Source organism: Lolium rigidum, chromosome 4 (genome assembly GCF_022539505.1).
Source record: "Lolium rigidum isolate FL_2022 chromosome 4, APGP_CSIRO_Lrig_0.1, whole genome shotgun sequence".
NCBI lineage: Eukaryota > Viridiplantae > Streptophyta > Magnoliopsida > Poales > Poaceae > Lolium > Lolium rigidum.
The window spans coordinates 275,372,271-275,444,359 of NC_061511.1; the positions used below are offsets into that span (position 1 = coordinate 275,372,271).

The 72,089-nt window shown below is 44.7% G+C and overlaps 1 protein-coding gene and 1 pseudogene across 1 annotated transcript; both read left to right on the forward strand.

Moving 5' to 3' along the window:
* The first annotated feature begins 42,374 nt into the window (after positions 1-42,374).
* LOC124705309 (RNA polymerase II C-terminal domain phosphatase-like 4) lies at positions 42,375-47,061 on the forward strand. The gene is made up of 8 exons (XM_047237053.1): positions 42,375-42,592; positions 43,511-43,584; positions 44,069-44,199; positions 44,403-44,583; positions 45,368-45,657; positions 46,055-46,243; positions 46,384-46,422; positions 46,508-47,061. Exons 1-8 carry the CDS (start codon positions 42,375-42,377, stop codon positions 46,856-46,858), a joined length of 1,473 nt encoding a protein of 490 aa, XP_047093009.1. The 3' UTR covers positions 46,859-47,061.
* A 9,914-nt stretch (positions 47,062-56,975) lies between these two features.
* On the forward strand, positions 56,976-60,456 carry LOC124648823 (annotated as a pseudogene).
* Positions 60,457-72,089: the final 11,633 nt, after the last annotated feature.

The window sequence follows — 72,089 nt, forward strand, 5'->3', positions numbered from 1 at the left end:
CTATGATAATATTGATGTGATCTATTCCTCCTACATATGCATGAAGGTGACAAGTGTGCATGCTATGCTAGTACTTGGTTTAGTAGCGTTGATCTATCTTACACTAAAGGTTACTTAAACATGAGCATTATTGTGGAGCTTGTTAACTCCGGCATTGAGGGTTCGTGTAATCCTACGCAATGTGTTCATCATCCAACAAAAGTGTAGAGTATGCATTTATCTCGTTCTGTTATGTGATCGATGTTGAGAGTGTCCACTAGTGAAAGTCTATTCCCTAGGCCTTGTTCCTAAATACTGCTGAGTTACTACTGCTTGTTTACTACTGCTGCGTTACTACTGCTGAGTTACTACTGCTCGTTCTATCGTTTTATCACGTTACTACTGCTGCAATACCACCACCATCAACTACACGCCAAGCACTTTTCTCGGCACCGTTGCTACTGCTCATACTTATTTATACCACCTGTATTTCACTATCTCTTCGCCGAACTAGTGCACCTATTTGGTGTGTTGGGGACACAAGAGACTTCTTGCTTTGTGGTTGCAGGGTTGCATGAGAGGGATATCTTTGACCTCTTCCTCCCTGAGTTCGATAAACCTTGGGTATCCACTTAAGGGAAACTTGCTGCTGTTCTACAAACCTCTGCTCTTGGAGGCCCAACACTGTCTACAAGAATAGAAGCTCCCGTAGACATCAAGCAGTGTCAGGCGAGGCCAGCTCAGCCCTAGGTCTGGTGGACATTTCTTCCCGCCCAAGGTCCGTGGACCGGTCCACACTAGCGTCCGCGCCCGCGCCAGAGGCTGATGGTGGCGATGCACAGGAGTTGCCCGACAACCGATCCTCCTCGGTCACTGGCGAGGGGATGGGGACCTCGCTCCCTTCGAAAGAAGGAGTTGTTGGCGCTGTGTCTTGGTTCCGACAAACCGGGTGGGCCTCTGGGCAAGGCGTGGGCGCAGCTGGATTGGCGCCAGAGGCGGTAGACGACGACGGGGTGGAAGCCGTGGTGGGGTCTGGCGCAGTGGTGGTCGGGGGAGCGGCCACAGGGGAGGTGCCATCTGTCCCTTCCCTTGTCTCGTTCTGGACTTGGTCAGATCCTGGTGGTGGACCGTGCGTCGTAGTGGGGTCGGGTGCAGAGTCCTTCCTGCGCCAAAAGCTGCGTCCGCTTTGTCACCGTGGCCCACCCTGGCCAGGCCAAGGCTGCATGGTCCGTACGCCGGAAGCTGCGGCCGGAGCACGCGGCGGCGGCCGCATTGCGTCGCACGCCACGCCGTCGGCGCGTCTACCCCGTTGCATGAAAGCCCAAGGCAGCGAATCCATGGCCAAGCCGTCAGCCCGCCCAGGTGGTGGCGGCGAGCCATTGTTCGGGCGCCGGCGTTTGCGTCCACGGCCGCGCCGCCGAGCTTGGGGCCGTCCATCGTCGTGATCAGCACGGCCATCGCCAGCACCTCCAGTGCCACGACCAGGGTCGTCTGCGCGCTGCGTGGCCGGAGCGATGGCCGCGGCAGGGCCAACGTCGATGGAGATGGGGTACGTGAGTGTCCGGAGTGTGGGCGCCTGGGACATGGATTGCGCGGGGATGATCTCCACAACCTCGAGCACGGCATGGCGCCGGATGGCGTCAGGATCCCGAGCACGCGCGGTTAGCCGGAAGGTGGCCATGTCGGCGCGGGTGCGAGTCTCGGCGTGCAGGCTCTCAACCCAGCAACTACCACGCAGCAAGGACTCCGCCGTGGACAGCTGCCAAGCCTGTGCAGGGATGCCGCGGAGGCGTACCTCGACGCGTTGATCAAGCCTGTCACAGCCGGCGTGGGCGAGCTTGCACCATGGCCGCAGGTTGAGCGAGAAGCTGGTGGTGCTGAGGAAGTGGTCGCCGGAGACACGGTTGCGGTTGTGCTGGGAGGCGAAGATGATGAGGAAGTCCTCAGGATGGTGCAGGTGGACGGAGAACTCGTCGGGGTGCAGGTCAAAAGTCGCGCAGAGCAGGTGCGAGACGGCGTCAGCGGTGACCGCCGGCCGCGTGCCAGTGATGGTCGCGACCATGGCACGGCGCAGGACAGCCTCGGCCTCCTCCATCTCGGCGGTGCAGGGCACGATGACACGGTCCGGCTCCAGGGCGCCCACGACCGGCGCGGGCGTCGATGAGACCACCATGGCGCGTTCCTGGTGTTGAAGAGGCGGCGGCGGCGGCGGTGGTGGTGGTGGCGGTGCCGCACGGGCCTGGAGGGCGGGGGCGCATTGCAGTGGCGGGAGGCGGGCGCGGGCACGGTCGTACTCGCGCTGTTCCGGCGTGCAGTTCCGGGAGCCATGGCCGGAGAGCAGGCAGCGGCGGCAGCGCAGCTCGTTGATGCAGTCACGGACGGCGTGCCCAGGCTCCAAGCAGCGGAAACAGAGCCCCGCCTCTGCCTCCGGCGAGGGGCTGCGCCGCGGCTGCCGCTGTGTGGCGCCGGCGTCGTGCTGCGGTCGGCGCCGCTGGTGGTGCCTGCGCCGGGGCCGCAGCCACCCCTCCGCGTCGGCGCCGCGAGGTGCCGCAGGAGCAGGGCGGTGGACCTCCGAGCGGGGGCCGAGGCGAGTGGAGGCGGGCGCGCGTTGAGGCGCCGCCGCCGGCGCAGGAGCAGGCCGCCGGGGCGGAGAGGCCGGCGAGGGCGCGCGCGGCGGCGTGCGCGCAACGCTGCTGTAGCTGCGCGAGCCGTGGCTGGAAGAGCCGTCGTCGTCGGAGGCCAGCCACCGGTCGCAGCGGCGGCGGCCGCCGTTGCTGTCGTCGGAGGCCATGCCGCAGAGGAGGAGGGAGAAGGGGCTGGGAGGGAACCTACCGGAAGGGCTCCTTTTGTTTTTCTATGTGACATATTTTTGTATGTCACATAGAAAAACAATTGGGCCAACGAAACAAAACACAAGTCATCCCCTTGTTTAGTATTGTAATTTGTAAATGCTAGCGAACATTTCGCCACTTTCTTCCATACATTCAACTCTTACCATTCGTGGCTTAGCCCCCATCTCTAATTTTATATCAATTCTCCAATGACAGGTGATGTGATCCCAAACATAAAAGGTATAACCTACACATTTGAAATTAATATCTGAAAATGTTAATAATCGATTGTACTGGATCATAGATCTTATGGCTTACCATGCAAGTCTTGGATTCTTCTGATATTTTGAGTCATTGATGAAGTCGAATGAGAACTCGAGCACACATATGTGCTATGGATATTTACAAACATTGCACGGGTCTGTCATTGTGAATGGCATCTACAAGCTAGCTCCAAACTTCTACAACAATAGGATTGTGATCTAGTGCATTTCTAACGACCGAAAATTACACTGGATCCGGTGCTTGCTGAACCGTGGCCGAACATTGCAACTCGGAACGAGCATTCGGTCTTGTACACGCTAAAGATAGGATTATCATTCTTAGATGATAGCATACAATTCAAAATTTTCTTACATTGGCCTTATAATTTAATGTTTTTTTACATTGTCCTCGTTAATTAAAAATGCCAAAGATGGTTGCTATTTTTTACATTCTCCTCGCTTTGATTAGTTCATGTCTGATTACTATTATTACACTCTTTTGTATAGCTCCATAATGTTGTCTTCTTTTCATTTCCTACCCCCCTTGATGTAATTGATACTTTGGTTTCATGCCTTGTGCATAGATAGATAAAAATAAAATCACACCTTAGGGGCTTCCCCTACGGTATCACAATAAAAAAATATTATTAATTTAGAATCAAAATGTTGAATATGATAGGTACATATGAACTTGCATCCAATTTGATCGTCAAAATATTTACGTCATTTCGTTGTGGGGTGAATAATAGACATGTTCGGTTAATGTATATGGCTTTTATTCAAATAATATGTCAATTTGTAAAAAAAAACAGTGCTTTTCTTCTTCACTTGATAGACGTCACATGAACAAACCATCAATTACCCAAATTTCTTAATAAAACTTAAATATAGTTATAGTGATTAATCATCAAATGATAATTGCCTCTTGAAATCACACAAATAACATGATTTATCTCGTGCTTATGTTCTTAGGATCATTTACAAGCCAGAACAAGTAACAATTTTTTATTATGTCTAATGTGCAAAAATTACAAATCATTTCGTGAATCAGAATAACAATTCACATTCTAATTAGTTGCATGGCATAGTAGTACTAATCGGTATCGCATGATTCGTATGACAATTCACTATCTACCTCATCATCTTCAACTTCTTCATCTGTATCTTCTTGTAGACGGCATCGAGCTCTCCTGCCTCCTTTGCCTTTCGCACTCTTTCCTTTGCCCTTCCTCTTCTCCTGCCTACACCGGAGCCACCAACCGCAAATGTTTGTGGTGGGTAGGGGCACCCTTGTGCACATTTTTTACCCATGGGGCGATGATTGGTTTCTCTCCATCTTCAGTTCTAGAACCCTTTTGTGGTCGACTTTGGTGGGGCTTTAAAAACGATTGCCAAATGAACATCTTGATCATCATTCGATGGTTGCATCTCATCTACTCATCTACAGGAATTTCTTCTAGCTGCTTCCGAAGTTTTTTGAGGATCATGACTCTTTCATAGGCTACCGCTGATCTGCTCCCTGCTCGAATATTTGCATCAGCTTCTCTAAGAAAATTGGAATTCGTACCACTTAATGATCTGCCATGGGGTTCAGTTTGGACACATAGGGAAGCTTCTCAACCTTCTCATTTATCAATACTATAATTAGGTGTGAGCTTAGCAGTCTGCACAATGAGACACATAATTAATGTAAATGTGGTCCCAATCATAGTATTTTTCATGTGTAAAATTTGAGAGATCAATATTCTGGTTACATGTGTGCTCCCATCCTCTGCACTCACAAATGTACGTCTCTTCCTCTTCATTTCTAACTAATTTAAACTCATGTCGTGACCATGAAAAGGTAGGGCCTTCTCTATACAAAAACAAACTACCCTCTGGAACATCAAATGAGTAGGATTTATACCCATGCAGTATTATCCAAATACCAAGAGGCCTATGTTGTTGGAACATCAGAGAAGGCCCTACTTTTTCATAAATTAGTTTGCAATGAACATCAGAGGGTGGAAGCACACAGATAAATAAAATATGAATCTCCCAAATTTAATACATGGAAACACCATGATTGTAACCAAGTTTGCATTAATTATCCGTCTCATTGTTCAGTGTTGCTATGCTCACACCTCATTATAGTATTGATAAATAAGAAGATTTAGAAGCTCCCTAGCAAGTATGTGTTAAGAAGGTACTCGAGGAATGCGCAATGTGACCTTCCTTATGACAGGACACTGCCCAAAACGGACCCGATGGCAGATCATAAAGTGGTAACAATTCGAGCTTGCTCAGAGAAGCTTATGCAAAAGTTCGAGCAGGAAACAAATCAATACTAGCCTATGAAAGAACCATGACCATCCTCAAGGAACTTATGAAGCAACTTGAAGAAAGTTCTGCATGTGAGATGTCACTACATGATGAGCTAGCCACTTATGACCAGGATGTCCATTTGGCAATCATTCTAAGCCCACCAAAGTCGAGCACAAAGTGTTCTAGAACTGAAGTTGGAGCGAAACCAATCATTGGTGCACGGGGGAAAAGTTGTGCACAAGGGAGTGCAGTAATTGTGGCATTAGAGAAGGTCACAATAAGGCATCGTGCCCCTACCCATCACAATAAGGAGTCATGAGAGTTCGATGCCCTCTACTGGATGATGTGGATGACGAAGGCAAAGATGAAGATGAATCGAAGAAAGATGATGAGGTAGATAATGAATCATCATACGAATCAGACGATAGCGATTAGTACCATGGCATACAACTAATTAGAATGTGAACGTGAACAATCTGTTGTTATTTTGAGTCACAAAATGATTTGTAGTTGTTGCATATTTGAGAAAATAACTGTGACTTGTTCTGGCTCGTTATAAATGATCCTAACAACTTAAGCACGGGAAGAAAATCTTGCATACCCTTGATGCGATGTTTGTGTGATTTCAAGAGGCAATCATAATTTAATGATTAATCATTATAACTATTTTTTAATTTATTATACGCTGACATAAGAAATTTGGGCAGTTGATAGTTTGTTCATGCGACCGTCTATTAAGTGAAAAAACAAGCACTATTTTTTTACAAACTGACATATTACTTGAATAAAGGACATATTCACCAGCTGAACATGTATGCATAAATGCATATACAAAAAATATTATTCACCCTACAACAAAATGACGTAAGTAGATTGGGTGCGAGTTCATGTGTAGCAATCATATTCGGCAGTTTAATTATACCATTAATAGTTAAAAACAGGTCAACGGTAAAAAGTAGTAATCAAACATCAACTAATCAAAGTGACGTAAGTGAACACATGTTATTTTTTGTAATCATGTTCTACCTAATTCTAATTTTAGCAGGCATATTTTACAATTTTAATTAACGAAGTGAGTGTCAAAAACATTAAATTAACAACATTTTACATTGTACACTATGATCTAAGAATGGCAATCTTACAAGACCGAATGCTTGTTTCTGAGTGGTTCAGAATGGACCTGGCTCCATTGTCCGGTCACGGTGATTCAGAAAGCACCGGATCCCATGCAATTTTTGGTGGTTAGAAATGCACTATATCACAATCCTGTTGCTATAGAAGTTCTGAGCTAGCTTGTAGATATCATTCACAATGGCAAACTTGTGCAAATATTTGGAGTACTAGTATGTGTTCTCATTCGGTTTCATCAATGTACTCACAATATCAGGAGAGTTCAGGACTTGCATTGTAAGCTATAAGATCTATGATCCAGTACGATAGATTACTAACATGCTCTGATATTAATTACAAATGTGTAAGTTGTATACCTTGTATGCTTGGGGATCACTTCACCCGTCGTTGTCGAAGTAATATAAAATTAGAGATGGAGCTAACCGGCGGATGGTATGATTTCAACGTATGGAAGAAGGCAAAATATTACCTAGAAGGGGAATGGAAGATGTTCGGTAGCATTTACATATTAAACAAGTTGATGAGTTGTGTTTTGTCATTGCCCAATCATCCACAAACACTTAACTCTTTGCCATATGCGCCGGTTGCAGGCGGTTTCGGACTGCCTAGATCAGGGCGGACCTAGAAGAAAGTTTGAGTGGAGGCCAAATATATGAGTGGGGGCACCCTTCAAGAAAATTTGAATGATTCAAGATTTTTCCTTATAAATCTGCATGGATTTAAGAGAGATTTAGAAATTTGAGTGGGAGCTTATGGCCCCATTCATGCCTTCTTGGGTCCGCCCCTGCCTAGATGCACAATAGGTCAGTTTTGTTGCGTCTTTACTTAGAAAATACCAAAACACTGTCTGGTACTTATGATTTGTGTACCTTTAAGGAAATCTCGATCTTTTTTCTACAACGGAATATGGGGCTGAACATCAGTTGCGCGAGATGGAGGAATGTGTACATACAAAAGTTAACATACAAGTCATGCGTCATTCTTGCACTACAGGCACTTAAGGATGTGTACATTACATGGACGATGCCAATAATATGACACTCATAAGCTAAAACATTACGTGGATGTGGGCACTAGAATAGAAACATAAGTTTAACTTCGTTTTTGGGAGAGGATGCACAAGTGGATCTACGAAAGAAAACTTTTTACATATGGCTTAACATGGGCCCTTGAAGTTCTCCGGAGAATCAGGTAAACGCCTGATTTAGTTCAAATCATGGAAGATGAGGCGGGAGAGGTCTTAGGCCTGTACTGGTTCTCCTTTGACTGCGGTACACAAACTTTCGGTGAGAAAGTGCAACACTGAAAGGATAAACATCATATGGAATTCAGTCCGTTGACTGAAATTGCCGGTTTAATGCTACAACGAAGCTGACTCTCTTTGCTATCCTAATGATGCAGGAACTTCTTTGTGAATAATGCACATGAGTTGCCTAGTGGAAGTTGTCGGGGCACTTCCTTGCTCAAATCGGCCATTCAGAGAAATCTTCGATTTGTTGACTTGTCACTGTTTGAAAAGCATCACTCAGGCCTTCAATCGATCTGTAACCGCAGGGGTCATTTCGTTCTTCAAATGAGCCACCATTCTTGCTCCAGTCAATCAAGTCCAGAACATCACTGCGAATGTTGACTAGGTTGACGCGGTACATAGATAAGTGGTTGATGTGGTGATATGTCCAAAGGATCTGAATATATTCATGTGGCAAGCAATACTAATTAATACTGTATAGAATAAAACGTTAATTCCATAATATTACAAGTACTAACCAGCTTATGAGCTTAATATGTTAGGGTCAACACCATTTAAATGCTCAGACAATGTTGTGAAATTGCATCCGAAGTTCTGAACAACCTAATCAGTAAGACTGCTCCGGTCTTAAAATTCAATTGGAATGCAAAGCCATCCATTCTGCTGTGCTATGCACGTCTCTATATTGGTTACGCCTAGTTTCATCTTCAGCATATGGGCTTATAAAGTGAAGGTTACATGGTAAAGATGATGTGGTTTAGGTAACACAAGGAAGCTTCACATAAATTTTGTATGTTTCAGCGAAAATAAGACTCGCTGCCATCATCACAACAGGCCCAGCTCCATGAATTTTGGCTTGCCAATTGGTCTTCTGTTGTTCAGTATCTATATCCTTGATTGTCCCCAATCAAGGATTCACTAAAATAGTTGGGACGAAAATGTGATGTGGTAGGATTGTAGTGAGCTAGTGCAAAAATTCTGTGTAGGTAGTAGCAAAAAATTCATTCATACCAAAAATTGTTGCATCAAAGGTTTCAGATGTACCGAGGTAGATCCAGCATAAGGACTCGGTACTGAGAGAGCAGAGAGAAGGGGGGAAGAATACGAGATGGTGTTGTGCTCTAAAAGAACTCTTAGTTATTCGTCTTGTTTATTTTGTACTATGAATCTGACTTCTTTCAACTGCATGAATATACGCAGTACCAAAAGGCATAGAGTGGGGAGCAACACCAAGATCTAGGAGCAGCAATAAGGCCTGATGAAGATGCTGTTGGTGTGCCTCTTAGTCTCGTTACATGAAATTTTGGTTCTCGAATGCAGTTATAGGTTACATGCTCCATTCCTTTAAGGAGTATATGTTAGGATTTTTATCAGTGATTTATGTAGGCGTGTTGGGACTTATGCGATCTGAACCTCTCAGCCTCCAACTAGCTTGTCTAAATAAGTCTTGCCACTCCATATAAAACACACATATGATTTTACATCTGTTTGGTTATTTTCTTTTTTATTATTATTTTTGTTTGACAAGTATCTTGTCATGCATCCTACCATGATTCATGAGGAGTTAAAACTTGAAAGGAAATATTACTTCTACTGCATCCTTGATTCAGCTCCATTTATCATATCTTGAGCATTGAATGTGCATGATATGGCAGATGGTATCTTTAATTAGTAAATTTATGTTGTAGCAGGTTCATTTAAAGAGGCTCAAGTCAAGATATGTCCTCCACATCCTGGGTTTATTTGTGGACTTTGCTTAATATGTGCGAAAAGCCAAAATAAAGAAGATGTTTCAGGAGTTGCTTTTAGTTACAAATCTAAGGTACATAGACCTCTTAGCTCTGACCTCTCTCTCTAAACATGAGAGGGGTGATGGAGTAAATTAAGATCACCCTTTTCTTTAATACACTCTGATATAAAAGCGACAAGCAAATAACGAAGAACGAAACAAGAACACGCAGGGGACACAAGATTTAACGTGGAAAACCCCTTTCAACACAGAAGGGGAAAAAACCACGGGCGCCAGCCAGCAAAACTTCACTATATCGGGAGGTGTTTACAAACACCGTGGGTTATATTATAATCTGATAAACCCTAGACGGAGGCTTACAAGATGTATATATAGGCGGTGCCAACGATCCGTACCGTACCGCGGGGGGCGTCCGCTCGTCAGAAGTTAGCCTCCCTTTAGTATATGAATTTGGATCACAATACACAATACAACACACTCTAGGATTAGGTTTAAAAATACAGACTGGGATTTCGAAATTGTTTTTCTTTTCTAGTTGTCCTTTTAATGTACCTTCAGTGCTTTACTTGGATTTTGAAGAACTATATAAATGCAGGGATTGAGGCTAAGTACTTCAGAAATGGACAGGCTATACGTGGGTCTGAAGTGAAGAATTTGTTGCGTGAAAGAAAAACTGGCGCTTATTTTAGACTTGGATCATACACTGATTAACTCAACGACACTCCATGAGATTTCTCCTGCTGAGATGGACCTGGGAATTCAGACTGCTGCGTCAAAAGGTAAGTTTATCTATTTGCATTCGAAATTGGAGAAGTGTTAGCTGTTTCTATACACAGTTGATACGGAGTATGTTTGAGTTATGACCACAAACATGATGTGGAATCAGCTCACTTTGATTTTAGCCACTAATATATATGAAATTCTTCGAGTTCCTCAGGGAAATACATAGTACTTCTATTGTCCACCAGTTTCACTATAGTTTTAATTTGCAATGTATGGACAATCCGACATTTTATGTTTGAAACTAGGGGTAAATGTTACTTCTTGCAGTGAATGACAAAATAAATGACATATAATCAGGGTTTTGTTAAATGTTACTCCCTCATTGCTACAGTGTAGTGTACCTAAGATTTTTTTAAAGCCAAACGATATGAAGTTTGTATAACCAGATTTCTCTATCTTCACATGCACAGAGTATCTTTTGTATACATCTTCCATCATATGACAGATGTACACTACAAAATGGCCCCTCTTGCCCGGCGGACTTTTTTGGACGGCACAAGTTGCATTCGTTGGCAAAAAAATTGGATAATGTATGGGCGTTCCCAGCATCCAACAAGGATGGCGCATAGATTTTCACCGTGGTTACTTGCATACCGCTGGATAAATATGTCGTGCTTGGTGGTAGGCAAGCCCGACACGAGGTAATGCCACGGTTGAGCAAGAAAGACATTTAGTGTTGCGTCCTCCATTGTAAGGCGACATGAAAAGTCAGGCCAAAAACAGAGAATGGTCAAGCACGTCCCGCTGAACGTCTTGCTGACAAGCGTGGCCCATCTCTGCCAAGCCGTGCATTGTCTTTATATGGGCCGTTTGTGCATACGTGGCCCAAATAGCTAGTCGCACTAGTTCTAAAACCCTGCTACTTGCTAGCCTAGTTTCCTATATAATACAAGGAACACTTAGCCACCACTGCCTACTCTCCAGTCCCCTTTCCATACGCACCATACTGATAGTTATCGACTCCCACTAGGTAAGATGAACCCTAGATTGGAAAATTAGATCTCACTGGCTCCTATCTCTGTTACTAACTACACCCCCCCCCCCCCCACACACACACCACACCCAACTCTCTTCGTGAGAAGAAGATGAATCCCAAGTTGGAGACATGAAGGAACTCATGTCGGATACTATATATGTATATATGTCCCGAACTGGCGCAACCTCTCCTAGCCGTAGTCATGCACCTTCGTTCAAGGTTCTGAAGTATGGTCTTCATTTCTTGTATAAACAGTATTGTTTCTTCTTCTTTCACATGCATATCCGTTTCCGATTCTAATCGATATCTCTTATCCTTTTAAGATCCAAGAATGCACCGAGGATGGCGGGCATCTAGAAGCCATCATCGGCGTTCGGCGCACGAAGGGACCGCACCCGTGATAGTACAGTGCGCAGGGGATACCGGCCATGTCACTACCGTCGTTATACATTGCACGGAGGATGCTGCCATGTTGCCACCGCTGTCATAGTGTTGTGTAGAAGTTAGCTGAATAGAGAGGCCCCCAACATTAGATTAGGGAGGTTCCTCCATTTATCCTTAGGGTACATGGAGAAATGTAGAAAGGACAAGTGAAGAAACTCTCACCACTTATCCTTGTTGTTCTACTTATTTTTCTTTTCTTTTGTATTGGAGATTCATAGGATAAGTGAAGAAATCTATTAAATTAGTTTGCGTTGTAATCTCATTGTAATATTCTGAAAATAATATCGAAATTACTATCTTGATGAAATCAAAATTACTTTCTTGATGAAGAAATTGATCACTTGATTATGAATTGTTGATTGTGATTATTTTAGGTGACGTAAAAGATGCACCAACGACGACATTATTACTTCGGGGCTGTCTAACAATGGACCGAGGAGTTTTTACTGTGGTCCCGCGTATGATAGAGCTTGGCGTATCATGAAGTACCGATCAGAAAAAATGTCGGCTCTGTAGTTTTCCTGGCGTAGTTATCTCTGGAGGCCTTTTTTGCCGTGCTAGTGCAAGCGTAACGATTACGGGTAGTCGTCGACGATTAAAGTTGTTGCGGCCCATGTGCCATATTGTAGTGCTATCAAAGAGTAGGAAATGAGACGAATCAACTTCTCTATCAAGATACCATGCATGATCATCTCTTAAAACGGCAAGGCCAACACCTCCATTCTGCCCCTTAATAACGTGAAGTCTGCATTTGAATAAACCATCATGCGTTTCTTTCGGACACTTTCTGTTATGTTGTCGAATGCAATAAGATATGCAAATATCGTCACCCAAATAAAACACCTCCTATTAGAGTTGCTGGACTCGATTCATGAACCAATGCCTTATCTATCAATTACATGGATGCAACTGAATCCCATCTGCGTGTTTCTAATGAGCACCTTTGTACTGCTACGTGTTCAGTGTTTGCTGATATCCAAACAACCAAGAAATTGCTTATTTGACAATTGTGGGTGAATGATCCACTATGTTTGTTGGAACAAATAATGATCCCTTTGAACTTAGTCTGGAACCCACGCCATAAAAGGTTGCACACAAATGTATCCTTGTTCTTGAATTGATTCAAACTAACATGGTTGGATACTATGAAGAATGAAGTAGCACACGACCGTGTAGACATGCTAGGATACACAGGGTTCCATATACCGCCCCATCATTGTCATTGTCAATCTCACTGAGATAGTCTTCATCCTTGATGGGCAACTTTGGCAAAAGGGTTGGGTCAAGTTCATGCTCTGTGATTAAACACCGAGCATTGTCACCGCTCCGGTAGAAAAATCCTAGAAACGGGGTTCTACCGTAGGGATAGAAATTTGTAATTGTTGCTTCTCATCAGTTGCTTCTATTCAGAACAGACGGCTGATACCGTCAGTAAGCTATGAGGGTGTGGAGGAAGTCTTAGGGGACTTCTTTTGATGCCCTCCCTCAGCTTGGCTTCTAGGAGAATTCGGCGAAGGGTAGCTTCTGGGAGAAGCCCTTCTATAAACCAAAATGAAGTAGGTCTAAGAAGAATCTGATCGACTACATCGAGTAGCGGGTTGCTAATATTGTTTTCCTTATAATCAAGCTAGAATGATTTGCTAATGCCATTTCCTAGAAACAAAACATTAAAAATGTACAAATGGTAGATTAAAATGATATCTGGGTCGGGGTGGCCTTAATGTGGGGACATATCGACAAAGGGCGGTACTGTGGTCGTGTGTACCCAGCGTTGGGGAGGGGGTTGTGCGGTCGTAGGACGACGGTGTGGCGGAGATTGGGACATTGTGGTCGACGGATGGCTCCGCAGTGAAGTGAGAACGCCCGGTTGAGGGCGGCGCAACAATGAAGAGGAGTTTTGTACGAGGCTGGATCTGACAACGGATGGGTAGGATAGGAGGTGGCGGCGCAAATTCTACCAAGGATTTGTCTCCAGCGAGATCGAGGGGAGTGTGCCTCCAACGGGCTCTATATGTGAGTGGGGATGAGTTTGTTCGGGTAGTAAAAAGTTGATTCGTACACTTGAACCATAAGAGCTATACCAACAAGACTACCACGCATCATCTAATTAAACATATTTTGGGAGTAAATAAAATAAAGCACAACCATATAACAAAGTGCTTATAATAAGCAAACATAATTCAAAGTTTCAAAAACCATAATTGGTAACATATCATCAATCATAATACCAACAAATAGGCCATTTAGTGAGTCCCTAACGGAGTTTCTGCATCACATTCTCGCACAATGCATGCATCCCATTTAATGAATATGCGATCTCTTCTTTCACATTTTCTCTATTTCTTTCTTGTACTGTTGTTCCTCCATGGTGTTCATCTCGGAAGGTTTATCCATCACTTCGTTCCAAATTTTCTGTAAGGCACGCTGCGTATGCGACGGGTGCGAAGTTTCATCGAGACAAATCATGAAGCAGCATCTCGATGGGTGTACTCGGTTGCAGCCGAGGAACCTCCAGCCGATGTTCATGTGGTCGAATGCAACATGTTTGTGTTGGAGATATGCCCAAGAGGCAATAATAAAAGTGTTTATTGTTATATCTTACTGTTCATGATAAATATTTACATCCAATGGTATAATTGTATTAATTGGAAATATTAATACTTGTGTGTTTTGTAAACATAAAAGTGTCCCTAGTAAGCCTCTTGTTAAACTAGCTTGTTGATTAATAGATGATCATAGTTTTATGATCATGAACATTGGATGTTATTAATAACAAGATCAAATCATTAGGTGAATGATGTGATGGACACACACCAATAGTAAGTATAGCATATGATCAAGTCATTTAGTTCGTTTGCTACAAGCTTTAAGATACATAGTAACCTAATCCTTCGACCATGAGATCATGTTAATCACCTGCACCAGATGGATGCTTTGATGACATCACACACTACTTCGTAAATGGGTGGTTATAAAGGCGGCATTAAGTATTCGAAAAGTATATGTTGAAGCGCGTGGATCAATAGTTGGATTTGTCCATCCAAATGACGGGATAGATATACTCTGGGCCCTCTCGGTGGAATGTCATCCAATTAGCTTGCAAGCATGTGACTGGTTCAGAAGGGATGTTATATCACGGTACGAGTAAAGAGTACTTATCGGTAACGAGATTGAACTAGGTATAGAGATACCGACGATCGAACGAGTGTATGTTGATCTCATCTCGTTCCTACCATCTACTAGATTAGATCTTGGCTTGTTATTCATTCTTGCGGTAGGAAATTTTTTGTTTTCTATGCTACGAATCCCTATAGTTTATGCAGTGGTCTCTGATACGTCTCCAACGTATCTATAATTTCTGATGTTTCATGCTAGTTTTATGACAATACCTACATGTTTTGCTCACACTTCATAATGATTTTATGCATTTTCCGGCACTAACCTATTAACAAGATGCCGAAGCGCCAGTTCCTGTTTTCTGCTGTTTTTGGTTCCAGAAAAGCTATTCGGGTAATATTCTCGGAATTCGACGAAACAAAAGCCAAACCTCCTATTTTACCGAGACGGACCCAGAACACCGAAGGAGAGACGGAGAGGAGCCGAGGGGGCCCCACACCACCTGGCGGCGCGGCCTAGGAGGGGGGCGCGCCCAGCTATGGGGTGGGCCCCTCGGGACCCCTCCGCCGCCGCCCTTTCGCCTATATATTCCTCACGACACGAAAACCCTATAACAATCAATCATATTCCAGAAAGACTCCAGGGGCGCCGCCGCCATCGTGAAACTCCGTTTCGGGGGACAGAATCTCTGTTCCGGCACGCCGCCGGGACGGGGAAGTGCCCCCGGAAGCCTTCTCCATCGACGCCACCGCCTCCATCATGCTCCGTGAGTAGTCCCCCCGTGGACTACGGGTTCTAGCAGTAGCTAGTTGGTACTCTCTCTCATGTACTTCAATACAATGATCTCATGAGATGCCTTACATGATTGAGATCCATCTGATGTAATCGGTGTTGTGTTTGTTGGGATCCGATGAATTGTTACATTATGATCAGTCTATCTATAAAGTTTGTGAAGTTATTGTTGCTGCAATCTTGTTGTGTTTAATGCTTGTCACTAGTGCACGAGTGGCATGATCTTAGATTTGAGCTCTATAATTATTGCTTAGATTGTATCTACAAGTTGTTTGCACATGTCTATGTCCGGAACCCGAGGCCCCAGAGTGACAGCAACTGGGATAACTGAAGGGGAAGGCTTAGATATGAGGATCACATGTTTCACCAAGTGTTAATGCTTTGCTCCGGTGCTCTATTAAAAGGAGTACCTTAATTACCAGTAGATTCTCTTGAGGTCCGGCTGCCACCGGCTGGTAGGACAAAAGATGTTATGCAAGTTTCTCATTGTGAGCACGTATGACTATATATGGAAAACATGCCTACATGATTAATAAACTTGATGTTCTGTCTTAATGCTATTTCAATCCTATCAATTGCCTGATAACCCACAAGTATAGGGGATCGCGGCAGTCTTCGCGGGTAGTAAAACCCAAATTTATTGATTCGACACAAGGGGAGGTAAAGAATACTTATAAGCCTTAACAACTGAGTTGTCAATTCAGTCGCACTGGAAAAGCACTAATAACAGGGGTAATGTGAAAGTAGCAGTGATATGAGAGCAGTAGTAACAGTAACACAGCAGCAGTAATAGTAATATGAGAGCAATGGCACCAAAAAATAGTTGATACTACTTCCAATGACATGTAGAACGAGTATATGATGATGAAAGATGGACCAGGGTTCCCAGCTATCTACACTAGTGACAACTCTCCAATAACAAGTGTTGGGTGAACAAATTACAGTCGGGCAATTGATAGGATTGAAATAGCATTAAGACAGAACATCAAGATCATTAATCATGTAGGCATGTTTTCCATATATAGTCATACGTGCTCGCAATGAGAAACTTGTACAACATCTTTTGTCCTACCAGCCGGTGGCAGCCGGGCCTCAAGGGAATCTACTGGATATTAAGGTACTCCTTTTAATAGAGCACCGGAGCAAAGCATTAACACTCGGTGAAAACATGTGATCCTCATATCTAAGCCTTTCCCTCCAGTTGTCCCAATTTCTGTCACTTTGGGGCCTTTGGTTCCGGACATAGACATGTGCATACAACTTGTAGATACAATCTAAGCAATAAGTATAGAGCTCAAATCTAAGATCATGCCACTCGGGCCCTAGTGACAAGCATTAAGCATAACAAGATTGCAGCAACGATAACTTCATAAACTTTGTAGATAGACAATCATAACGTAACAATCCATCGGATCCCGACAAACACAACACCGATTACATCAGATGAATCTCAATCATGTAAGGCAGCTCATGAGATCATTGTATTGAAGTACATGGGGGAGAGAATACCAACTAGCTACAGCTAGAACCCGTAGTCCATGGGGGAACTACTCACGGAGCATGATGGAGGCGATGGCGTTGATGGAGATGGCTTCCGGGGGCACTTCCCCGTCCCGGCAGGGTGCCGGAACAGAGACTTCTGTCCCCCGAATTGGAGTTTCGCGATGGTGGCGGCGCCCCTGGAGTCTTTTCTGGAGTTTCGTCCAGTGGTCTTGCGTTTTTAGGTCGAAAGGGATTTTATAGGCGAAGAGGCGGCGCAGGGGGCACCTGGGGGCGCCTCACCCTAGGCTGGCGCGGGCCCAGGCTAGGCCGCGCCGCCTTAGGCCTTGTTTACTCCTGGGGTATTTTCATCCCCTAGGGGTTTGGGGATGGGAGGGGATTTGGTGAAAACCCCCCTTTCACCAAATCCCCACTTTTCCCCAGATTTTCCCACATTTCCCCACATCCTTCCTCACAGCCTCTAGTTACTTTGTTTTGGGGATGAGAGGGGATATGAGAGGTATGAGATGAGATAACTAAAAACGCAATCTTTGCACCACACAATATGATAATGGACAACCACTAAATTAAAAACTCAATCTTTGATTGTGTAATGCACAACCAGTTCATAACCAAGTATTGGGTATAATTTTAAACGGCATTACACAAACACTATTTAACAGGAACTCATTGTAATGCAATTTTCTCGAACAGGAACAGAGATGCAACAACTTGACAAATAAGTATCCTGGATAGTCATCAATATCGGTATCATTTAGCTCTGATGACTCATCGGAGCTGCAGTCCATGGCAGACCTGGACAAAAAAGAAATTTTCAGAGACAAGACATCGCTAGAATAAAACACAGCAAGATATCTGATTAGGAAAACTTCCATGACAATAATTTGTAGTGCATGACAGAGACGTGGACGCAATGCTATATTGTTCATACATAGATACAGACAAGTGGTCAGTTCATCATATTTTCACAAGTCACAGGGAGCCAAGGTGCAGGTATCTATAAAAAAAATGGCATAAACATGTATATATCAGTAGAGACTTTGGCCATATAAATAGCCAGGTAGCATCAGACCATCTTTTAGCATCTGTACAGACCTTAATAGCATATATGTTAATGCTACTGCTCAATAATAGCAACAGTACATAAGTAGCCACATATGAAATGTAATGTCATTGTGAGCAATTTAGTATCACACATTCACACCATCAGTTCATCGGAGAGCAATTTAGTATGCTTACAGTTGCCAGCTTTTAGTTTCTAACCAAGAATATGTATAAATACTATACTTCTAACAACTTCCTCCCATCGAGCAACACAATTGTTTGTAGAGTATTTCAGGTTTACCATTTCTCATACAACTAACTATTTAACAATCACACAACACACGTCTTCAGAACCTTCATTTAAACAGGGAACTGAGGAGTCTTATAGTACAAACTTATTGAATGGCCAATAAAAAAAGGGTGTCTCTACTCCAATTACTAACCAGAATAGTTAGTTCATTGCAAATATCACAGGGACTCCAATTGCTATTTATGGTCAAATAAGATGCAAAAATCAGTTTTTTGGATGTTGCTCAAGGCCGGACAAGAAACGAGACCCAGACTACAACAGTCAACCTACAGCTTCACTTGTACGCAATCCCAATAAATCTTCAGAATGTTCACATATTTCATCCTCTGTTGGCACTCGGCAGGCACTGAAAGCTATCCAACATGTACGCAGTAACTGGTCAATGCTCCAAGGAAGCAAAGCAGAGAACCTCCATGATCTTAGCTAGGGCCTACAAAGTTTCCATTAACTGAAGGTTTTATAAATCCATCCTAGAATATAACACGCATGTCAGTAGCAATGATTTTACGGAATTGGAAGAGATTACTGCTGCATAACAGTAAAGCACCTTGCTTTGGCTAATGACGCACTCCAAGGTAACAAGTACATAGCTCGGTTAAAATCTGTTTTTTCCTTTTCATAGCAGCCTACCAGCAAAAAAGAGGTGTTTTCAGTACATGAACTCGACCGTTCCTTTCGTAAGCAGCAAACTAATTCACAGAACAGAACAAGATATTATTGCTACAACTGAATACTACAGTTGTAATAATACAGTAGAGCATGAAGAAGAGGGCAGAGCAAATCTACACAAAGCTGCCAATCCTGAACAGCTGGAGAGCGTAGCTGATTGACCATCAGCAGCAAGTTGAGGTACCCGCAAAAAAAAAAAAAAAGTTGAGGTGCCCGTGCAGGCTGCCGAGCAGCCTTGAATCCATCTAACGTCGACCTAGCTTGGCACCGGCCGCTGTTGCTCCCTTCCCTCGCGCCGCGCGCGTCGTCCACGCAACCTCCGTCCGGGAGCTCCGTCGCGGAGGCGGCGACACCAAGAAACCCTAGGGAGGAGGGGAAAAGAGGAGGAGCCGCGAGGACTCACCGGGGACCAGTCGCCGGAGGAGGATCTCGTCGGCGCCGTCTTGATCTGCTAGTTTTTCCCCGCCGCCGCCGCCATCGCCGTCGCCTTTCCTCGCTGCCGTCGCCGCCGTTGCGTCGCCGCCATCGCTCGTTCCCCTTTTCACGACCGTATACACGGGGTCGACCTCGTGGATGAGAATACCGGAGTGTGCAGCTTACCGGGTCGGGAAGATCTGGGATGGGCCGGGATGTTACACAAAAAAACCAGAGAAGTAAACGGCCCATCGGGTAACTTTCGGGATTCGGTCGTGGGCCGGTATTTTACCCTCCCAAACCCAAAAATACCAGACAAGTAAACAAGGCCTTAGGGTGTGGTGGCCCTCTGGCCCCTCTCCGACTCTTCTTCGGTGTTCTGGATGCTTCCGGGAAAAATAGGAGGTTTGGCGTTGATTTCGTCCAATTCCGAGAATATTGCTCGAACAGCCTTTCTGGAACCAAAAACAGCAGAAAACAGGAACTGGCACTGTGGCATCTTGTTAATAGGTTAGTTCCGGAAAACGCATAAAAACATTATAAAGTGCAAGCAAAACATGTAAGTATTGTCATAAAACAAGCATGGAACATCGTAAATTATAGGTACGTTGGAGACGTATCAAGCATCCCCAAGCTTAGTTCCTGCTCGTCCTCGAGTAGGTAAACGATAAAAAGAGTAATTTCTATAGTGACATGCTACTTACATAACCTTGATCATACTATTACAAAGCACATGAGATGAATGAAGTGACTCAAGGCAATGATCTATAGTTGCTAACAAATAGATAACATACAGCAAAACTTTTCATGAAGAGTACTTTCAAGACAAGCATCAAAAGCCTTGCACAAGAGTTAACTCATAAAGCAATAGATTCAAAGTAAGGCATCGAAGCAACACAAAGGAAGATTTAAGTTTCAGCAGTTGCTTTCAACTTTCAACATGCATATCTCATGGATAATTGTCAACATAAAGTAATATAATAAATGCAAATAAGCAAGTATGTAAGAATCAATGCACAGTTGACACAAGTGTTTGCTTCTAAGATGAAAGGAAGTAGGTAAACTGACTCAACATAAAGTAAAAGAATGGCCCTTCGCAGAGGGAAGCATGGATTAAATCATGTGCTAGAGCTTTTTAAGTTTTGAAATCATATAGAGAGCATAAAAGTAAAGTTTTGAGAGGTGTTTGTTGTTGTCAACGAATGGTAGTGGGCACTCTAACTACCTCATCAACCAGACTTTCAAGAGCGGCTCCCATGAAGGATGTTATCTCTACCGAGCAAGGTAGATCATCCCTCTTCTCTTTTGTTTACACATGTATTTTAGTTTCATTATTTATGGATGACACTCCTCCCAACCTTTTGCTTACACAAGCCATGGCTAACCGAATCCTCTGGTGCCTTCCAACATTCACATACCATGAAGGAGTGTCTATTTGCAAAATTAAGTTGCTTATCGATGAATCGGAGCAAAACATGTGAAGAGAATTATTAATGAAGGTTAATTAATTGGGGCTGGGAACCCCATTGCCAGCTCTTTTTGCAAAATTATTGGATAAGCGGATATGCCACTAGTCCATTGGTGAAAGTCTGTCCGAAGTAAATGACAAGATCGAAAGGAAAACACCACATACTTCCTCATGAGCTATAAAACATTAACACAAATTGAGAAGCATTTTGAAGGTTTAAAGGTAGCACATGAAGTATTTACTTGGAATGGCAGGAAATACCATGTAGTAGGTAGGTATGGTGGACACAAATGGCATAGTGGTTGGCTCAAGGTTTTGGATGCACGAGAAGCATTCCCTCTCGGTACAAGGCTTTGGGCTAGCAAGGTTATTTGAAGCAAACACAAGTATGAACCGGTACAGCAAAACTTACATAAGAACATATTGCAAGCATTATAATACTCTACACTGTCTTCCTTGTTGCTCAAACACTTTTACCTGAAAATATCTAGACCTTAAGAGAGACCAATCATGCAAACCAATTTTAACAATCTCTACGGTAGTTCTCCACTAATAGGTTTAAACTACATGAAAAAAAACTTAATAATGATCTACTTGAGAGCTCAAAACAATTGCCAAGTGTCAAATTATTCAAGACATAATGAGGCATTTTCTGTTTCCAACCAAATATAAATAAGTGCAATAGCTTCCAACTTTTATCATTGAACATTAAAAGTAAAATGAAGAACACAAGTGTTCATATGAAAAAGCAGAGTGTGTCTCTCTCCCACACAAGGATTGCTAGGATCCGATCTTATTCAAACATAAACAAAAATAAAAACACACAGACGCTCCAAGTAAAGTACATATGATGTGACCGAATAAAAATATAGTTTCAATAGAAAAACCTGATAAGTTGATGAAGAAGGGGATGCCTTGGGCATCCCCAAGCTTAGACGCTTGAGTCTTCTTGAAATATGCAGGGATGAACCACGGGGGCATCCCCAAGCTTAGACTTTTCACTCTTCTTGATCATATATCATCCTCCTCTCTTGACCCTTGAAAACTTCCTTCACACCAAACTCGAAACAAACTCATTAGAGGGTTAGTGCATAATCAAAAACTCACATGTTCAGAGGTGACACAATCATTCTTAACACTTCTGGACATTGCTCAAAGCTACTGGAAGGTAATGGAACAAAGAAATCCACCCAACACAACTGAAAGAAGCAATGCGAAATAAAAGACAGAATCTGTCAAAACAGAACAGTCCGTAAAGACGAATTTTATTGAGGCACCAGACTTGCTCAGATGAAAATGCCCAAATTTAATGAAAGTTGCGTACATATCTGAGGATCACTCACGTAAATTTGCATAATTTTCTGAGTTACCTACAGAGAATTAGGCCCAGATTCGTGACAGCAAGAAATCTGTTTCTGCTCAGTAATCCAAATCTAGTATGAACCTTACTATCAAAGACTTTACTTGGCACAACAATGCAACAAAATTAAGATAAGAAGAGGTTGCTACAGTAGTAACAACTTCCAAGACTCAAATACAAAATAAAAGTACTGTAGCAAAATAAACACATGGGTTATCTCCCAAGAAGTTCTTTCTTTATAGCCATTAAGATGGGCTCGACGGTTTTAATGATGCACTCGCAAGAAATAGTATTTGAAGCAAAAGAGAGCATCAAGAGGCAAATTCAAAACACATTTAAATCTAACATGTTTCCTATGCATAGGAATCTTATACACAAATAAATTCATGAAGAACAAAGTGACAAGCATAAGAAGATAAAACAAGAGTAACTTCAAAATTTTCAGCATATAGAGAGGTGTTTTAGCACCATGCAAATTTCTACAACCATATTTTCCTCTCTCATAATAGTTTTCAGTAGCTTCATGAACAAACTCAACAATATAACTATCACATGAGGCATGTTTCTCATGATCCATAAACACATAATTTTTATCAAGCTCAAAAATAGTGTGATTAAAACTTTCAAACACACTTTTATCAATAATATAACAAGATGGTTGATCAATCTCAAGAGATATGGGACTCATAGATAATGTCAAGACCTCTCCAATCCCATTTTCATTAGTAGTACAATTAATATTATCAAGTAACATAGGACCATCATCAAGAGCTTTATCATAAACATTTGCTACGCAAAACTCTTTAGTACCATGCATTTCGACATCGAGGCACAAACAAAGCATTATCATAAGATTTATCAAAGTAGCATGGATTATCATAAATAACAGTAGCATAATTATTCTCACAAGTTTTACTCATAGGGAATATTTCAAGAGAATCCACAGGAACATAACATTCAACCTCTTTCGGTAAGCATGGAGGACAATCAAATAGTGTAAGAGATAAAGAGTTACTCTCATTAGAAGGTTGGCATGGGTAGCTAATCCATTCTTCCTCCTTTTGTTCATCACTCTCCTCTTCTTTTTCATCCAATGAGCTTTCAGGTTCATCAATTTCCTCCTATTTTTCATCCAATGAGCTTTCAGGTTCATCAATTTCTTCTTCCACCGATTCCTGCAAATTGTGAGTGCATTCTTGTGCATTAATGAGTCTCTCTTTATAATCAATGATATAAGGATTACCACTGTAGCATTCTATGCAAGAATTAAGGATAGTAGAGACATAATCTTTAAGGTCCTTACAAATAGCACAAGTTTCATAATTCTCAACCATGAAGGATTCTATCTCGGAGGCTCCCATAAATAAGACAAATTGTTCTACCTCTTCGAACCCATAATGAATATAGCAATTCCGATTATAGTTCTTAATTAAAAATTCCTCACTAAAGCCACATTAAAATTTAAGATGTTTAGTATCTCGTTGAGAGCAACAGTTTATATCATGGCGTCTAAGCAAGATTCTAGCCATTGTATTCAATTTTTCTATCATAGTACTCATTATTTTACCAGTTCTTGATTCTCTATAATTATTATAGCATTCTATAAGCTCCAAGTAGGTTGTAGGTTCTCCCATAACAGCAGTTTTTAATTTTTAGATTTTTCAAATTTTTATGGATTTTTGGGTATATAAGAAAAGTAAAACAAGACAAAAAGAAACTAGACAAAAGTAAACTAAGCAAAATAGTACTAGACAGAAATAAACTAAGCACAAATAAACTAGACAAAAGTAAACTAAGCAAAACAAAATAAAGTAAAGCAAAAACAGCGAGAGAGGTAGAGTGTACTTCCCAGGTGAACTTATGAGTAGAGCTATGCCTCCCCGGCAACGGCGCCAGAAAACAGTCTTGATAACCCACAAGTATAGGGGATCGCGGCAGTCTTCGCGGGTAGTAAAACCCAAATTTATTGATTCGACACAAGGGGAGGTAAAGAATACTTATAAGCCTTAACAACTGAGTTGTCAATTCAGCTGCACCTGGAAAAGCACTAATAACAGGGGTAATGTGAAAGTAGCAGTGATATGAGAGCAGTAGTAACAGTAACACGATGACGGTAATAGTAATATGAGAGCAATGGCACCAGAAAATAGTTGATACTACTTCCAATGACATGTAGAACGAGTATATGATGATGAAAGATGGACCAGGGTTCCCAGCTATCTACACTAGTGGCAACTCTCCAATAACAAGTGTTGGGTGAACAAATTACAGTCGGGCAATTGATAGGATTGAAATAGCATTAAGACAGAACATCAAGATCATTAATCATGTAGGCATGTTTTCCATATATAGTCATACGTGCTCGCAATGAGAAACTTGTACAACATCTTTTGTCCTACCAGCCGGTGGCAGCCGGGCCTCAAGGGAATCTATTGGATATTAAGGTACTCCTTTTAATAGAGCACCGGAGCAAAGCATTAACACTCGGTGAAAACATGTGATCCTCATATCTAAGCCTTTCCCTCCAGTTGTCCCAATTTCTGTCACTTTGGGGCCTTTGGTTCCGGACATAGACATGTGCATACAACTTGTAGATACAATCTAAGCAATAAGTATAGAGCTCAAATCTAAGATCATGCCACTCGGGCCCTAGTGACAAGCATTAAGCATAACAAGATTGCAAGCAACGATAACTTCATAAACTTTGTAGATAGACAATCATAACGTAACAATCCATCGGATCCCGACAAACACAACACCGATTACATCGGATGAATCTCAATCATGTAAGGCAGCTCATGAGATCATTGTATTGAAGTACATGGGGGAGAGAATACCAACTAGCTACGGCTAGAACCCGTAGTCCATGGGGGAACTACTCACGGAGCATGATGGAGGCGATGGCGTTGATGGAGATGGCTTCCGGGGCACTTCCCCGTCCCGGCAGGGTGCCGGAACAGAGACTTCGTCCCCCGAGTTGGAGTTTCGCGATGGTGGCGGCGCCCCGGAGTCTTTCCGGAGTTTCGTCAAGTGGTACTTGCGTTTTTAGGTCGAAAGGGATTTTATAGGCGAAGAGGCGGCGCGAGGGGGCACACGGGGCGCCTCACCCTAGGCTGGCGCGGGCCCAGGCTAGACCGCGCCGCCTTAGGGTGTGGTGGCCCTCTGGCCCCTCTCCGACTCTTCTTCGGTGTTCTGGATGCTTCCGGGAAAAATAGGAGGTTTGGCGTTGATTTCGTCCAATTCCGAGAATATTGCCCGAACAGCCTTTACGGAACCAAAAACAGCGAGAAAACAGGAACTAGCACTGTGGCATCTTGTTAATAGGTTAGTTCCGGAAAACGCATAAAAACATTATAAAGTGCAAGCAAAACATGTAAGTATTGTCATAAAACAAGCATGGAACATCAGAAATTATAGGTACGTTGGAGACGTATCATTGCCCAACTGTAATTTGTTCACCCAACACTTGTCACTTGTTATTGGAGAGTTACCACTAGTGTAGATAGCTGGGAACCCCGGTCCATCTTTCATCATCAAATACTCACTCGGTCCTATATGTCATTGGAAGTAGTATCAACTATTTTCTGGTGCCATTGCTCTCATATTACTGCTACTGCTGTTGTGTTACTGTTACTATTGCTCTCATATTACTGCTGCTTTCACATCACCCCTGTTACTAGTGCTTTTCCGGGTGCAGCTGAATTGACAACTCAGTTGTTAAGGCTTATAAGTATTCTTTGTCTCCCCTTGTGTCGAATCAATAAATTTGGGTTTTACTTCCCTCGAAGACTGTTACGATTCCCTATACTTGTGGGTTATCAAGACTATTTTCTGGCGCCGTTGCCGGGGAGGCATAGCTCTACTCATAAGTTCACCTGGGGAGTACACTCTACCTCTCTCTCTCTGTTTTTATTTTTGTTTTGCTTCGTTTACTTTTGTCTAGTTTATTTGTGCTTAGTTTATTTCTGTCTAGTATTATTTTGCTTAGTTTACTTTTGTCTAGTTTGTTTTTGTCTTGTTTTAATTTTCTTATATACCCGAAAATCCATAAAAAATTTGAAAAACCCGAAAAATTAAAAACTGTTGCTATGGAAGAACCCACAACCTATTTGGAGCTTATTGAAATATATATGAATTATAGAGAATCAAGAAAGGGTAAAGTCATGAGTGTTGTGATAGAAAAATTGAATATAATTGCTAAAATCTTGCTTAAACGCCATGATATAAATTGTTGCTCTAAACAGGATACTAAACATCTTAAATTCCAATGTGGCTTTAGTGAAGAAGTTTTAATTATGAACTATAATTGGAATAACTATATTCATCTTGGGTTCAAAGAAGTAGAACAATTTGTTTTATTTATGGGAGCTTCTGAAATAGAATCCTTCATGTCTAAAATTTATGAAACCTGTGTTGCTTGTAAGAACCTTAAAGATTATGTCTCTTCTATCCTTGATTTTTGCATAGAACATTACAGCAATAATCCTTATATCATTGATTATAAAGAGAGGCTCATTCATGCACAGGAATGCACTCACAATTTGCAGGAACCTGTGAAAGAAGAAATTGATGAACCTGAAAGCTCATTGGATGAAAAGGAGGAGGAGAGTGATGAACCAAAGGAGGAAGAATGGATTAGCTACCCATGCCAACTTTCTAATGATAGTAACTCTTTATCTCTTACACTATCTGATTGTCCTCCATGCTTACCAAAGGAGGATGAATGTTATATTCCTGTGGATTCTCTTGAAATATTCCCTATGAGTAAAACTTGTGAGACTAATTATGCTACTGTTATTTATAATAATCCATGCTATTTTGATAAATCTTATGATAATGCTTTGTTTGTGCCTGATGTCGAAATGCATGGTACTAAAGAGTTTTGCTTGGCAAATGTTTATGATAAATCTCTAGATGATGGTCCTATGTTACTTGATAATATTAATTGTACCACTAATGAAAATGGGATTGGAGAGGTCTTAACTTTATCTAGGAGTCCCATATCTTTTGAGATTGATCAATCATCTTGTTATATTATTGATAAAAGTGGTTTTGAAAGTTTTGATCCTATTACTTTTGAGCTTGATAAAAATTATGTGTTTGTGGATCATGAAAAACATGCTTTGTGTGATAGTTATATTGTTGAGTTTATTCATGAAGCTACTGAAAATTATTATGAGAAAGGAAAATATGGTTGTAGAAATTTGCATGGTACTAAAACACCTCTCTATATGCTGAAACTTTTGAAGTTACTCTTGTTTTATCTTCCTATGCTTGTCACTTTGTTCTTCATGAATTTATTTGTGTACAAGATTCCTATGCATAGGAAGTGGGTTAGACTTAAATGTGTTTTGAATTTGCTTCTTGATGCTCCCTTTGCTTCATTTTCTATTTTCCATATGAGCATCATTAAAATCTACTGAGCCCATCTTAATGGCTATAAAGAAAGCACTTCTTGGGAGATAACCCATGTTTTTATTTTGCTACTGTTTTGTTGTGTCTTAAAAGTTGTTACTACTGTAGCAACCTCTCCTTATCTTTATTTTATTGCATTGTTGTGCCAAGTAAAGTCTCTAATATAAAGTTGATACTAGATTTGGATTTCTGCGCAGAAACAGATTTTTAGTTGTCACGAATTTGAGTAGATCTCTCTGTAGGGGACTCTAAAAATTCTGCAAAAATTCATGCGTGTTCCCCAGATATGTACGCAACTTTCATTAGTTTTGAGTTTTCTGATTTGAGCAACGGAAGTATCTCGAAAAAATTCATGTTACTGGCTGTTCTGTTTTGACAGATTCTGTCTCTGTTTTTTGCATTGTCTCTTGTGGACTTTAAGTAAGGCTTTCTAGACGTGGAGAGCTGTAGCTAATGTTTTATTGAGTTCTTGTAATGTGTCACTACAGGACTAAAGTGGATTAAAGTTTTTTTTTGAGTACTAACTCCTCTAATGATGTTTATGAGAAGTTTGGTATGGCAGAAGTTTTCAAGGGTCAAGAGAGAAGGATGATATATGATCAAGAAGAGTGAAAAAGTCTAAGCTTGGGGATGCCCCCGTGGTTCATCCCTGCATATTTCAAGAAGACTCAAGCGTCTAAACTTGGGCATCCCCTTCTTCATCAACAACTTATCAGGTCACCTCTAGTGAAACTATATTTTTATTCCGTCACATCTTATGTGCTTTACTTGGAGCGTATGTGTGTTTTTATTTTTGTTTGTGTTTGAATAAATTCGGATCCTAGCAATCCTTGTGTGGGAGGGAGACACGCTCCGTTTTTTCATATGAACACTTGTGTTCTTCATTTTACTTTAATATTCATGGCGAAAGCTGAGAGCTGTAGCACTTATTGTTATTTGGATGGAAACAGAAAATGCTTCATATTGTCTTGAATAATTTGATACTTGGCAATTGTTTTGAGCTCTCAAGTAGATCATGTTTAAGCTCTTGCATCATGTAGTTTAAACCTATTAGTGGAGAACTACCGTAGAGCTTGTTGAAAATTGGTTTGCGTGATTGGTCTCTCTAAGGTCTAGATATTTTTACGGTAAAAGGGTTTGAGCAACAAGGAAGACAGTGTAGAGTCTTATAATGCTTGCAATATGTTCTTATGTAAGTTTGTTGTACCGGTTCATACTTGTGTTTGCTTCAAACAACCTTGCTAGCCAAAGCCTTGTACTGAGAGGGAATGCTTCTCGTGCATCCAAAACCTTGAGCCAAAACCTATGCCATTTGTGTCCACCATAACTACCTACTATGTGGTATTTTTACTGCCATTCCAAGTAAATACTTCATGTGCTACCTTTAAACAATTCAAAAGTTATTATCTCTTATTTGTGTCAATGTTTTATAGCTCATGAGGAAGTATGTGGTGTTTTATCTTTCAATTTTGTTGGGCAGCTTTCACCAATGGACTAGTGGCATATCCGCTTATCCAATAATTTTGTAAAAAGAGCTGGCAACGGGGTTCCCAGCCCCAATTAATTAACCTTAACTAATAATTCTCTTCACATGTTTTGTCCTGATTCATCAGTAAGCAACTTAATTTTGCAAATAGACACTCCTCCATGGTATGTGAAATGTTGGAAGGCACCCGACTCGGTTAGCCATGGCTTGTGAAAGCAAAAGGTTGGGAGGAGTGTCATCTATAAATAAAAACTAAAATACATGTGTAAACAAAAGAGAAGAGGGATGATCTACCTTGCTGGTAGAGATAACGTCCTTCATGGGAGCCGCTCTTTGAAAGTCTGGTTGATGAGGTAGTTAGAGTGCCCACTACCATTCGTTGACAACAACAAACACCTCTCAAAACTTTATTTGTATGCTCTATATATGATTTCAAAACTTAAAAAGCTCTAGCACATGATTTAATCCCTGCTTCCCTCTGCGAAGGGCCTTTCTTTTACTTTATGTTGAGTCAGTTTACCTACTTCCTTCCATCTTAGAAGCAAACACTTGTGTCAACTGTGCATTGATTCTTACATACTTGCTTATTTGCATTCATCATATTACTTTGTGTTGACAATTATCCATGAGATATGCATGTTGAAAGTTGAAAGCAATTGCTGAAACTTAAATCTTCCCTTGTGTTGCTTCAAAACCTCTTATTAAGAATTTATTGCTTTATGAGTTAACTCTTATGCAAGACTTTTTTATGCTTGTCTTGAAAGTACTATTCATGAAAAGTTTTGCTATATGTTATCTATTTGTTAGCAAACTATAGATCATTGCCTTGAGTCACTTCATTCATCTCATATGCTTTACAATAGTATGATCAAGATTATGTTAGTAGCATGTCACTTCAGAAATTATTCTTTTTATCGTTTACCTACTCGAGGGCGAGTAGGAACTAAGCTTGGGGATGCTTGATACGTCTCCAACGTATCTATAATTTCGATGTTCCATGCTAGTTTTATGACAATACCTACATGTTTTGCTCACACTTTATAATGATTTTATGCATTTTCCGGCACTAACCTATTAACAAGATGCCGAAGCGCCAGTTCCTGTTTTCTACTGTTTTTGGTTCCAGAAAAGCTGTTCGGGCAATATTCTCGGAATTCGACGAAATAAAAGCCAAACCTCCTATTTTACCGAGACGGACCCAGAACACCGAAGGAGAGACCTGGCGGCACGGCCTAGGAGGGGGGCGCGCCCAGCTATGGGGTGGGCCCCTCAGGACCCCTCCGACGCCGCCCTTTCGCCTATATATTCCTCGCGACGCGAAAACCCTATAACAATCAATCATATTCCAGAAAGACTCCAGGGGCGCCGCCACCATCGCGAAACTCTGTTTCGGGGGACAGAATCTCTGTTCCGGCACGCCGCCGGGACGGGGAAGTGCCCCCGGAAGCCTTCTCCATCGACGCCACCGCCTCCATCATGCTCCGTGAGTAGTCCCCCCGTGGACTACGGGTTCTAGCAGTAGCTAGTTGGTACTCTCTCTCCCATGTACTTCAATACAATGATCTCATGAGCTGCCTTACATGATTGAGATCCATCTGATGTAATCGGTGTTGTGTTTGTTGGGATCCGATGAATTGTTACATTATGATCAGTCTATCTATAAAGTTTGTGAAGTTATTGTTGATGCAATCTTGTTGTGTTTAATGCTTGTCACTAGTGCACGAGTGGCATGATCTTAGATTTTAGCTCTATAATTATTGCTTAGATTGTATCTACAAGTTGTTTGCACATGTCTATGTCCGGAACCCGAGGCCCCGAGTGACGACAAGTCGGGATAACTGGAGGGGAAGGCTTAGATATGAGGATCACATGTTTTCACCAAGTGTTAATGCTTTGCTTCGGTGCTCTATTTAAAGGAGTACCTTAATTAACAGTAGATTCCCTTGAGGCCCGGCTGCCACCGACTGGTAGGACAAAAGATGTTATGCAAGTTTCTCATTGCGAGCACGTATGACTATATATGGAAAACATGCCTACATGATTAATAAACTTGATGTTACTGTCTTAATGCTATTTCAATCCTATCAATTGCCCAACTGTAATTTGTTCACCCAACACTTGTCACTTGTTATTGGAGAGTTAGCACTAGTGTAGATAGCTGGGAACCCCGGTCCATCTTTCATCATCAAATACTCACTCGGTCCTATATGTCATTGAAAGTAGTATCAACTATTTTCTGGTGCTATTGCTCTCATATTACTGTTACTGCTGCTGTGTTACTGTTACTATTGCTCTCATATTACTGCTGCTTTCACATCACCCCTGTTACTAGTGCTTTTTCAGGTGCAGCTGAATTGACAACTCAGTTGTTAAGGCTTATAAGTATTCTTTGTCTCCACTTGTGTCGAATCAATAAATTTGGGTTTTACTTCCCTCGAAGATTGTTGCGATCCCCTATAATTGTGGGTTATCAAGACTATTTTCTGGCGCCGTTGCCGGAGAGGCATAGCTCTACTCATAAGTTCACCTGGGGAGTACACTCTACCTCTCTCTCTGTTTTTATTTTTGTTTTGCTTCGTTTATTTTTGTCTAGTTTATTTGTGCTTAGTTTATTTCTGTCTAGTATTATTTTGCTTAGTTTACTTTCGTCTAGTTTGTTTTTGTCTTGTTTTATTTTTTCTATATACCCGAAAATCCATAAAGATTTGAAAAACCGAAAAATTAAAAAACTGTTGTTCTAACCCACAACCTATTTGGAGGTTATAGAATTACTAGCTAAGTGCCCGCGCGTTGCTGCGAAGAAACCAAAGAGCATGTGTATGTAGTGACATGCAATCTATCATAAGAGCATCTCCAACAGGCGCGCTATATAGGCGGCGTTGTATAAAAACCGCCGGTATGCAGCGCGCGGGAGTAGAATCGGCGTTCCAGCAGGCGAGGCAAATGGCGCGGTGCTGCAAAAAAAAATTGGGCGCGCGGATTTTCGCACAATCCGGAGCGCCATATGTGACGCGTCGGCTACAGCGCGCGGCAACGCTCTGCGCACGTGCGAAAAGCCAACGGCTGGAAAATTCCCCTCGCCTCCGCGCCCTCGCCCCCCGTTTCTCCACCGCCTCCGGTCGATTCTGCCGTCGGCGCCGCTGCTGCACGCCGCCGCGCCGTAGATCCGCCTGGCTCGCGCCTCCTCCCGTCAGCTGAGGCCGCTCCGCCGTGTTGTACGGACCGCGCCGCCGCCAGCGACGGGTAGTAGCCGCGCCGCCAGCGACGGGTAGTAGCCGGCGCGTCTCCTCCGCCTACTCCTTCGCGCCGCCGTCGCGTTCTCCTCCGCGCCGCCGTTGCCATGTCATCGTCTTCGTCTTCGAGTTTGCTAACGACATGACGCGACCATGATGCTCGCCGATTTGCTCGCAAGGTATGCACCTCCGCCGGCCGGCCTCCATGATTTTGCTCGCCGATTAGCTAGTATAGTTGTAGTTAAGTAATGTTATATGTATGTTTGTAGAGTTCATCATACGATTCATCGGATGACGAGTACGACCAAGAGGAAGAGGAGAACATATCGCTACTATTAGCATACCGCGCCGTTAAGAAGCCAAAAATTTGGTGGATCGGTGTTCGATAGATAGAAGTTGTGGAGAGAAAGGATTGAAAGGCATGATAATTAAGTTGATGCGGTCATATTTGAATGAGAATCCGATATTCACCGAAAGCTATTTTCGGCGGTGTTTTCGGATGAGTATCAACTTGTTGAAGCACATTGCAACGGAGGTGACCAAGTATGATCGGTTCTTTGAGCAAAGGAGAAATGCCGCCGGAGAACTTGGTCATAGCACATATCAAAAGGTGACCGCCGTCTTGCGTATGTTGGCATATGGTATACAGGCGGATCTAGTTGATGATCATTTGGCCACGGGAGAGAACACTTCTATCTTGTGTGTGAAGCGCTTTGCCGTTGCCATTGTCAATGTCTTTGGCTCCACATACTTGAGAGCCCCCAATGCTCAAGTCACGGCAAGGCTTTTGGAGATCAACGCCAACCGGGGGTTTCCCGGTATGCTTGGTTCCATTGATTGTATGCATTGGAGTTGGAAGAATTGTCCAGCGGCATGGCATGGACAATTCAAAGGGTACAAGAAGGATGCCACCATAGTCCTTGAAGCGGTGGCCGACCAAGAGACTTGGATATGGCATGCATTTTTTGGAATGCCCGGGTCTTGCAATGACATCAATGTTCTTCAACGATCACCACTAATGACAAGACTTGCAATGCGGGAAGGTCCATTGGTGGAGTTTGAAGCAAATGGCCACAAGTACAACTATGGCTACTTCCTCGCCGACGGCATATATCCAAGGTGGCAAACATTTGTGAAGCCGATTATTCAACCAAGAGGTAACAAGCAAACCCAATTCCATAATGCACAAGCGGCGGCTAGGAAAGATGTAGAGAGAGCATTTGTTACTTTGCAAGCTCAATTTGCAATTGTTATACTGGCTAGATTTTGGGACCAAGAATGTCTTTGGTATATCATGACCGCTTGTGTCATCATGCATAACATGATTATAGAGGATGATCGCGGGAAAGATGTGGATCATACCCACTATGATTTGATGGGGGGTCCCGTGCAAGTGAGGAGGAACGCACATAGGATTGTCCGGTTCATTGCCTCATACCATGCCATTCGGTGCAACGACACACATGATGCTTAAAAAAGATCTAATGGAAGAATGGTGGAATTGGAATGGAAAACAATAGTTGCATACTTGTTGTATTTGTTTGAAAACTATGTGTTGTATTGTCTCAAAACTATGTTGTATTGTTGTATATTGGTCTCTGAACTTGTTGTATTTGGTGTGAACAATTTCATGTATTTGTTGTATTTGATTTGATGTGAACAATATATTGTATTTGGGATGGTACATTTTATTTGTGAATTTATATGGTTGTTTGATCTTGTTTGAGGCATAGTTGTGTGTGCTTGTTGTTTGCGCCGCGCGACGCGCTGCAAAATGGAGCGTCCGGTGGAGGTGCTTTTTTTGCCGCCAACGCGCGCTGCAAAATGGAGCATCCGGCAGGGCAAAAATCAGTCCAGCGCGCGCCATCCGTTTACAGCGTGCCGGCAGCGTGGTATAGTGCGCCGATTTATAGCGCGCCTGTTGGAGATGTTCTAACTCTAACATGGAGATTCGATCCACATGTTGACAAACTCCTTTTTCTACATCTTCCTCCATGCAACTAATTCTGCACACCCTTTTTAAGGGTATTTGTTTAAATCAATTTACATACTCTCTTTTCTCCCGTTAGCATGAATTTCTTGATGTTGAAGGCACAAATTGGGTATGGGTAGCGATCCTACCACTGATATAGGCTTATCTTCAGTAGATCATTGTTTAGTTTTCACTCGTATAGTCCTAAGCGAATTGCAGGGTCGCCTCTGCTAACCCATCGTAGCAAAGCTGCTCACATATGCGACTCAAGTAGTGAAACTTAACCAGCTGCGTGGTTGTTCAAAAAAAAAAAAAAAAAAAAAAAAAAACCAGCTGCGTGTATTTGGCTCTCTAGGCGAGAGTAAGTATCTTTGTCTTGTGATCCATGCATGCACGTGAACATCGCCCAGCTTTTTTACTTTTTACGGGGAATATCACTCAGCTAGCTGAAGCATTGAGAACAAGCAAGTGCGTGCCCCTTTGCCCTATCTGAGAGCTCTCCACGATAGCCACCAGGTACTCACGGGCTGGGCGCTAGCCCCCCGTCATCTTCAGCGATAGGAAAACGTGGCATAACGTGACTGGCTAAGCTACGAGAGGAAAAAAAAGAGGATCAGAACGAGGTGGAAAAAGGTCCCGACCCAGCGAAACCCTATCCACATTGCTTCTTGCGTAGGACTGCTGCCGCCGCCGGCCCTGGCTTTCCCTCAACTCTGTGCCGACGGACTCCTCGGTCGTACACCTACTCACATCCCCGCCGCCACCACGCGCGCTTCTCCTCCCCAACGCGGCTGCCGGTTTCTGCTCCGTCTCCTCCTCTGCGCCGGCGGCGGGCGTTATTTTCTTCCCCGTCGCGGCCGCCTCAGCCGCAGCCATGGCCGCAGCTGCTTCTGCAGGAGATCGGTGCGGGGCGACGGCGGATGGACGAGCAGGGCCGCGCCTCGAGGTATACGATTCGCCGGCGCCGACATCGCTGGTGCGGCAGAGATCTTGCTGCCGATCCAGGATGTGCCACGCACTTCCACCACCTCCCAGTGAGTTTCTCCTCCCCAACCTGCCTATTCTTTTGCACTATACTGCTGGCGGAAGCTCATGCGTGTTCGTTATCCGTTCTCAAAGGTACGCGCTGGATGTGAATGTGGAGAGGGTGGAGGACATGGTGACGCACCAGCGGCTGCTCGAGGAGGCCCGATACCTGCAGCACCGGCTTTCCTTGGAGGTGGGCGTCGTTCAGGTAATGTGGTTTTCCATAGAGCACATCTCGGCAAGTTGCACTCAACATGTTCCCCTACTTTGCATAGTAAGCAGCTGGATAAATTGAGCATAATGTTACTGCCCTACTTCTTTTTATAGATTGCAGAGATACTATCCAAGCTACAAATAAAGGAGGGGGCCAAGAGAGATTGTGATGTAGGATGGTTGCAAAATAAGAAGGTTTACAATGTGTTGCAGCAACAATAGGTGGAACTATTTAGCTGCTGCCATTAGTGAGGTAATCATCATTATGCTCTTATCTCCCCCCCACCCTACGGATGAATACTGGATAGAATTTACTTTGTCTTATGTTGTAACACAAGTTTGTTAAAGAGGTCCTCTTCCAGCTCTAGACAAATATCTTTGGCATGATGCAAGGATGGCCTCTACGCCTCACGACCTATCGCTTTCTTGGGTGAGTTCTTCCTTTTTTTGTCTGTTTGGTAAATTAGATTTCATACATATATGTGATGTCATGGCCATTGTTGACGTCCCTATTTCTCTCATGTTGTTCTCTCTTCTGCTTATGAATGAAGGGAAAATGGACTGAGCTTGAGAAAGGAAACTAAGAGCTCGTCTCAAGAAAGGTATGGATTTGGGTGTAGTTTATGGACGCTTTAGAAATTTGTAGGCTGCTAGCCATTTGACTGGTGTTTGGTTGATAAATTGTTAACTAATTGTATAGATACGCACTATCTTAGTTTGGTGAAATTGATTTATATTTAATTTTTACAGGGTTCTCTCTCATATTCTTAATTAATCTGGTGGTGGATAATGGCCTACTGGTATTTTGGTTTTATGCCTGTGGGATATGGCAAGAGATGATGGTCTCATGGAGCATTGATTTTACTTGATGAGGCATTCCTTGCCTGCATGCATTTGTAGCGAAGAAACATTTTTTCTGGTTATGATAATTATACATACCATGCATTCAGTTTTACTCCATGTTATCGTTCAATTTTGATTCTGCAGAAGATTTCAGTAGAACATTGCTCTGCCATGCCTGCAACATCCTAATGGACATGTGGCTAGAACAGGGCAGCGCATATCGTCTCCCGGATTAGAACAGGCATGTGAGAATTCTGGTGCCTCTATTGTTTATTTCTCAATGTTGTTGTCATACTATGACAGCCATGCAGTTTACTGATACCTTTGAAGAATTATTGAGGTCTTATTGCTATGTACGAGTAGTGAAAGATAATGATCCATTATTTCTCTCATTTTGTGCCCCCCCGCGCTCTTGGAAGGGGTTCACAAGTATGGCGGGATGTGCTTGGGGCAGCGGAGGGAGGCGGGCCACTAAGGGGGCTGACAGCGGCAGCCATGCCGGAGTGGCAATGGCAGAGTAGCCAAGATGCAGCAGTCGAGGTAATAAATTTCAGGCTTCTGTATCATCCTCCCTGGCTTCCTCCTGAATAACCACCCGACCGATTTGGTTGTTCATTTCCATGACTGCACACCCTGTTTGCGATCCACATTGGCATCTGTCAAAAAGTTTAAGCTCTTGAGCAATGTATGTGGTTTTGAATATACACTTGGTAGTCCACACATATTTAAATCATCTGGGAATGATGGGTTATACTTCCTCATTAAGCTTGCATAATGTTAGGATAGGCATCCACAAGAAAGCACCATGAGCTCTAACTAAAATCAACACTAAAATAGGTAGGTATTCCGAGAACTGATTTACATGACTTATTTTTCCCTTTGTTGGAGATCTGCTCTTATTATTTTATGTATATTCTATTGATAATTCTGTCTACTAAAAAGGTGGGTACTCGTTAAGCATGTCGTGGCGGAGTGTGTTCGTCCTAAATTACGAATAACCATATAAAATGTGTGACCCCGTCAGTTATCATCATGACACATGCCTTGATCCTTCAAGATTTCCCATTTCTCTTTCCATGAGAATGCATTATAGAAATGGCACATTGATTGATTCATTTTCTAATGCAGTACCACATTTATACACAAGGAGAAGTCCTTAATTTGACACACAAGAAGGTTAAGAAGACCTGCAAATTACGATTGCAGTACAGTTTTATATCCCAGTTAGTTGACCATGCTCTTTTCTGTTTTATTTGCTGATGTTTAGTCAAGATATCTATGATCTCCTAGATTGCCGATGTGAGTCTGCTATTCAGAAATTTATATTTTTTGATACTAACAAAGAATCCAGTTGATGTGTCCATAGTTTTGTTTCTCTTAGCTAGGATCTAGATAATGTAAAAATACAAATCATTTACTTTTGAGCTTCCAGGTTCATAGACTATCTTTTCTACTGAGCATCTTGCTACATTTTTTGTATTCAAGGCTTCGGTTATTCAAGACTTCGGTTATACCTGGTTTCTTTCTGCACTAACATCACATAGAAATTTATTTACTAGCACATTCAGTGTACCTATCTGGGTTGGTTAACTGTTGCACATGCACAGTTTTTTCTTTTTCACTTGACAGCTTTGTGATTCGGTACCGATGTTCTGCTTACTGTCCGTTTATGTTTCACTTATAGAGAAACGCACTGCTAGCATTTCCAGATGTGTACTGATCTGTTTTGCTTAGCTTTTGTAAACTGGGTTGCTTTGCCTCGTGATATTCTGTGATGTGTTAATCATCATTTACCTTTTTGTTGCCCATTAGTGAAAATAATTGCTAGCATCTTTAGAAGATACAATATGTTCAGGTTAGATTAGCTATGTTAGGTTAAGAAATCTCTCCATTATGCCGGCTTATCTCCCTGCAACCTTAACACTTCATATCCTTTTTATTTTTTTCACTTTAGCCAGTGATTCATGGATCATAAACATTCAGATTCAGGTACGGTTTCTTCTTTCCAGTTGTTCTGTTTCACATTGTATCTTTCATGTACAATAGTTGGGCAGATTTTTTTTTTTTGGATCAAGGGTGGTGGTTTAGTATGACAAAAAAAAGATGATCTATGGCATTCTAGACTAGGATACATAGATTTCCAGTTAGCATTGCCACTCAACTGCGCTTATATTGACAAAATTATGTGGCCCATTCTTTCATGGTAAACATAAAAAGAAAAGAGCTATCTTCACCTGTCAAATATGAAAGCTTGCACTGTTACTTCATCAGATGTTATTTCATCAGATGGTCAGTGCAGCAACTCTGAAGTATTCATGATTGGTTGGGTTGTTCAGTTTCTCAAAGGATTTTAAAATTATCACAAAACCTTCAGATTTCCTATAAAATCTAGCTAGCTACCCAATCATTTTGAGGTACAACCTTAAAAGGAGACATCAACGATTGATCAAGTTGTCCATTCATTATTTGACAGTGATCATGCTCTCCCTTCTATCACTCTTTTCTCAGTTGCAAGGTGCAAGTAATCCATTTTAACGCAGGCATTACATCCTTGGATGCCGAGGGAGCAGATGACCACCAGAGGAAGTAAAAAGGAAAAATGGGAGTGTAGCTGGCAAGTTACATCCTTGTTTTTTTTTTTGTATGTATCGATGATGTATTGTGTCAAGTCTTAACGTGTCCGATACCATGTTTTTTATTATACAATATATTGGTCACAACTTGTCAACTTGCACATGAGCAGTGTGTATTTTTTTATTACATTTTATACATTTTTACTCTGAATTATCTGTCATCTACCTCACATCTGGCTAGCCTCCTGTGGTACCAAAATAATGAGGTTTGTTCCTACATACGACGTACTCCTGCCATCCCAAATTAATTGACTCAACTTTATCTAAGATATAAGGGAGTCAATTAATTTGGGACAAAGGGAACATGTCTTTCTGATGCTCCTAGATACTGGATATGGATAAGAAAATGCATTGGCCTGATATATTTTAGCATGAAACTAGATTTGATGGACATCAACTGTCAGGCTCAGGATTTCAAACTTGCAACTGGATGCACTACGGGAAAAAACGTCGCTGCCGTGCGGCGAGACATTGCCGTGCGCGGTTCGCACGGCAAAGAAATCTTTGCCGGCCGACGCAAAAAAATACGCACGGCAAAGAAAGATCGCACGGCAAAGAATAACTAAACGCACGGCAAAGAAAAACCGCACGGCAAAGAATGATTAAACGCACGGCAAAGAAATGTGCACGGCAAAGAGGAAGCAAAGTACACGGCAAAACCGGATGACACGGCAGAGTTAAATAACTCGCGCACGGCAAAGTGAAGCCGCTCGGCAAAGACACCTTCGCCGGAGCGCGCATATGGTTTGCACGGCAAAGACCATGGGCCATGTGCTTGTTTAGTACACAGCAAAAGCTCTGCGTCGTGATTGGACGAAACGAAATCCCGCGGATCGTCCCTGCGCGCCGTTGATTTACAGTGTTGAACGGCCCGGATCTCTTTACCCATCTCTCCATCTGTGCTCTCTACTCTCTTCTCTCTCTTCCTTTTCTTTTTCTTTTCCTCTCTCTATTCCTGTGGACAGCACGCTGCCTTATCTCTTACTATCGCCCACCTACTCAGCCTCAAATAATCCACGCCTTATCTCTTCCCGTGGACATGGAGGCCAGCTGCTTCACGGCGAGGTCGCGGCGGCATGGCGCGGTGGTCGACGTTCGGCGGCGAGGACGCGGCGGCATGGCACGGCGGCATGGCGCGGCCTGGTGCGCGGCGGCATGGCGCGGCGGCATGGCGCGGCGGCATGGCGCGGCCTGGTGCACGGCGGCGAGGACGCGGCGGCATGGCGCGGCCTGGTGCGCGTCGGCGAGGACGCGGCGGCATGGTGGTCGACGTCCGGCGGCGGCCTGGCGTGCGGCGGCCTAGACACGGCGGCCCCTGCTGCCTGGTGCGCGGCGGCGAGGACGCGGCGGCCTGGCACGGTGGTCGACGTCCGGCGGCGGCCTGGCGTGCGGCCTGGTGGCGGCCTAGACACGGCGGCCGCACGCAGTGGTGACGTGTGGCGGCATGGCGCGACCTGGTGCGCGGCGGTGAGGACATGGCAGCCCCGAGCGGTGGTGGCGTCTGGCGGTGCGGATGCGGCGGTCGACGGAAGCGACGCGGCTGCTCCGACGTGCTTTTTTTAAATTTTAAAATCGTGCTTTGCCGTGTGGGAGGAGTGGTAGCACACGGCAAACAAGTTGGCGCACAGCAACACGGGCTGGCGCACGGCAAAGTGTTGGTTGCACGGCAAAGGCTTTGCCGTGCAATTTTGGCGAGGCACACGGCAGCGTAGCCTTTGCCGGGCGAAACGTTGCCGAGCGGCCTTTGCCGAGCGAGCGTGCACGGCAAAGCCTTTGCCGAGCAGATTTTGCCCTTTGCCAAGCAATTTGCTTGCACGGCAACGCCCAGCTCTGCCGTAGTGATGGTATAAAATCTGCTAGGAGCGAGATTAGTCCATGATTGGAGTGCCACTGTACGGTGAGGAGGCGCCCCATGGGGCGCCCCAGCCTCTAGTACATGCATAATGCACGTGGAAGCATACAGGCCCAAACCATCAGGATCAATGACAGATTCTAAAGTAGCTCTGATCGGTACAACCTCATCTCACCGGCCATCTCCATCAACCCCAAACCTCTACTCGCCATCAACGCACATCCTCTGTGTTCGTATCGGCGCTGCCGCTGCATTCTCCGTACATCTCGCCTCGAGTCCTCCGGCCACCGCCGCCGGCATAGTGGCATCAACATCAAGATAGCAATACCTCAAGTGTCACCACCATGGAAGCGCCTTCTCCGGCCTCTTGCTCCAACGGGTCTAGTAGGAGGACAGCGACGCGAGAAGCGCGCCCGGCGTCCCGCACGCTGCCGTCAGATCGGTACAACTCCAGCGACATTGACCCGCCAAGATTTCAGATCGGTACTCCAACCTCAGCAACCTCTTCGGGTTCGTAGGCATGCCACGATCCGTCCACACCTCCTAGCGCAGGTCACGCAACCCTGCTTCACAAAAATTGTACAATCGGGAAACTCAGAGCCGGCCGCGAGGAATTGAGCAAAACTGCAGAAGCGGTCTATGGCGGCGAGGCGAGAGGAGCGTGCACTTCGTGCGGCGACGTGAGAGGTGCGTGCACCCGTGTGGCTTTTATCGAAGCGACGAGGCACGGGGTGGATTTCGTGATGGTTTCCGTGCAGGACAGAAGTTGTATTTTCTCACGCGATCTTGCTTGTGCAGGTCCTGTTCGGATGGGTCTCTCTGGCTCTCTGCTGGATGGTATGCGCCACAGTATCTTGCGAGGCCAAGAAACAGTAAAAACGGGGTTTTTTTAGCAATTGACGGGTAGACAAGGAAAGCACGTACTAATCAGCGACCGAAGTCCTGGTTTATCCCGATGTAGCTGCCTTTTTTGACAAAACGTTCTATGCTTTAGCGAGCTGGGCTTTGGTGGAAGTTCCGAGAGACGTAGGGCCAAAAAGCCCGTTTGTGACACCAGCCACCACCTATTGCAATTTAATGAGTAGGAAAGATATTTGGACCATCTACAAAAAATATTTGGACCAGGCTGGCACGGACCTGGGCCTTAGGCCTGACCTATGTTAAATCGCGTCCCCAAAAGATCTACGTTGCGGCCTTCTTTCCCTGTGCCGACTCGTATTCCAAGTCCAAGTCCCCCTTCCTTCTTCCCGACCCACCCAAAATCGCTCCCCACGCCCTTCGCCCTTCGCCCTGTCCCTCGCCGTCGCGGTTTCGATCATGAGCCTCGCCGCCGACTCACCGTCGCCCTCCCTCTCTTCCCCGAGCGACGACGACGACGACTTCGCTGACCTTCTAGCCGCGGAGCTCGAGCTCGAGCTCTCCTCCGCCGCCGACTCCGCTCCCCATGCCGACCCCTCCGCGTCACCCGCCAGCGACCACGACGAAGAGGGGGAGGAGGACGTGGTGGTCGAAGTAGACGCCCTAGAGCAGGGCAGGTACGCGCATTCAATCCCATCTTCCCTACCAAATTGCTGGGCGTTAGTTTCGTTCTGCCCGAAGTATTTCACGCTCTCCTGCTGTTGGATGGCAGTTTCGGTGTAGAAAGCAGTTGAGTTGATCCGGCTTCAGTTCACCGTGTCTGCTAGATGCTTCAGGGTTTGTCTTTCCCTTTTACTTGCAATGTGTGGTGACTGGACAGTTCGATTTGATTAGGTGAATGCCGAATTGCCGATAGTAGTAGTAACAGATTTGGTGAACCAGGGGATATTTTTCTAGGGCAACTTATTGGTGTTAGCATTGTTAATTTGCAGGTATTTAGCGATGTCACTTGATTATTATATCTTGATTACTGATTCGGGACTGCGAAATACACACCTAAACAACATGTTCTGTATTGGTACGATGAACGCTACATGGTAAATCTGATGTGTGGATTAACACAAGGTGGCTTCAGATAGCTTAGCAGGCACTTCATTTTCATATTAGATTTTGTATGTATGTTCAGTGGAAATATGGTTGTCTGCCATATTATCCTAACAGGGTACAGGTAGAATCCATCAAGTTAGGCTCACCAATTGGTCTTATGTTGTTTAACATCTATCTATCAAGATTGTGCCCAATCATTGATTCACAAAATTAGTTCAAAGGAAAATGTGACGTGATAGGATTGTAGTGGGCCAGTACAAAAATATGGTGTAGGTAGCAGTAATAAAAATATTCATCTGAAAAATCGCTGCATCAAATGCTTCGGATGTACTCAGGTTGCTATAGTAGTATATAATTGTGAATGAAGGACCCAACATTGAGAGAAAAGATAAAAGGGAGAAGAAGAATACTGGATAATGTTGTGTTGATGATTCTTTATGTTGACTTTGCACTATGAATCTGACTGCTCTCAACGACATCAAATGCAGTAGCAAGAGGCGTAGAGTGGGGGAACAGCACCAAGATCGAACAACAGCAGTGATGCCTGATGAAGATGCCACTGGTATGCCTGTTAGTCTCGTTTTACAAACTATTTTTCTTAAGCAGCTCAGTGGTATATACTACAAATAGTTGTTTCATAATATGTTGTTCATGTGAAATCCTGTTTTTTAAATGCAATTATAATTTGCAGGCTCCACTACCATAAGGAATAGTATGTTTTATGATTATTATCAGTGAGTTATGTTGGCGTGGGGACTTGTGTGATCTTAGGCTCTCAGCCTCCAACTGGCTTGTATAAATAAATCTTGGCACTCCATATGAAACACACAGATGATTTTACATCTGTTTGGTTATTTCATTTTTTTTCTTTTTGTTTCACTAGTATATCGTCATGCATCCTACCATGATTCGTGAGGTGTTAGAACTTGAAAGGAAATATTACTTCCACTGCATCCTTTATTCAGCTTCATTTACCATATCCTGAGCATTGAATGTACATGATATGGCTGATGATATCTTTAATTATTGAATTTGTGTTGTAGCAGGTTCATTTAAAGATGATCAAGTAAAGATATGTCCTCCGCATCCTGGATTTTTTGGTGGACTATGCTTTAGATGTGGGAAAAGCCAAGATGAGGAAGATGTTTCAGGAGTTGCTTTTGGTTACGTCCACAAGGTACATCGACCTCTGACCTCTCTGTGTAAACATGAGAGGTGTAATGGTGTTTCCTTATTGCATTTACCTTGCTTAAATCTAAGTCACCCAGTTTTTGAAATTAATATTATGTCTCTAATACATTCTTACTTTTTTCGTTTCTAGTTGTCCATGAAAAGTGCCTTCAGTGTTTTCTTGGATTTTGAAAAAATATTTCAATGCAGGGTTTGAGGCTAGGTACTTCAGAAATGGACAGGCTACGTGGGTCTGAAGTGAAGAATTTGTTGCGTGACAGAAAACTGGTGCTTATTTTAGACTTAGATCATACACTCATTAATTCAACCAGACTCCATGATATTTCTGCTGCTGAGATGGACCTGGGGATTCAAACTGCTGCATCAAAAGGTAAGTTGTATCTATTTGCATTCATGTTTTGAGGACTGGTAGCTATTTCTATACACAGTTGTTATTTTATGACCATGAACATTGCATAGTATCTGCTCATTGCGATTGTAATATATTGAAATTCTTTGAACTCTCTCGGGAAAAGTGACATTGTACATTTGTTGTCCACGAGTTCACTACAGTGCGAGTTTGCAATGTACGGATATTTTATGTTCTAAACGAGGGTCAAAGTTGACCCTTGCAGCGAACGGAAAAAAGACATTGCTGGGGTTTGACTAAGTGTCACCACAACTTTGAGAGAAAAACTAACAATGTAGATTCATCAGATAGGTATCTGTCACCATAAAAATGAGAAGCTAATGTCACTGTTCATGGCGATTCTCAGTGTTTGTCTACATAGTATCCTATATGGTTTCATTTAGAGATCAAAATTTTCCAGGACAACTATCTCTGGTACGCCATCATTGCTTACTCAGGTAGAATTAGTGTGTTCAACGCAGTTTGCACTTCACACAACTCAATAGTACTATTGCCTATATCAGTCAACCTTCCAAAAAAAAAATTGGTTGACCTTAGCTAGTAGACTGATAGTGATAGTATAAAATCAACACCCTTTATATGATAAAAACAGCGATCATGCAGTACTAGTTTGAAGCATGTCAGGATCCATTGAAATGGTTATTTTCTTCCACCTTAACTTGTTGGCTTTGAACCTTGTTGATACGTTTTGTCAAGTAATATATCACTACAATTGTGGCTAACCACTAACATGCCCTAAATGCAGATCTTCCGAACAAAAGCTTGTTCAATTTACAGGGAATGTATATGCTTACAAAGTTAAGACCCTTTGTCCGTAAATTTTTAGAAGAAGCAAGCAGTATGTTTGAGATGTATATATACACCATGGGTGACAAGGCTTATGCAATTGAAATAGCAAAGCTGCTTGACCCTGGTAATGTCTATTTTGGTTCAAAAGTGATTTCAAACTCTGACTGCACTCAGCGCCACCAGAAAGGCCTTGACGTGGTTCTTGGAGCTGAAAGCACTGCAGTGATTCTTGATGACACTGAGCACGTAAGTGATTTTTCTTTGGTGACCATATTTGATGCACATTTAATGTGTTGCAGGTTTTCAGTAATTATTATTTAGCATGAGTTCATTGCTTGAGCTAGGTCTTGTTGTGTTATACCATTGTCAATTTGTCACCACAAGCTTTCCTGGGTAGTGGACTTTTTTTTATATTCTCTTTGACCCGAAGACTTCACAGTATAATCATTCATTCTTTTCTCTCAATAATTACAAAAAAATATTCATTGTCTTCTCTCGAAAAAGAAAACCCATGTATTGCCTTGGTGCCTCTTTTTGTACCCCTGGGTTTGTGTCATTTTCCTGTTTAAGTAGATCATTGATTTCATTTTGCTGACTGCATGAGCATATTATATAGCTAACCTAAATGCTACTGATTTTTCAGGTCTGGCAGAAGCATAAAGAAAACCTGATTCTGATGGAGAGATATCATTATTTTGCTGCGAGCTTGCGCCAGTTTGGTTTTAACGACAGATCTTTGTCAGAGTTGATGCAGGATGAAAGGGAGAGCGACGGTGCTTTGGCTACAATTTTAGATGTCCTGAAGCGCATACACGCAATTTTCTTTGACTCGGTTGGTTACTTGCATACATGGTTTTGTCACAGTTTATCATCCTGTTGCTTCACGCCGTCTTCTCCATGTGCATAGTCAACCTCTGATAAGCGTTCTTTGGGATCTACTCATCATTTGCTTCTTCGCTATCTCTTCTGTAGGGTGTTGAAACTGCTCTTTCTTCGCGAGACGTAAGACAGGTAGGATTGACATGGGCTGATGATTTGTCTGTAGATATAGTATGCTGGCTATGTTTTTCCAGTGCTTACATATATCCTCCATTAGGTAATCAAGCGGGTGCGTCAGGAAGTGCTGCAGGGCTGCAAACTAGTCTTCACTCGAGTGTTCCGATCGGATTGCCGGGCACAGGATCAGATAATCTGGAAGATGGCCGAGCAGCTGGGCGCCGTTTGCTGCTCAGAAGTGGATTCCACTGTCACTCATGTGGTCGCCCTGCACTCTGGGACAGACAAGGCCCGCTGGGCTGTCAAGAACAAGAAGTTCCTGCTCCACCCGCGCTGGATCGAGGCCTGCAACTACCGGTGGCAACGGCTGCCGGAGGAAGGTTTCCCGGTACCTAAATCCAAGGAGAAGGGCAAGGAAAAGGTTACGGAGGATGCTCAGACTGACTCGTAGGGTATGCGCAGCTGATTAACCGATCAACTACTGGTTCGGATGCCATGTTTACGACTAACTTAGATCTGTAGCTACGCAACACTGCTTTTGGGAGACTATCTTAGGATACTAGTCTCCGTGGGATAGAAAGTTTAGCTTTTGGGGGTCCGCAGTGTTATCTATGGAACGTGTGGCATGCATTTTGTTGCTGGCCTGCATTACATATCGGCAATACAAATTACTCCGTTCTGCAGCTTTCTAAAGTAGTGTACTTTCTCTATCCCATCAAAAGTGTCTCAACTCTATCAAGATTTGGATGTATCTAGATACTATCTAGTAGGTGGATACATCCAAATTTTGATAAAAGTTGAAATACTTTTGGTGGGGATGGAAGTACTACAGACCTACAGTTCTTTCTATGAAAAAAACGCGCCAAGTTCTTAACCTATGATAGTGACGTGAATTTGATTTCTCAACCTGAATGCTGCGTAAAATCGGCGCGGGGTTTGGTAGCACCGGATTGAAAACTGAAGACGCATGATAGCCAGGTGAAAAGAAATACGTATAGCATTTCTGTTTCTGTCTTCTGAGTAGCCCAGCACGTCAGCTACAATGACACGCGCTGGTGGTTTATTCCTACCCTCCTTTTATCGTCCAACTAGGAAGGTTGGCGCGGCGGTACGTCGTCTCTTTGATATTTAGATCAGTGATTGATATATACAGTATTAAAAATAATATAATATTTGTATTCTAGAAGTGCTCCTGTGGATTGTAGAACGATGGGAAAAAATAGGATAATATACATGTAGCACGACACTAAGCCAAGATAATATGTGGCATGTAAAAGGCTCACAAAAATCCAGCGCCAATAAGAGATAAAAAAAATCACGGGATTGTATAACGATGGGAAAAAAATAGGATTATATACCTGTAGCACTACAGTAAGCAAGGATAATATGCCGCATGTGAAAGAGATGACAGACTAAAGAGCAGGTTTTTTTCTAGAGATACCATAAAGAAAATAGTGGTATTCTCTATGACTAAAAAACAGTGGATGTTAAAGTATTTCACTTTTAAAGTTGCTATAAAAAAGCTGATAATATTTTCTTCGGATGAGAGAGGGGCAACAAAAATAAAAATATACTCCCGACGATCTATATTAGTTGGTGCTAAAATAAATATATCTAGAACTAAAATATATTTAGATACATTTATATTAGCCTTCACCTTAAGTAATATGTATCGTATGGTGTATTTTCGATCCAAGCTTTTTCGAGGCAGCCTCTTCCTCTGCCACAGCCAGTAAACCTGAGGTTGGGTGGTTAGGAGGGTGGTTGTACCCCCAGCCCACCACAGTTCAAATCCCAGATTTGATATCTGTGTGTCTCATAAAGGCGAATTATTCATTCAGTGGCAGGCGACGTTTCCGTCGACAGTGAGGCGCCTGTAGTGACTTCGTCAATTTCAAGATCCAATCCGCTGGCTCAGTCTTTCGGAGGTGCTCATAGGGGTAGGGTGTGCGTGTGTACATTTATAGGGATGAGTGTATATGCGCGTGTATGTGAGCGTCTACGTTTGTACTGTGTTTCTCAAAAAAAAAAAATTATTCCTTGTCGAGTATTGCACGGCCACAACTAGCTTGATGGCTCCTCTGTTTCAGCCGGCGCCTTGTGTCTTCCTCGCTTCTTCCAGTTCTTCCTATAACTTCCTAGTAACTTGCGGGTGCCGACTCGACGACTCGTATTCGTACCCATTCCTTCTTCCTAACTTGAGGGAATAGCACTTTGCACCACTTGTTGGGGTTAAGGTTGCACAAAACCACAACTTGAGTTTTGTTTTGGACGGAACACCACATTTTGATGTAGTTGTTTGCAAAGAACACACTAGTAGTTATTAGCTAGCTTAATAGGGCCATTAGCAAATTTGGGCCCACTTCCAAGAGCTTAGGTCGCGCTCAAGGCGATGCACACATTTTTTAGCCTAAGCTAATGTATTTGACTTATTAAGCTCAAAATTACTACTAAAAGATGAGATGAGATGTTGTTGGTAGCACTTGTATGAGATGAGATGGTTAGGATACCACCACAATTGATTTTAGCACTAATCTAATATTTGAACAAAGTTGAGACTATATCTAAATATAAAATACAGACTTTACAAAATACACAATAATTTAATTAGGGCAAGTTTTACAAACAGGGCCAGCTTTTTATAGAAAGGACCTTCAAAAGAATGAAAAAAAAGCAATCGGGTCTGCTCGTGAGGAGACCCTACCGGAGTGCCGGTGGAGACCTTGCCGGCGTTCTGGCCGCGACGGGAGGATGCCCTGGCGACGGCGGGAGATGGCCTGGCGGCGGCTCGAGTATTCGTGGCCTGGAGGCGCGGTGGTCGGGGCCTGGCCGGGGTGCTCTGGCGGCGGCGCGGTCTTAGGGGCCTGGCGGCTCGGTGGTCGGAGCGTGGCGGGGGCGCTCTAGGCGCGACGGGAGGACGGCCTGGCCGCGGCGGGAGACGGCCTGGCGGCGGCGCGACTTGTCCCTGGCGGCGACGCGCCTCGTCCCTGGTGGCGGCGCGCCTCGTCCCTAGCGGCGCGATCTTCGGGGCCTGGGGGCGCGGTGCTCGGGGCTCAGAGGGAGGAGGCGGCCGTGTCTTTGGGGATGAAGAAAATAATGAGCAGAGAAAAGTTGTGCGGGTGAGGGTTCGGGGGTGCGCGAGCCAGGCGCGTGGGAATTTTTGCGGGATGAGCTCGCCCAGGCTGGGTTGTGAAGCTTGATTTGAGCTTCACAACCGGGCTTGGCTGAGGAGGTTTTTCTATATGAAGTGGGCATAGCTGAGATGAGTTGGCCAAGACTAACAAACACATGTTTCACTTAAAATCTCGGTTGAGATGAGAATTTCTGAGTTGGCCCAGTCTACCAAACACACCCTTAGGTACCACGCATAGAGCTGCGCCCCTAGCCCCCACCCATGTCTCTCGCTTCTTGGAGGCCGGTTCAACTCCAAACCAATCGATGTTAGGTTCTCCGGCTCGACCATCCCTGTAGTCAGAGCGCCGCCTCTCCCGCCGTCGGAGCACTTGGTGTGGGCGGGCGGCCTAGGTCGAGGGTTTTCTATTAGGTTGAACCGGTCCGAGCATACCAATTCGCTCGCCTTGAGCGTGACCTAAGCCCTTAGAAGTGGGCCCAAATTTGCTAATGGCCTATTAGGCGGCTAGCTGATGACTACTAGTGTGTTCTTTGCAAACAACTACGGCAAGATATGGTGTTCTATGCAAAACAAAACTTAAGTTGTGGTTTTGTGCAACCTTAGCCCCAACAAGTGGTGCAAAGTGCTATTCGCCCAAATTACTCCCCACGCCCTTCGCCCTGACTGTCTCTCGCCGTCGCGGTTTCGATCATGAGCCTCGCTGCCGAGTCACCGCCGCTGTCCCTGTCTTCCCCGAGCGACGACGACGATTTCGCCGACCTTCTAGCCGCGGAGCTCGAGCTCGAGCTCTCCTCCGTGTTAAACATAGTTTCTGTATAGGACTCTTAGTCCGTGTTGATCACGTTTTGTAACCGACATTGTATGTCCTCCTATATAAGCATATGAACGAGAGGCTCGGGATCTATCCGAGTAGATTGATCAAACCATTGTCGCTAGATTTTTACATGGTATCAAGAGCAGGCCTCTCCGCCTCGTCTACCTGATCTCCGCCCATATTCCCCGATCAAAACCCACCCACCACAAAAACCCTAGCCCATGGCGTCTTCGAGCTCGGCCGTCATCAACCTCGGCTCGCCTCTGTCAGACAAACTGACTCGTGAGAATTATCCTCTCTGGCGATCTCAGGTGCTGCCGCCGATTCGTGGAGCTCAACTCGTTGGTCTACTGGATGGATCCGACGCCGCTCCCGAGAAGCTGCTGGTCATTGACTCAGCGGAAGCCGATGCCGCCAAGGCCAAGACGGCGCCGAACCCGGCGTACGCAGCCTGGCTGTCCAGGGACCAGATCGTCCTGGCCTATCTACAGCAGTCGCTCTCCAGGGAAGTTCTCCCCCATGTCCATCGGATTGAGCACTCGACAGAATTATGGCGTGCCATCGAAACGATGTTTGCCGCCCAGAGCGAGGCCCGGGTCTCCAACCTGCTGATCGCCATCGCCAACACCAAACGCCAACAATTCTCCACCACTTCGGCTTACCTCACCAAGATGCAAGGGTTCGCTGATGATCTTGCTGCCGCTGGCCGTGTTCTCCTCGAAAAAGAGCTGGTCTCCTACATCCTGGCCGGCCTCGGCTCTGGCTATGACGCTCTGGTGGCAGCCCTAGGCGTGGTCACCACGCCGCTGTCCCTGGCCACTCTGTACTCTCAGATCCAGAGCTATGATCAGCGCCAAGAGATGCACAATGGTGGCTCCCATGGCGACTTTGAACCTCAGCCAATGCTGCCTCTCGCCAGCGCCGCAACCGTTCTAACTATGGCCGCCCACGTGGTGATCGCGGTGACCGCGGTGATCGCGGTGACCGTCGGGAGGACAGACGTGAAGATCGCCGTGATGATCGCCGTCGCGATGAGCGCCCGCAGCAGCACTTCGGCCGTGGGGGTGGACGTGCACCTCCAGGAGGGGGTCGTGGCCGTGGACGTGGACGCCGCCGCACCACATCCTGGGTCGATGTCATGTGCCAGATCTGCAACAAGGAGGGACACGCTGCCAAGGACTGCTGGTGGCGTTTTGAAGAAGATGATGATGACTCCTATGGTGACAAAGAAGGCAATGCTGCATATTATGGTGTTGACACAAATTGGTACTCCGATACGGGTGCCACACATCACATCACCGGTGAACTCAATAATCTGACGGTTCGTGATGCTTACAAGGGCAATGACAGGGTCAACACGGCCAATGGTCAAGGTATGAGGATTTCCCACATTGGTCATTCTATAGTTCATAGCCCTACTCAGAATTTTCACCTTCGCAATATTCTTCATGTCCCTAGTGCATCCAGAAACTTACTATCTGTTCATCGATTCACTCTAGACAATCATGTTTATATTGAGTTTCATCCTTTCTTCTTTCTCATTAAGGATCAGGTCACCGGGAAAATAATTCATAGAGGACGGTGTGTTGGCGGCCTTTATCCACTCATATCATCCATGGCGGCCACCAACTCAATGAAGCATGCTTTTGTTGCCGCCAAGCCATCACACACATTGTGGCATAGTCGTCTTGGTCATCCCTCCTTAGTAATTGTTAGACAAATTCTTAGCAAAAATAAATTACCTTGTGTTAGAGATTCCAGTATTGAGTCTGTGTGTGATTCTTGTCAACGTGCCAAGAGTCATCAACTCCCCTATCCTATTTCCACCAGTGTATCTACAGCTCCTCTACAATTAGTTTTCTCTGATGTATGGGGTCCTGCACCTACCTATGTTGGTCGTCATGAATATTATGTCAGCTTTATTGATGATTATAGCAAGTTCACTTGGATATATTTGCTTAAGAAAAAATCTGATGTTCTTGCTGCTTTTACAAATTTTCAAAAACTTGTTGAAAGAAAGTTTGACAGGAAAATCCTCACGGTTCAATCTGATTGGGGAGGAGAGTATGAAAAACTTAACTCTCTTTTTCAGACTCAAGGCATCTCACATCGTGTCTCATGTCCTCATGCTCATCAGCAGAATGGATCTGCTGAGCGTAAACATCGCCACATAGTTGAAGTTGGTCTTGCCCTTCTCGCTAAAGCGTCCATGCCACTCAAATTTTGGGATGAAGCTTTCCTCACCGCCACATATCTCATCAATATGCTTCCTAGCCGTGTCATCAACAATGATACACCAGTTCACCGACTCCTTGGTACACGCCCAGACTACTCCTCACTCCGTGTTTTTGGCTGTGCCTGTTGGCCGAATTTACGTCCCTACAATAAACGTAAGCTAGCCTTCCGCTCCACCCAATGCGTCTTCTTAGGCTATAGTCCTCGTCACAAAGGAGTAAAATGTCTTGAGGTATTAACTGGTCGTATATATATTTCTCGTGATGTTGTCTTCGATGAAGCTGTTTTTCCGTTACATCACATGCATCCTAATGCTGGTGCTCTTCTTCGACGTGAAATTCTTCTCTTAGATCCATCCCTTCACAATTCTGAGTTTGGGCATGAACCTATAGATGATTTTAATATGGAAAATACTCGTACTACTAATACCGTTGCTAGTCCTGTTCTTGCTGTCCTACGGGATACAGATCGCGTAATTGAAGCTCCTGGCGAAAATTTGAGCCAAAACGGAGTTTCTATGAGCTCAAACAGTTCACATGAATTATCAGCAGAAAATGACGAACGCACAGGACACGAGGACGATTTGCTGCAGCAATCCACCTCGGGATCGTCAAGATCCCCCTCGGATCCGCCACCCGCCTCTCCGCGTCCGCCACCTGGCGGACCGTCCGCGTCCGCGCGCCCGCACATGGCCCCGCCGAATCTCCAGCAGCAGCAGCTGCAGCGGTCCCCCGCCGGATCTTCTGTATCGGATCGTGCCTCCTCACCAATCAACAGCAGCAACACTTCGGCCACATCATCGTCCGCCAGCGCCAGCGGATCTTCTGCGCCGGCCTCTGCTCCAGGGACCACAGCGGAATCTGCCTCCGCTGATCATGGCAGGGCTGCCCCGCCCGGATCTGCTGCACCCGCTCCTCCTGTGCAGCCCAGTGTGGCTCCTGGTTCTCGTCCTGTTACTCGAGCATCTCGTGGTGTGGTGAAACCAAAGAAATATTCTGATGGCACTATTCCTTGGTGCCTCTCTGCAGCTACTGATGAACCTGTCAATCTTCAGGCTGCTCTGGCTGACCCTCATTGGAAGGGTGCCATGGATGAAGAATTTGATGCCCTCACCAAAAATCAAACATGGAGGTTGGTCCCAGCCTGTCAAGGTAAAAATGTGATTGATTGTCGATGGATTTATAAGATTAAGCGCAAGGCTGATGGCTCCATTGATCGATACAAAGCTCGCTTGGTTGCAAAAGGGTTCAAGCAACGATATGGTATAGACTATGAGGATACTTTCAGTCCTGTTGTCAAAATTGCCACTGTTCGCCTTGTTTTGGCTATTGCTGTTTCCAGGGGATGGAGTTTGCGACAGCTAGACGTCAAGAACGCGTTTCTTCATGGTGTTCTGGAAGAGGAGGTCTTTATGCGACAACCACCCGGATATGAAGATAGTACTCAACCTAATCACATATGCAGACTTGACAAGGCGCTCTATGGACTGAAACAAGCACCTCGTGCATGGTATTCTCGACTAAGTTCTCAACTACTTCAGCTTGGTTTCGTTGCCTCCAAGTCTGACACGTCCTTGTTCATTTATCATAAGTCCAACATCACTATTTTTATGCTCATCTATGTTGATGATATCATTGTTGCAAGTTCTTCTCATGATGCCACCAATGCACTACTTAAGGACTTGCATCAGCAGTTTGCTCTGAAAGACCTTGGTGATCTTCATTATTTCTTAGGTATTGAGGTCAACAAAGTCTCTAATGGTTTGGTGTTGAATCAAGCCAAGTATGCTCATGATGTGCTTGCTCGTGTCAACATGACACATTGCACTGGGTGTCCTACTCCTCTTTCTTCCTCGGAGAAGATTACCGCTGAGGGGGGAACCTTGTTGGGACCGGATGACAGTACCAAGTATAGGAGCATGGTCGGTGCCCTTCAGTATCTTACTCTCACAAGACCTGACATATGCTATGCAGTTAATAAGGTCTGTCAATATTTACATGCTCCCACTACAGTTCATTGGACAGCTGCTAAGCGTATCCTCAGATATGTCAAAAGTACTATTACAGTTGGCTTGACGTTTACAAGATCCTCCTCTACACAAGTCAGTGCTTTTTCAGATGCTGACTGGGCTGGTTGTGTAGATGACCGTCGATCCACGGGAGGGTTTGCTGTATTTTTTGGACCAAATTTGATCTCCTGGAGTGCCAAGAAACAAGCCACTGTGTCCAGATCGAGTACTGAGGCTGAATACAAGTCTCTTGCCAATGCCACTGCCGAGGTGATATGGGTACAGTCCTTGTTGGATGAATTGAGAGTAAGACAGACTCAGAAGCCATGTTTGTGGTGTGATAATCTGGGAGCCACGTATTTGTCAGCTAATCCTGTGTTTCATGCAAGAGCAAAGCACATTGAGATAGATTTTCACTTTGTCAGAGAACGGGTGTTGAAGAAGCAACTTCAGGTTCGGTTTATTTCTTCTAAAGACCAGGTTGCTGACGGTTTCACAAAACCGCTTCCATATAGAGCATTTGAAGCATTCAAGCATAATCTCAACTTAGCTAAGTTGTGATTAAGGGAGGGTGTTAAACATAGTTTCTGTATAGGATTCTTAGTCCGTGTTGATCACGTTTTGTAACCGACATTGTATGTCCTCCTATATAAGCATATGAACGAGAGGCTCGGGATCTATCCGAGTAGATTGATCAAACCATTGTCGCTAGATTTTTACACTCCGCCCCCCATGGCGACCCGTCCGCGTCACCCACCGGCCACGACGACGGAGAGGAGGTGGAGGACGTGGTGGTCGAAGTAGACGCCGTAGAGCATGGCATGTACGCGCATTCACTCCCCTCTTCCTGAAATATTGTTGGGCGTCAGCTTCGTCTGCCCGATCAGGAGCCTGTATTTCACGCTCTCCTACTGTCTCATAGCAGTTTCGGTGTAGCGATCAGTTGAGTTGGCCTGGTTTCAGTTTAGTCTGTCTGCTAGATGCTCGACGGTTTGTTTTTTCCGTTTTACTTTCAATGTGGTGTCTCGAGAGTTCGATTTGACTCGGTGAATGCCGAACTGGCGATGGTAGTTGTAGTAACAGGTTTGGTGAACTAGTGGATATTTTCTAGGGCATATTGGTGTTAGCACTGTTTGCAGGTATTTAGCGATGTCACTTGTTTATATCTTAATTAGTGATTCGGGAATGTGAAATACGCATCTGAACAACATAATCAGTTACCCCTGACTTCAAATTCAAATCGAATGCTGAAACCCATCCATTTTGCTCTGCATTGCACGTGTTCTGTTTTAGTTAAGGACCTGTTATGCCTAGTTTCATCTTCAGCATATGGGCTTATAAGATGAAGGTACACATGGTAAATCTGATGTGGATTAACACAAGGAAGTATCAGATAGCTTAGCAGGCACTTCATTTACATATTAGATTTTGTATGGTTCAATATATTTGGCTGCCATTATTCCAACAGGGTACAGGTAGAATCCATCAAGTTAGGCTTACCAATTGGTCTTATGTTGTTTAACATCTCTCAAGATGGTGTCCAACCACTGATTTTTTTTTTTTTTTTTTTTTTTTTTGCCAAAAAGCTATAGTATGTAACTGCTGATGAAGGACTCAGCACTGAGAGAAAAGATAGAAGGGAGGGGAAGAATACGGGATGATGTTGTGTTCTAAAGGAACTCTTGATGATTCGTTATGTTGACTTTGTACTATGAATCTGACTGCTCTCAACTACATGAAATACGCAGTAGCAAAAGGTGTAGAGTGGAGGAACAACACAAAGATCGAAGAACAGCAGTGATGCCTGATGAAGATGCCATTGGTATGCCTGTTAGTCTCGTTTTACAAACTATTATGCTTAATCTGTTCAGTGTTAGTATAATACAAATAATTCTTCCATAATGTGTTGTTCATATGAAATTCCCTGTTTTGAATATGACTATAAGTTACAGGCTTCATTCCATAAGGAATCAGTGAATTCTGTAGGCGTGGCAACTTGTGCGTGCTGAGGCTCTCGGCCTCCAACTGGCTTGTCTACCTTAATCTTACCACTCCGTGTAACACATATGCGATTGCACATCTGTTTGTTTATTTCATTTTGACAAGTTCTTCTACTGCATCCTACCATGGATTATGAGGTGTTAAAAGTCAATGTTTAAAATAGCCGGCTACAGGATATAGCCGCGGTCTTCCAAAACAGCTATAGCCCGGCTATAGCCTAGCTATAGCCAGCTATTTAAGGACTTTGGCACCTTTTAGCGGGCTAATGCAGTTAGCCGCACCATGCGGGAAAGGCTATAGCGGGCTATAGCCCGACTATAGCCAGCTATTTTAAACTATGGTTAAACTTGAAAGGAAACTAATTCTACTGCATCCTTTATTCATCTCCGCTTATCATATCTTGAGCACTGAATGTCCATGGTATGGCAGATGTTGTGATGAATTGTTGAATATATGTTGTAGCAGGTTCATTTAAAGATGCTCAAATCAAGTTCTGTCCCCCACATCCTGGGTACTGTTTTGGACTTTGCACTAAATGTGGGAAAATCCAAGATGAAGAAGATGTTTCAGGAGTTCATTTTGGTTACATCCACAAGGTACCTGGAATTCTGAGCTCTCTCTTTAAACATGAGAGGTTTAATGGTGTTTCCTTATTGCATTTACCTTGCTTAATTAAAGTCGCCCAGATTTTTGAACTAATTTTCTGATTATGTCTCTAATACATTCTAAGATTTCTAAATTATTTTTCCGTTTCTAGTTGTCCTTAAAACGTGCCTTCAGTGTCTTCTTGGATTTTGAAAAATTATTTAAATGCAGAGTTTGAGGCTAGGTACTTCAGAAATGGACAGGCTACGCGGGGCTGAAGTGAAGAATTTGTTGCGTAAAAGAAAACTGGGGCTTATTTTAGACTTGGATCATACTCTGATAAACTCAACCAGACTCCATGATATTTCCGCTGCTGAGATGGACATGGGGATTCTAACTGCTGCATCATAAGGCAAGTTGTATCTATTTGCATTAAAGTTTTAAGGACTGTTAGCTGTTTCTATACACAGTTGATATTTTAGGACCATGAACATTGTGTGGAATCAGCTCATTTCGATTATACCACTAACATATTTGAGATTCTTTGAATTCTTCGGGAAAATGACACATTATATTTATTTTCCACCCCGTTTCACTACAGCAGCGTACAGATATTTTCAGTTCTAAACGAGGGGTTAAAGTTGCTCCTTGTAGTGAATGACAAAAAAATAGACATTGTTGGGTTTTGACTAAGCATCATTACAACTTTGAGAGAAAAACTAGCAATGTTGTGTCATTGGATATGGTATCTGTCACCATAAAAAATGAGAAGCTAATGTCACTGTTCATGGTGATTATTTCCCAGTCTTTGTTTAGGTTGTACTATCTCTGTTCCAAAATAAGTGTCGCAACTTTCTGTATCTAGACGCATTTTAATGTGTAGATACATCCGAATCTAGAAAAAGTTGCTACGCTTATTTTAGAACGGAGGGAATGTTCTATATCCTTTCATTTAGAGATAAAAAAAAATTCCAGGATGATAGTCATCTCTGGTCCCTCATCATTGCTAACTTGGATGGTATTAGTGGGTTCAGTCCAGTTTGCACTTTACACCAGTTAATAACAATATTGCCTGTATCTGTCAACTTTACAATTGGTTTTGTTCACCTCAGCTAGCAGACTGATAGAGATAGTAGAAAATCAACACCGTTTTACAATAAAAGTAGAATTCTTGTAATACTGGTTCGAAGAATGTTAGGATTCCATTTTAAATGTTTATTTTCTTCCACCTCAATTTATTAGCTTTCAACCTTTTCGAAACCTCGCATTGCTTATCCAATAATTTATCACTACAATTGCGGTTTACCACCAACATGACCTAAATGCAGATGTCCCGAACAAAAGCTTGTTCAATTTACAGGGAATGCATATATATGCTTACAAAGTTGAGACCCTTCGTCCGTAAATTTTTAGAAGAAGCAAGCAATATGTTTGAGATGTATATATACACCATGGGCGACCAGGCTTATGCAGTTGAAATAGCAAAGCTTCTTGACCCTGGTAATGTCTATTTTGGTTCAAAAGTGATTTCAAAATCTGACTGCACTGAGCGGCACCAGAAAGGTCTTGATGTGGTACTTGGAGATGAAAGCACTGCAGTGATTCTTGATGACACTGGGAATGTACGTGTTTTTGTTTGATGACCATATTTGATACACGTTTAATGTATTCGATTTTCAGTAATTATTACTAAACATGGTTCAGTGTTTGAGGCTTTGAGCTAGGTCTTTTGTGTTGTACTATTGTGACTACAAGCTTTCCTGGGTAGTTGACTTTTCTGTACTCCCTCGATGACATAATATAGTGCACATTGGTTTCCGCAAAAGTCAAACTACACTAAGTTTGATTAAGTTTATTGAAAAAATTATATATATATATCTACAATACCTAATCTATACCATATTAAAATATATTTTATGATGAATCCGATGGTATTGATTTAAGATTCTAAATTTTGATATTTTTTGTATAAATTTGGTCAAAGTTTACCCGGTTTGACTTCAAAAAAATCTTATAGGCACTATATTTTGGCATAGAGGGAGTATTATGTTCCGCACACAGTATAATAAATTTTTTTCTTTCAAAAAAAGGAAAATCATCCATTGTCTTCTCTCGAAAAAGAAAAAAACAGTGCATTATCTCGGTGCCTTTTTAATAGATTAATTATTGATGGGCATAATATGTCTAACCTAAATGCTACTATTTTTTTCTGTTTTGCTAGATTTATTAATATGGATTTCATTTATGTCAATGGATGAGCATAATGTAGGTAATCTCAATGCTACTAATTTTTTCAGGTTTGGCAGAAGCACAAAGAAAACCTGATTCTGATGGAGAGATATCATTATTTTGCTGCGAGCCCGTGCCACTTTGGTTTTAGCGACAGACCTTTGTCAGAGTTGATGCAAGATGAAAGGGAGAGCGATGGTGCTTTGGCTACGATTTTAGATGTCCTGAAGCGGATACATGCAATTTTCTTTGAATCGGTTGGTTACTTACGTACACGGTTTCGTGCTGCTTTATGTTCTCTTCTTGCTGTGCATGTGCATAAATAAACCTCTGATAAGGCTGTTTCTAATCGTTTGCTTCTGTGCTCTCTCTTCTGCAGGGTGTTGAAACTGCTCTTTCTTCGCGAGACGTAAGACAGGTAGGACTGACATGGGCTCATTTGTCTGTCTGTAGTTTTTATGTTCTTCCGGTGCTTACATGTTTCCTCCATCAGGTAATCAAGAGATTGCGGCAGGAAGTGCTGCAGGGCTGCAAACTAGTCTTCACTCGAGTGTTCCGGTCGGATTGCCGGCCACAGGATCAGATAATCTGGAAGATGGCCGAGCAGCTGGGCGCCGTTTGCTGCTCCGAAGTGGATTCCACTGTCACGCATGTGGTCGCTTTGCACGCTGGGACAGATAAGGCCCGCTGGGCTGTCAAGAACAAGAAGTTCCTGCTCCAACCCCGCTGGATCGAGGCCTGCAACTATCGGTGGCACCGGCTGCCGGAGGAAGGCTTCCCCGTACCTAGCTCCAAGGAGAAGGGCAAGGAAAAGGTTGCGGAGGATGCCGTTGCCGCTGCTGATTAACCGAGAAGTGCTGATGAGCTGATCAGCTACAAGTTCAGACGCTGTGTTTATGACTGACGTAGGTCTGTAGCTAAGCAACTCTTCTAGATATCTTAGTCTCCGCGCGATAGAAAGTTTAGCATTTTGGGATCTGATCTTGCTGATCCATAATGTTATCTATGGAACGTGTGGAATTTTGCTATTGGTCTGAAGTGTAACTAAATCTTTTAGTAAATACATGTATTTAGACATATTTCAGTACTCTCTCAACTTTGTATAGATACATTTGTATATAGATAAAGTTAAATCGATTAATTTAGATTGGAGGGAGTATATAAGTATATTAATTTTGCGTTGTAACTAGTTTATATTGAAATATGTGAAGTACTAGTATTGAACAAGGCGTTTTTACCCCAGGAGCATGCTTCTGAAAAAGGAGTTGAAAACATATTTTAAAATGTCAAAAAAATTGACAAAAAATGTTAAAGGTATATCTCGATGTTCTATGTGCTTGCAAAGTTATTTCACGAACATACGATATTACTTGTGTCGTGTAAACAAAGATTAAATCGGTGCTAAAAAAGCTCCTCGTGATATTTTATTTTATTACACATGACACAAAATATCGAGTTTTCACGGAACTTACATTTCCAACTACACGACAGCCTTCGTTACACGAGATACTTTTTCTAGAAATATGGACTAATGGAAGTTTAACCCCTAAGGAAGCGCTTTATGAGGCCTCTCGTAATTTGATTGATTTATTTCTTCCTTTTCTACACGCGGAAGAAGAGGGCACTAGTTTCGAAGAAAATAAAAATAGGTTTACTCCACCCCTTTTTACTTTTCAAAAAAGATTAACTAATCTAAATCTAAAGAAAAACAAAAAAGGAATTCCATAAGCGGCTAAACTTTACGAATGTTTCTACACACTAAAATGCGTTTAGATATAAGAGCAAATTTAGTAGTACTATAGTTGACACACTAAATGCGTTTAGATATAAGAGCAAATTCAGTAGTACTATAGTTGGGGATATGGTGTTTTGGGCTCATAGGTTTAGATGCACCTATTATTAAAAATATATTTTAAATTTGTTTCAAAATGTTAAAAAAATTGAAATAAAATTCTAAGTGTGCATCCTCACATTCTATGTTAGCTCACAAAATTTTGGCACGGAAATATTTTGTATGCTCTATGTAAAAAAGACAAAAACTATCTCGTTAAACGCTATTTTGTAGCGTTGGAAATTGTTTTTTTACACTATTTTCTGTGAAACTTTGTGTGAGAATATAGAATGTCTTGATGTACACCTTGTTATTTTTTCAAATTTTTTAAACATTTTGAAATATGATTTTGAATAGTGGGTGGATCTACACCTATGAGCCAAAGTAGATTTCCCTATAACTGGATGTTGGCTAGATATCATATCATCTATAACTAACATATGCAATAATTAGCAATAAAAACATAGTGCTTTATCAATATATGACATATATTTCACTCTCACAAAATATCTACGTTCTAGCATAAAAGACCACTTACATTTTTTCTCTTCTCTTTTCTCTAGCTAAAAACAAATATAAATATAATTTTTTTTCATTAGATTTTATTGTACTTTCTTAAGCTTCTAACAATATGTAGACAAAACTGAGTCGTTTATTTCTGAAAGGGGAGAGCGGTTTTGTTCCAAAAAAAAATGCAAAGCCCCTAACCTAAGGTGGTACATGAATTTGATTTTTCAACCTGAATCTTGGTAAAATAGACGGTTCTGAGGCATCGGATTGTAAACCGAACACGCGTGATAGCCAAAGTGAAAAGATATACTGTAGCATCACATTTCCGTCGATAACTATTTTATTTAGGATTGGAGGGAGTATAGCATTTCTCGTTCTGAGGACATCTCTAACGGCCCGACGGCCCGACGTAAACCGGACGTAGAGGACCGTGTGTAATCGTTCGATTGAAAAATATGTTGCACCCAGGCTCACCGGCTCGATGTATAATGATCGGGTTATCTGTCGAGACACAAACACAGTTTAAATTTGCGTTGTATCTACGTGTTATGCGATCGCTCTGAGTGACCGCGTTGGTCGCATCCAGACACGCTGGGCAGTGATGAACGTAATCAAAACAGTTTACTCGTTACTATTAATTGGCTAAAATGACCATCTTTACCGAGATGGTTAGTCGAGTTAACATAAAACTACGATACCGTCGCGTGGCCTACTACGGCCAGCATTACTCGCAGTCGTGCAGTCTACTACTGGCCACCGGAATGGCCTGAAGGCCGACGCGCGCTCCATACGTCGCCGGCGATTTTTGGAGCTCAATAGAAGCGCCGACAACCCCGTGCCGACCCCTTGGCCAAGGGCGCGAATCTGGCGCGCCGGCTCCTTGTGAGGCTGGAAATTTTAGGCGCGGGAGCCGCCTGTTAGCCACACATTCCCAAAATATACATCTTCACCCCCAAAACCCCGCCCCCTCCGCCGCTCATTTCTTCCGCCCGTCACTACATCTTCCATCCAGCCTCCAACCCGAGAAACCCTCGCCGCCTCGCCATGGCACCGAAGAGAAAGGCTCCGGTGAAGGCAGCGAAGCCGCCGACGAAGGCGCCGCCGGGGCCGAAGCCGCGCACCGTCGCGCCGAATGAGAAGTCGGCGGCCATGTCGTAGGAGGACTGGGACAAGGAGACGAAATGCCGCTCCTTCGTAACGGCCGACCGCAGAAGGCGCTGCATCGCCGCTAACGACGCAGCGAAAGCGGCGGCCACTGCGGAAGCGTGCCTCAGCTTGGACGGCGGCCTCGACAACATCTCCTCGAGCTCACAGTCGTCGCCGGGTTACTACACGGACGGGCCGTCGATCTCGCAGATGCGGCTGTCGCAGATGGACGGCTGGGCCCGCTACTCCCCCGAGTACGGGTACGGCGACATGACCGTCGACCACAACGCGACGTTCTCGCCGGATTCAGCGGCGAGGGGCAGCGGCGCCTTTCGCTTCCCTGACCTGAACTCGTCGCCTGACCTGCGCTGCACCGAGAGCCACGTGACAGACGACACCGGCCTTCCCCGCCACCTCTTCCCCGACGACAGCAGGAGCACCCACCAGGTGTTCGGCAGCGCGTCCGACGTGTCCATGGGCGAGGACGAGGTGCATTTCCTTACTTTTTATGTGTTATGTGCATCGTAGACACCGGCGGCGACTGAAAGTAGGTAACTTGTTGCGTAGATTGCCGCCGGGGAGGAGATCCTCAGCGACTTCATACGCGGCCATGCCTACGAACCCCCCGTCGACGAGTATGAAGAAGAGGCCGAGGAGGACGAAGGTGAGGAGGAGGTCCAGGAGGAGCTGATCGACGCCGACACCGGAGTGACCACGACGACGACAAACAGGCGGACCGCTGGCACTCATATTCCAAGGTGGAAATGAATGTCTCATCGAGGCGTGGAAACAAGTGAGCTTTTGCCCCATCACCGGCGCCAACCAAACCGGAGGCAAATATTACAAGCGCATCCTCGATTCCTTCAACAAGAAGAACTATGGTGACTATGCCACCATCAACATGAACCGGAACGAGGGCGCCCTCTCCAACCGTTGGAACTTGATCAAGGCGAATTGTAGCAAGTTCCATGGGTACTATGAGAAGATTAAGGCCCGGAAGGAAAGCGGCAAGACGATGGTGGATTGGGTATGATCTACGGCCATCTTATGTATTTGATGATCCATCTTGTTCCATATCTTATTTTGCATCATGTATATGATCCAACTTGTTCCATATCTTGTTTTGCATCATGTATTGGTAGATGCTCCAAGCCCTCGACATGTACAAGCACCAACACGACGAAAAAGACTTCCCCTTCATGCATTGCTACAACAAGCAGCTACAAGGTTGCAAGAAATGGGATGACCTCCTCCACACTCTAATGAAGGACGGGGAACATGGGCCGGTCGATCTAGCTGGCGCCTCCACCAGGCACCCCATTGGCAAAAATAAGGCCAAGGTCGAGAGGAATGCGGCGCCGTTATTGGCTGCCGTGGACGCCTCCCTCGAGAAGATGATCACCTAATTCTCGGTGGAGAACAAGGAAGCGTCGGATAGGGCCACCATCTTGTGGAAGGAAATCCTCGACAAGCAAGACATGAAGATCGCGTTGGAGAGGGAGAAGGTGGAGGTGGCGAAGATGGAAGCTCACGCCGCTGCCATGAAGGCCACCAACGAAGCGACGCAACTATCGTTGGCCAAGATATCTCAAAAATCCAAGATCTTGAAGGCCGACATGGAGAAGATGGACCCATTGGCGCGGACGTGGCATGAGATGTACCGTGAGCGCATCAGCCAAGAGGTGATGGCGGCGCGAGCTGCTTCGGTGTCTCCGCCGGCACCCTCCACGTTCATCTCTCCGCCGGCACCATCGCCGTTCATGCCTCCCCCGACGATCGTGGATTCTGTTGCAGCGACGAAGCTACCATCGGAGTTCGTCGCTGATGAGAAAGTCGTCGAGGTTGAGCCGATCGTGACCTCGTTCATCTGATCAGCTGGTTTGGAAGCCCTTTTTTTTTGCGCCGGAGACGGTGATTTGGTGGGCGTATGTTGGCCCAAACTTCATATTCGAAAACCTATTCAAATTTAGTGGCCGTGTGTTGGCTCAAATTTTAAATTCGTAAACTTATTCGACTTTCTATGCTTTTGTTTCAGTTTTCAAGTTCAAATCATTGGGGCCGTCGTATGGGGCGCGCTGTGTGGGAGCAGCTCCTCCAAATAGAGGATGTTGTACCGGTGTTCCCCATACGACAGTGCCGATATCCCTGCCGGCGACTATTTACGCCGGTAGAGATGCTCTAAGAGGACGAGTGGAGATGCTCTTAGAGCATCTCCGGTCGCGTCCCCCAAAGCGATTTGGGGCGCGCCGGACAAAAAAACATTCCCAGCCGCGTCCCCCAAAGCCGCTTTTTGTCCGGCGCGCCCCGATACGGTGTCCGGTGCCCCGAGCCCGTCCCCGCCCCACAGGGGACGCACGGGGGACACCGGACGCACCGAAAAGCGAGGCGGGGAGTGGCGGGGCTGACCCGTCAGGGCACAATTGAATTTTAACCTAACCGTCGCCCACCTTGCGACGGAAGTTATTGGCGCGCAGCGACGATACAGTTCCCGCAGAGGTGCAGCGAAGCGTCTCGTCGCCGCCTAGCTCTGTGTGCTGGCGTTAATGAGCGCCACCTCTCCCCCGCCTCCCTCCAGCCTATAAAAAAGGGTCGCCTCTCATCGTCCCTCTCACATAGAAACCCTAGCGCCTCTCTCCCCAACACTAGCCGCCACCATCTGAAGAGCCGACGCAATGGCTGGTAGAGGCGGAGGCCGAGCTCGCGGCCATGGTCGTGGTCGTGGCCGCGGCAGAGCTGCACGCTCGTCGTCTCCTGCGACGCTATCGTCGTCCTCATCGTCGGACAGGTAGGACGAGGAAGGACCCGTGCTGTTCGAGTTCATCGTCGTCCTCAAGGGCGACCCACACGACATCCAGAGGCTGCCGGACGACTTCGCCGACTTTGTCGCCGATGACGAGCGTCTGGGCTCGTTGCATCTGCGGGAAGATGGCTGTCACTGCTACCGGTGGATCGTCGACGTGATCTACGACGCGCGCGGCAAGATGTACCTCCACATTGGCTGGGAGAATTTCGCGCGCTACCACCGCCTCGAACCCGGCTTCATGCTCGTGTTCTTCTACTTCGGCAACAGGGACGTGAGCGTCAAGGTGTTCGACGAGACGCGTTGCCGACTATCACAGCGACAGCGGCGAGGAGGACGACGACTACAGAGTGTTGTTTCTTCGCAGAGAAAAAATGCACGAAAGTTTCTGGATGTTCTTCTTTGGATGAACCAACAGGGGCACCCTCACCAGCTGGATTTTCCAGTTTGGGTGACTGGGTGTGCCCTCGAGTGTTCTTTTTTGGCAGCGAACACACGAAACCTTCGATCTCCGGCCTAGTTAGGTTTAGTTTTTTTTGCCAGCTTTTATATTTATGTCAACCATGGTTCAAACTATGTATTAGTTTGTGGAAAATCATGTTCCAAAATACATATCTTCATGTAAACCACGTTCCCAATTATGTATTAGTTTATAGAATATTTCTTCTCTTTATTGAAATAAAAATAGAAAAAATGTATTTTAATATTTGGGGGCGGTGTTTGGGGGACGCGGCTGGGGAGCGACATCCCAAACGCGGCACGGAACAAAACATATCTTCTAAACGCTCAATCCAGGGCCGCTTGGGGAACGGTTTGAGAAACGCGACTAAAGATACTCTTATCCCGAGGTTCCGGCCGGCGACACCACAACGAACGCCGCGGTTTCGGACGTACGCCGACGGGTTCGGTCGCGCACATGCCTGTGTGCGCTCTCCGGCACATGGCGAACGCGGCGCGAGGAGAGCATCTCTCGGGCTCGCGGAGTCGCGGTGGTTGATGCGCCCGTCTCACGTGGCCAACTGTGACAGGCGCCACCGATCGAGGCGAACGACGAACCTAGTCGGTTCGGGCCACGTACCAAGTAGACGGGCCATGGGATCCAAGGACGATTTTGGTCGGCTACTCATCCGTTACTGATGTATATTTTGTATATAGATACTTCTAGATTTATAATAATTATTTATATTTTTAAAAGCATAGAGGGAGGGAGCTTGCTTAGACTGATTATAGTTGTATCAGTACATATGATGATTTCTAGCATCTAAAATCAAAATTTTGTAAAATATCTACTTGAGATTAATTATTCTAGTTTTACATGCTATGATACATTATCTACTACATGCAATATCAATACGATCTTCCTTATCATCAATTACGTGACATATTAGCATTTTACATGCATTAGCTACATGATACCACATACAATACTCATATAATGGATATTCTTAGCTCAGCTCGTCTATAATGAATCTATCATTAAGCATTCAAGAATCATCATTTAAACGCTCCTCAACATAATACTGCAACCAATAAAGAGGGATGCATGGCTGAAATTAAAACTCGAAACTCACATGTTAAGCGAGTAGCTGTTGACGTCAGAAACCCCCTGGCGGGCAGAGACGGTCAACACGGTAGAGCCGGGAACAACTAGGGCTGCGGCTGGCCCCAGTCCCTCAGAGCGACGGCCCGCAAAGCCTCCTGGTCGCACGCACCGATGTTTATCACAAGGGCGTGCCACCCGACCTATACCTGGTCGGAAGGTGTGGATGATGCCTCGCTTAGTTTCCTCGCAGGGCACACACGTAAACGTTAAATACGAGCCTCGATCGGCTCTCGGGTTATCCCGTGAATCGGCTCAAAGAGCCGATCCACCCATGATTCGGACGGGGTGTCCGAATATATGGTGGTCCCGCTTGATCAAGGTAAAGCTAATGAGATCTACGACGATCTAGGGTTTTCACCGCATAATCGGATCGTCCTACTCCAGGTTGGGCCTCGCGGCCACGCACGGTGATCGTAAGCCGATCCTAAACAAGGCCTAAAAACCAACACGAGGTTGATCCTCGAACATCCCGCTTAGGGCCAACGAACGACACCCTACGTGCCGCTGGATCCTCCCCCTTTGTAAGGCCTAACTATTGCAGATATTAAACTAATCCTTGTAGAACAAGGAGCAATCGTAACGGATCAGATCTACTAAACTATGATCAAGCGGGGTGCCGCCCCTACACCTAAGATAGGTGTAAGGGCGGCTAGACATGCAAGGGTTGCACTACGAAAGCATGTAATATGAAGAACAATGCTAACCCTAACATGTCTAAGATAACTACGTTGCTCGCCATCAAAAGGGCTTCAAGCACGAGCAACGCATGAACAACGTGGGCAGGCTTGTGCTGCCTAGATCGCGAGATGCGATCTAGGCAGCATGATGCTTACCGGTAGAAACCCTCGAGACGAAGGGGTTGGCGATGCGCCGAGATTTGTTTGTGGTTGAACGTTGGTTGTTGTTTATTCCATAAACCCTAGATACATATTTATAGTCCAAACGGACTTTCTAATGTGGGCGTGCACCAAACCGTGCACGAGTAAGATTCTAACTTCTAAACTAAGATGCGATCTAATATGTTACAGATACACGGGCAATTAAGCCCAACTTGGTATAAAAGGCCGACTCACGTATTTCTTCTATATATATTCTTCACGTCCATCTTGATCACGGCCCACCTCTGACCCGGTCAAATTCTGGTGATAACACATGCCCCCTGGTTTTGGAAATGACATTTCCAAAATCATTACGCTTTCTTTCGTCGGGTCATGTCATGGCAGAGCAGAACTGCTGCAGAATCCCCATCATGATGCCTTGCCCCTTCCACTTCCCCACGTGGCCGCAAAAAACTCTCCTGTTGGGCAACATCTCCTTGGAAACTGCTGTGGCATTGAATCTCTCTCATATCCCCTTTATTTAACCGTTCTAAACAGCTTGCGTCTCCTTCGTCCTCCTCGCATTAGCACCAAAAAACCCTATGTGCCGCCATGTCTTCTTCCTCTTCCTCCGAGTTTTCCTACGGGTCCGACTCCTCCCGCGAGACGCCGCCGGAAATTCGTGCCCCGGAAGACTGGGACGTGGAAAGCCATGCCTCCTCCATTTGGTCTGAGGACGACAAGTCCTTGACCAGCGGGGATGAAGATCTTCAGTTCCTCGCCGACGGGGAACTGGAGTCAAGCGAGGACGATCAGTTCTCCTGGGACGGCTGTCCCACCTCTGAAGAAGAAGGAGAAGAAGACGACGACGACGACGACTCCCTCGAAGGCTATCCGCCGGCGAAACGCCTCCGCATGTGGTGGGACGACGACAGCAGCGACGACGAAGACGGGGACGAAGCCCCCGTGGAGGGCTACGGGAGTAGCGACGAGGAGCCCATCGACAGCAGTGCCGATGAGGGCTCTGAGGATGACGATGAGGGCAGTGATGGCCCGTAGATTAGGATCTAATAGTATAGGCCTAGCAGTAGTAAATCGGTCAATAGACCCTCCTTTTGTTCCTTCTCCCTTGAGCAATCGGCTCCCCATTGTAAGAAATCCTAATATTAATGAAGAATTCCCTTAACTTGATTCCGCCGATTTCTTTCCTGCTGAGTTTGTCTACTGTTGGCCTAATCCATGCTTAGTGACTGATGGCAACGCATCAGTTCCATGATAATCTGCGATACAGGCCAGTTTAGCCATCCCTCCAAGCTAGCGAGCTCTGCCGATGACGATGGCACAGCCAATCTTAGTAAGCTGGCGACTTGATCTTTGAGCAGGCGACTTTAAAAGAGCCCTGGAACTGTCTTGGATGCTCAAACTGATGACTCTGTAACAGAACACCACCCTCCAGACCAGTTGTGTCGTAGGGCTAGCCGATTCCAACCAAATCGGCTCCCCAGAGCCAAGACTTTTAGGGCGAGCTGCCCCCCGAGCCTTAATCAAGGCGAATCAGCCACATGTGCCGACATTAGCCTTAACTCATGACGTAGCCCTAAGCAGAGAACCTTCAGGGTGAACTGCCCCCCGAGCTTCTTCAATCTACTTCTTGCGCCTTGCAGATCAGATCAGTTCCTTCCTTACCCTGATTCGCACATCCAGGTCGCTCTTGGCGTTGTTTTTTGAAGAGAGGATCCGAGCCCTTAAACCACTCCATTGAGGAGTTCTTCCATTAAAATCTCCCTTCGTGCTCCATTGACCCTTTGAACGAACCAGTTATTCCTCTTGAGTCGATGGCCATGCATCGGCTTTCATATCCTTAAGTCGATGTCTGCTGCATCGGCTGTGCTCAAAAAATTTCGAATTTTCAGATTTTTTTTTTACGGCCGACTTGTGCATCGGCCCCCATACTCCAATACCCATCACCAAAGGATGAGCTATTTCTACTGCATATCCTCGTGTTTTATCCACCTGGGTGCCCCCCCGAGCCGATTCTGTCAAGAGAATTGATGGTATCGGCTCTGTTGGATAACATGTCGAACCCAGGCAAAAATGGAAGGTGAGGATAATTTTGGCCGATTGCTGAAATCGGCCTCCACGTTGCTTGCTCGGTGAAGGTTTTGTAAGTTCCCTTCATAAATTTTTTGGGGCCGATCACAAGGATCAGCCTCGCCATGTTTGCTCCTTGACGTGCTCTTGCTGCTCGTTCAGGCCGGTAGACAGAACTAGCCCAATCTCTGACTTTATCATGTTGGTGCGCTTGCTGTCGTCCACCTTGGATGTATCGTGTAACCGTGGAGCACCGAGCTTCGTCGGAAGAACGAGCACCATGTTTGTGCCAGCCGATGTTTCATCATCGGCTTTCCTTTGCTTGGGGCGCCACTCCATTTTCCGTGGACGACCCTCGTCATCCAGTGGTTCGCTGAACCTTCGCAGCCGGATCAGGCCTTGCCTTCCTCAATGTATGCAAGTATAACCTCTCGGCTTCTTCCGAGCCGCGCAATCGTTGAACCCTGCGTTTCGGGAACGGCTGAGTCCATCGGTGGCACCACCTTGGCCGGTGATACCTGTCTTCTTCTTCTTCTCCCTCGTCTTCTGAATCTTCGAGATCTTTCAACCGAGGGGACTCAGCTCGTTTGCTCTGTGGCGGGAGAGGTCCTAAGCGCTCGAACACGGACACGTTGGCTGCCTCCTTCTTCTTTCGGTTGCATTCTGGCAATTGCCGATTGTTGGCAATCGGCTCATTCCCGAATCCCAGCGATGATACCGAAGAAGGGACAGTCCCGATGCTCCGTCCTCGTCGTCTTGCTCCCTTGCCTTTTCCTTGGCACAACGCTCGTGCTCCTCCTCATCGCGATTATGCCGACGATGTCTTCTGGCTTCTCTAGCCAGACGATCTCTTTCATCATCATCGCCGGACCGTCGGCGTTGGTCGTACTGACTCACATACTTGTTGAGGAGGTGATCAGAGAGAGGTCGCTGATATCTTATGTTCTTCACTTCTCCCTCTGTGACGTAGCGCTTGCCGTCTTGGCGGAGCCGATCGCGTGGAGCGGCTTCCTCTGTTTCTTTGCTATGAGAGCAGCTGCCCTCATCTCCATCCTTGCCGGCGTGGTGTCCAAGATCTACCATGTTGATATTGCACAGAAACCCGGCTGGCACCCTCCGTGGCAAGCATACTCCACCATGTTTACGGCGGGGAAAGGGTGTGTGTCGACCTTCATGGCGTACCGGTTAAAAATCAACCGTCCATTTTCTATCGCCATTTGGATCCGTCGTCGCCACACCCTGCAGCCGTTGGTGGTGTGGGAGAACGTGTTATGCCATTTGCGGTATGGCCTTCCGTTCAGCTCTTGCACCGTGGGGAACTTGTGGCCTTCGGGTACCTTTATATGCTTCTCCGTGAGTAAGAGATCAAAAATCTGCTCCGTCTTGGTCACGTCGAAGTCGAACCCTTTTGGCGGGCCTTGTGGCTTCACCCATTTGCAGGTCACGGGACCTGTCGCTCGAGTCCATTCAGCCACTGCTACCTCCTGATCTCCCATGGCACCTTCATCTTCGTCTGCCTCAACCACAGTCACCACCCGCTTGAATTTGTCCTGGTAAACATCCGGGTGGCGCTGTTCATATGCTTGTCGCCTTCGCACCATGTGCGCTAACGAAGGGTAGTCTCGCTTGGGAGGCCACGTCCTTGATTGATGATGAGAGACCCACCACCGCCAACTCGATCGCTTCTTTTCACTTATACGAGCCGAAAAGCATCGGTTCCTAATGGTCCTGAAGCGCTGGACGTATTCTGCCACTGTCTCCCCGCGCTTCTGTCGTATTTGCGCTAGATCGGCAAAACCAAGATCGGAAGCCTCTGAGTGATACTGCTCATGGAACTGCTCTTCCAACTGCTTCCAAGTTTGGATGGAGTTCGGTGGT

Coding starts and splice junctions, on each gene's coding strand:
- LOC124705309 (XM_047237053.1), top strand. CDS start 42,375: ATGAGCCTCGCCGCCGACTCACCGTCGCCCTCCCTCTCTTCCCCGAGC. Junction 45,658..46,054: donor TTCTTGATGACACTGAGCAC/GTAAGTGATTTT, acceptor CTGATTTTTCAG/GTCTGGCAGAAGCATAAAGA. Junction 46,423..46,507: donor CTTCGCGAGACGTAAGACAG/GTAGGATTGACA, acceptor ATCCTCCATTAG/GTAATCAAGCGGGTGCGTCA.